The sequence below is a fragment of the Scyliorhinus canicula genome, chromosome 15 (genome assembly GCF_902713615.1).
Source record: "Scyliorhinus canicula chromosome 15, sScyCan1.1, whole genome shotgun sequence".
Lineage (NCBI taxonomy): Eukaryota > Metazoa > Chordata > Chondrichthyes > Carcharhiniformes > Scyliorhinidae > Scyliorhinus > Scyliorhinus canicula.
Genome location: NC_052160.1, coordinates 87,839,223 through 87,911,311, shown reverse-complemented (window position 1 = coordinate 87,911,311; position 72,089 = coordinate 87,839,223). Strand labels below are relative to the sequence as shown.

At 49.7% G+C, this 72,089-nt stretch overlaps 1 long non-coding RNA gene across 1 annotated transcript; it reads left to right on the top strand.

The window, feature by feature from the left end:
* The first annotated feature begins 19,501 nt into the window (after nt 1-19,501).
* LOC119979049 lies at nt 19,502-49,451 on the top strand. Its single transcript, XR_005463628.1, has 3 exons — nt 19,502-19,603; nt 29,960-30,089; nt 49,303-49,451. It is a non-coding gene; the product is annotated as an uncharacterized LOC119979049 (long non-coding RNA).
* The last annotated feature ends 22,638 nt before the right edge of the window (nt 49,452-72,089 follow it).

Genomic DNA, 72,089 nt, shown 5'->3' with positions numbered 1-72,089 from the left:
CTTGGTCTGGCAGACCACCGTGTAGTGGCCCTTCTTCCCGCAGCTCTTGTACAGAGCGGAGCGGGCTGGGCAGCGCGGGCGGGGGTGCTTGGAGAGACCACAAAAATAGCAATGGGGCCCCGCTAGTTTGTCGGAGCGACCCGCAGCACAGGCTTGGGGGGGGGTCGGGGTCCACGGAGGACAGGGGTGGCGCGTGCCATGAAGTCCAGGGGGTTGCTGCGCGGCCGGGGACGTATGCGCAGGCGTTCAGGTCCAGGGAGGTTGCCAGAGTCCGTGCCTCAGCTAGGCTGAGGGTGTTCTTTTCCAGAAATCGTTGGCGGATAGAAGGGGACTGCATACCAGCAACGTAAGCGTCTCTGATTAAAAGTTCCATGTGCTCAGTCGCCGAAACCTGGAGACATGCGCACGTTCTCCCTAGAGCTGTGAGGACCTGGTAAAACTCGTCGAGTGACTCACCAGGGAACTGTTGTCTAGTCGTCAGGAGATGCCATGCGTATACTTGGTTGACCGTCCGGAGAGAGTGTCCTTTGAGAATCTCCATGGCCGCATCATAATCGCTTTCATCCTCAATCATTGAGTAGATCGCTGTGCCCACGCATGAGTGGAGGATGTGGAGTTTCTGCTCCTTGGTGGGCTTGCCGGCTGCAGTCGTCAGGTAACTATTAAAACACGCCCGCCAGGGTTTAAAAATTGCAGATGCTTTTGCAGCATGCGGGCTGGTGCGGAGGCAGTCAGGCTTGATGCGAAGCTCCATTCCAAAATTCTAGCTGATTAAATTGATGTACCATCAATTCGACTCAAGACACAATTAGGATCCGAACTGTGGCTTTAATCAGCTAGTTGTTAGCCCGGTGGTCGACTACAGAGAAAGGCCGGCCGCTGGGAACTCTGGGTACTTATACCCCGCCTCAGAGGCGGGGTCTACTTGCCTCTCGACCAATTGGAGAGCAGTCACATGACTAGTCCCAACCAATCGGACGAGAGGCACATGACCAGCCAGGGCCAATGGGAAGCCAGTGCTCTGCACCAATGGCAGTGCTCATATCCATACCACCACAAGCCTTATCTGTCTTTTCGTTCCCTTTCAGTTCTGAGCACCCCCCCGACTCCGTTTCCCCCTTCCCCTTCCCCCCCCCCGTCCCCTATCCCTCTGTCCCCCCCTGTGTTTCCCCCCCCTTTTGGCCAGATGCTCCCTCTCCCCTCAGAGGTGCGCCGCGGCCTCCTTCACTGCCAATCTTCCCGTGCTAGCCCTCCTCGCTAGCACTGTGGCTCACCTCCCAGTGCTGGTCTAACCTTGGCCCTGTTTTACCTACCAATCTTCACCTGCTGTCTCACCCTTGCCTGCTTCCCCTATTCTCGCTGCCCTTTCCCTGTTTCCCATCTTCAGACTGAGAAAAGAGACGAACACGAAAACTAGGCAGCACAGTCCCGCATAAAAACAGTTCATATTACAGTTTTTGTTTTCGGTCTGTCCTCCACTCTCATTCTCTTTCTTCCTCTATCCCTGCCACTTTCAGCGCTGGCTTGTCTGCTCTCCCTCCAGGTTGTTCCTACCCAGAGTCCGCCCCAATATCCTGGTAGACCCTTATTCTGTGCCCTTCCCACGAGCATGACTTCATCTGTTGGGCCCACCTCAGGATTTTTTCCTGGTGTTGGAATCAGTGCAGCTTCACAATTATCGCTCTCGGCTGCTCCCCAGATTAGGCCGGAGAGACCTGTGTGCCCTGTCCATCTCTGGGGGGTTTGGAAAGTCTCCCCTCCCAACTAGATTGCCCAGCATTTGGGTGAAGTAGCCTGTTGGGTCCCTTCTCTCAATCCCCTCTGGCAGACCCACGATGTGGACGTTTTGCCGCCTGGACCTATTCACCTGTCCTCGACCTTCCCTTTTAGGTTCCCTGAACCGTCACTAACCTCTTCACCTCAACCTCCAGAGCCACAATCCTGTCGTTCTGGTCTGTCGAGGCCTTCTCCAGGTCCAGGGCCGTCTCCTCCTGGGCCTCCACGTTGCGCCCCAGGCTGTCTATCGTGCGCTGAAGGGTGGCTATCACTTCCGTCACCACCTCCTTCACCACCACATGGAACTCCATCTTAATCGCCTCCTTCATGGCGGTCAGTTCCTCTTTCAAAACGTTCCTCCATCCGCCCCCCTGTGTGGTCACCGATCTTTCCCCCTCCTGGTTCGCCTGGGCCTCTGCCTCGCCCCGTGGGGCCACTGGTTCGCTCACCTGTTGTTCCTGCCCCTTTTCCTTCGCTGCAGCTTTTGACTTCTCGCCCTCCCCTCGATCTGTTGTTCGAAGGCAAACTCTTTCCTTCTCACGCTGTTGGTGCCTTTTGTATTCGGGTGGGTTTTAGGGGGCTTTTTGGGCCGAACTGAGAGGAGAGCCACCTGGTGTGATGTGTTATAACCCCAATGGAGGTCCCGGGATTAGGACCATATGATTTCCCATGACCTCCCTGGAATATGATCTGCCCTTTAAGCGGGTGCGGCTTCCCCTGAACAGGGAGGACCCCAACTCACATAAAAATCTCAGCCTGGGTTCAGGTCGGGGAAGGAGACCCTTAGTGAAATGGAGGAGTTTGGATTTGTATTATAATAAACCCTGTTTGTTAATTTCTACCTATTGTCTATGCATCCTGTTTCCCGGGGATTCAACACTGGCAACAAGGATTCAGTGGAGCTGCCGGTGACGCTTCATCACCTTGAACACGCACTGGGAGCTATATGAATACACCCGCCTGCCCTTTGGGGTTTCCTCCCCGTGCACAATTTTCCAGCACGTAATGGAGAATTTCCTGCGAGGCCTACCTCGTGTAGCGGTGTATCTGGATGACGTCCTGATCATGGGCTTGTCCGACCAGGAGTATCTACGAAACCTGGCCAAGGTCCAGAGGCGTTTTGAGGAGGCCAGCATCCACCTCCTGCGGGAGAAGTGTGTCTTTGATGCTGCCAAGATAACGTACCTTGGCTACCGCGTTGACCGTCATGATTTACATCAGGTGGAATAGAAAGTGCAGAGCTTTCTCTGCCTTTCCTTATGACTGTGGATATAAAAGAAGGGATGTGACATGCTTGAAGTCGTACTTCTGCGCAAATTTCCTTCATTCCTGACAAGTGAAACATGGACCCTTGTCAGTCATGACAACCTGTGGAATACTATGTCGAGAAAAGATAGCTTTAGTATGCATTATAACACACCTGGCTGACGAGCTGGATAACTGTGTCACTTCAGGAAAATTGGAAAATACGACCAGTAAATACTCTTTCCCTTCAAGATAAAACAAGTCTATCCCTACTTTCTGCCATGGTAGTGTCACTTTGTCGTCCATTCGCATTGGTTCTTTCATTTGTCGATGATGGAATTTTTGACATGTCGCGCATCCCTCTACTATCCTTTGAATATCCTTGTTGATCCCTGGCCAATATATTCTGTCTTGTGCTCTCCTTTTACACTTTTCAATTCCTCATGAATTTTTTGCGAAATTTTGTCTCGCAGAGGCTGGTATTATTAATCTTTGTTGCCTTAGTAGGAGTCCATTGGCTACACAGCTCTGATGCTGTGGCACTTTGAATGTGACCTTTTTGGCCATCCCTCGTTGAGATTCTTGATTACCATCTGCAGAACATCATCCTTTTTGCTTTCTGCCTCTATTTGCTTCGATTTTCATCAGACACTGGCAGTGTCTCTGTTATCAGATTGACATGCACTCACACATCATCTTCAATATGATTATCTTCCAGCACAGCTGCAGCTCTTAATAGAGCATCTGCAACTATAATGTGCTACTACAATGTACAGACAGGTCCCTTGTCTGTAGGACAATACGGAGGACATTGAGGGTACTTTCTCCAGGATTAGTTTCCTCAATGTGTAAACATGTGCTTGCCTGGAGTGTAAACTAGATCAAAATCATCCCGCTGGAGCTTCATAATAATAATAATAATCACTTATTGTCACAAGTAAGCTTCAATTAAGTTATCATTCTCTGGCTGCGTGGTGACATCTTACTTAGTTTTCTTTTGACGATGGCTACCAATGGTCTGTGATCTATTTCTACCAGAAGAGTTGGTAGGCCATGCACGAAGCTATAAACTTTTCCAAGCCATTAACTAGTTCAAGACATTCCTTCTCAATTTGAGCGAATCGACACTCAGAATCGGTCATGGATCTGGATGCATAAGCAACTGGCTTCCAATCCTCTTCATCTTCCTACCATAACAAAACTGCACCGAACCCTTCCTACGATTCTTCAGTTGAGATTTCTGTTTTCTTGGTCGGGTTGAAAAATGCCAGCACTGGAGCTGTTTTCAAAGCTGTCTTCAGAGTAAGCCATTTTTGCTCATGATTATCTGGCCATTCAAAAGTATTCATCGTCTTGATAATTTCTCTCAGACACGTTGGGCGGTATTCTCCGCTTTCCAACGCCGAAATGCGATTGGGTGGAGAATAGCTTCCAATGCCGAAATCGGGGTTTGCTCCTGTTTGACCCTAAATCAGGATGCTCCGGCATCCCGAAAATGGCGTAAATACGTCACTCGCCACACGGGGTGAAAGTACAGTAGGCATATCATTAGCGCGCCCGACACCCTATTCTCCGTAGCCTCCGAGATTCACCACCACCGATGGGCCGAATTCCCAACGGCGTGGTTTACTTGAGATTTAAAAATCGTGAACCTGGTGTCCTGGCTACTGAGCGAGAGAGAGGAGGTAGGAAATGGCATGGACTGACTGGGCTGCCGGCTCGGATACTGGCTGGGCTGCTGGCTCGGATACTGGCTGTGCTGCCGGCTCGGATACTGACTAGGCTGGCTGCAGTGGGGGGGCCCCTGCCAGGGGCGGGGGTGAGGGGGCGTGGGGGGGGGGAGAGGGCTGGGCAAGTGCCCAGGCACTGATGCCACCTTGCTGAACACCCACTGACCACCCACCCCGCCAATGGTTCTACACAGTGGCACCGCCGTTATGGATGCGCCCACCCCTGCATCCCATCCCCCACCACAGCGCGCCACCCTCCCGGCCCCAAGCCGCCAGGGGACCACCCACCAGGGGACCACTCAGGGCCACACCCAAGACAGCCCCAAGTGAGGACAGTGCCAGCCAACGATGCCCCTGGCAGTAGGGACAGTAACGGGGGCACCGACGGGGCCAGATTCCGACGGGGCAGGGGTGCGTAGGTGGGGGACACAGCGGGTCTGGTCCATGGGATGGAGGATGATGACAACCCGCTCTGTGATGAGCTCTGCTGCTCCATATCATATTACAATGACTGACTCATGCCCACAGTATCACCTTCCACCTGGGTGATCCCTGCTTGCAAGCTGGCCAGTCTATCACACAGTCCCGTCGAATCGCTGGGGTGGGAGTGATGGGGACAGTGGGGGGAGGGAGGGATGACGGTCCACCCATGGGGCCTGTTCTGGTCCCCACCCCCCCACTCCCATGGCCAGGACTGACCCGCCCACCCCCTCACCCACCAGACAGAGCACCGAGGCAGGTTTCAACGGTGTTAACAGGTGTTTAATGTGAAGAAATATATGCAGTCTGTGCCCTAGCCCCATTACTCAACTATGGCCTGCACCTGGACCAACTTAACTGGTGATTAACTTTCTGGCCTTACGGCCCCTAACACTATGCCTAGGTGGTTCCCCAGATGGCACAGCCGGAGTGGAGGCGGACTGCTGTGACTCCTGACCTGCGGCAAGGGTCCCCCTTGGTGCACGTCTCCTGGGGCGACCCAGCTTGGATGTGGCCGGCAGCTGCTCAGGCATCCTGGGTGGCGTGGTGCTGCCCTGTTCTGCCCACTGCCCACCAGATGCACCAGGGACAGGAGGGGGAAGTCCGAGGTTCTGTCGTGTTCCGGCACTTCCCCTGTGGGAGTCACTGGCACGGGCCCCAGCACCTCCTCCTCCAAGCGGGGTGCTCAATGGCCCCCAGGCTACTGCATGGGATGGGGGTGTGAGTGGAGCCATTCCCTGAGGCCTCTCCACCTCTGGGTCGGGCCACATGCCTCTGGGACTGGAACACATCCCTCTGGGGCTGTACTCGTTGGAATTTAGAAGGATGAGGGGGGATTTTATAGAAACATATAAAATTATGAAGGGAATAGATAGGATAGATGCGGGCAGGTTGTTTCAACTGGTGGGTGAAAGCAGAACTAGGGGGCATAGCCTCAAAATAAGGGGAAGTAGATTTAGGACTGAGTTTAGGAGGAACTTCTTCACCCAAAAGGTTGTGAATCTATGGAATTCCCCAGTGAAGCAGTTGAGGCTCCTTCAGTAAGTGTTTTTAAGATAAAGATAGATCGTTTTTTGAAGAATAAAGGGATTAAGGGTTATGGTGTTCGGGCCGGAAAGTGGAGCTGAATCCACAGAAGATCAGCCATGATCTAATTGAATGGCGGAGCAGGCTCGAGGGGCCAGATGGCCTACTCCTGCTCCTAGTTCTTATGTAAGTGCCTATTGTGGTGAATTATAAACCTCAGTAATTCACACTGTATTGTACCACATGTATTGAGCCTGTACTCTGTACCGGATTGTGTGTAATCGCGCGGCCCCGCCCATAGGGGGATACAAGGAGTTTGTACTGGGCTCCACCCTTGGCTCCGCCCATGGCTCCGCCCATGGCTCCTCCCCCAACCGGAAGTAGAAAGATCAGTGCTGTGAGCCTGCTGCCAGTTCATCTCAAGTTCATCTCGTCACAGGCAGGCTCTGTTGTAAGACGAGTAAAACCACTGTTCACTTCTAACCACCTGTCGCGTGAATTGATGGTATCATCAATTTAATCGTCTTAAGAAACAGTAAGAAACGACTATGGAATCAGCCCTCAAACCTGATCGACTGGAACTCGACCCACAGGATGCAGAGGCGAAATAAATCTTTTCACACTGGCTCAGATGTTTCAAGGCCTACCTGGCTGAAGCAAGCACTACAGAAACTACGGAGGAGCAGAAACTCAGCCTACTGCACGCAAGGGTGAGCCATCGTATCTCTACTCAACTTAATTGTACCAACTCATATACGGAGGCCCTGGCCCTGCTCGACAGAATGTACGTGAGGCCCGTCAATGAGGTCTACGCGCGCCACGTTTTTACGACTCGCCGCCAGCGCCCCACAGAATCGTTAGAAGAATTCCTGCGTGATTCCCGGGACTGTAATCATCAAGCTGTAACTGCTGCCGAACACAGGGAACTCGCTGTCCGAGATGTATTCGTTGCAGGCCTCAGGTCCAACTATGTGCGCCAGCGGCTGCTTGAGAAGGGGGCCCAAAACTTAGAAGACACTGTAAAACTCGCCACTACTATGGAGGTCTCGTTCCGCAGCCTCACCTCGTTCCCTGCGGACCCCATGACCCCGTCATGGGTCCCCGACCAGCGACTGCCCCAGGCCTGCGCCGCGCGGCCATCCAGCCACTATACTGCACCAGCGTGCCACTTTTGTCGACAGCCCCAGCACCCGCGGCAGCACTGCCCGGCCCGCAACACGATCTGCAGCAGCTGTGGTCGCAAAGGACACTATGCTCGGGTATGCCTGGCGAAGAAAACTCCTGCCCCAAACTCTCTCGCAGCCCAGAGCACTCGCTCCCCGAACTCGCAGGCCCGCAGGCCCTGTAACGCTGCGGCCTGTACTCCGACTCCGCCCCCAACCGCCACGTGCAATCCATTGAGGCTGCCATCTTGGCAACCCCCCACCACGCGGCCGGCCACGTGCGACTCATGGGGGCTGCCACCTTGGACGCCATCTTCCTCGCCGCCCGCCACGTGCGATCCACAGGGGCGGCCATCTTGGGCTCCATCCTCTCCAAACTCAGAAACTCAAATCGAAGACTGCGACCTCAACGGGCATTCATCACGGGGCCACTCCAGCACAGCTGATCGAGCCGCCGACTACCCGCAACTCAGCGCGGTCACGTTGGACCAGTCGCGTCCGAAACACCTCCGCAACTCGATGATGACCGTTAAAATCAACGGGTACAGTACACCGTGCCTCTTCGACTCCGGGAGCACCGAGAGCTTCGTACACCCAGATCTGGTAAGACACTGTTCGCTCCGTTTTTCCTGCACGGCAAACTATCTCCCTCGCTTCGGGCTCCCACTCTGTTCACCTCCAAGGGTGCATTATCGCGACCCTAACGATCCAGGGCACTAGCTACTCGAACTTCCAGCTCTACGTACTCCCCGAACTCTGCGCCCCACTCTTACTGGGACTCGACTTCCAGTGCAACCTCAAAAGCCTCACACTCAGTTTCGGCGGGCCTTGCCCCCACTCACTATCTGCAGTTTAGCGACGCTAAGAATCTCCCCCCCTCCACTCTTTGCCAATCTCACTCCGGACTGTAAACCGGTAGCCGCTCGCAGCAGGCGATACAGCCTGCAGGACAGGGTGTTTATCAGAACCGATATCTGGAGGCTCCTACGTGAGGGGATCATAGAGGCCAGTAACAGCCCCTGGAGAGCTCAGGTGGTGGTCGTCAAGACTGGGGAAAAATTCCGAATGGTAGTGGACTATAGTCAGACCATTAATCGGTTCACGCTCCTCGATGCGTACCCCCTACCCAGGATTGCAGACATGGTGAATCAGATCGGCCAGTATCGTATTTTCTCCACGGTGGATCTGAAGTCTGCATACCACCAGCTCCCAATCCGCCCGGAGGACCGCCACTACACGGCGTTCGAGGCCGATGGCTGCCTCTTCCATTTCCTCCGGGTTCCCTTTGGCGTCACGAATGAGGTCTCGGTGTTCCAACGAGCAATGGACCGAATGGTGGACCAGTACGGGCTGCGGGCCACGTTTCCGTACTTGGATAACGTCACCATCTGCGGCTATGACCAGCAGGACCACGATGCCATCCCCCATCGATTTCTCCAGACGGCTCAGAAACTCAACCTCACGTATAACACGGAGAAACGCGTTTTCTGCACGACCAGACTAGCCATCCTCGGCTATGTCGTGGAAAACGGAGTCCTGGGCCCCGACCTGGACCGTATGCGCCCCCTCTTAGAACTCCCTCCCCCTCATTGTCCCAGGGCCCTCAAAAGGTGCCTGGGATTCTTCTCGTATTATGCCTAGTGGGTCCCTCAATATGCGGACAAAGCCCACCCACTATTTAAAGCCACACTCTTCCCTCTATCGGATGAGGCTCGTCAGGCCTTCACTCGGATCAAGGAGGACATCGCCAAGGCGGCCATGCGGGCGTTGGATAAATCCGTCCCCTTCCAGGTTGAGAGCGATGCCTCAGAGATCGCTCTCACAGCCACACTAAATCAGGCAGGGAGACCAGTCGCCTTTTTCGCCCAAACCCTCTCCGCTTCGGAACTTTGACAATCCTCGGTCGAAAAGGAAGCACAAGCCATTGTGGAGGCTATACGACACTGGAGACACTACCTCGCAGGTAGAAGGTTCACCCTCATCATCGACCAAAGATCGGTTGCCTTCATGTTTGACAACTCTCAAAGGGGCAAAATTAAAAATGATAAAATCCTGAGGTGAAGGATCGAACTCTCTACCTACAAATACGATACTATGTATCGACTGGGGAAGCTCAACGAGCCCCCAGATGCCCTGTCCCGCAGTACGTGCGCCAGCACGCAAAACGACCGCCTGAAAGCCATCCACAATGACCTCTGCCACCTGGGGGTCACCCGGCTCGCCCACTACGTCAAAACCCAAAATCTGCCTTTCTCCATTGAGGAGGTAAAAGCCATCACCAGGGATTGCCCGATCTGTGTGGAGTGCAAACCGCACTTCTATAGACCAGACAGGGCCCACCTGGTCAAGGCTTCTCGGCCTTTTAACGCCTCACTATCGATTTCAAAGGGCCACTCCCCTCGACTAATCGGAATGTGTACTTCCTGAATGTCATCAACGAGTTCTCCCGCTTCCCCTTTGCTATCCCGTGCCCCGATATGACCTCCCACACAGTTATCAGAGCCCTACACAGCACCTTCACCCTGTTTGGTTTCCCCAGCTACGTACACAGTGACAGGGGTTCGTCCTTCATGAGCGACGAGCTGCGTCAGTACCTGCTCAACAAGGGCATCGCCTTGAGCAGGACTACCAGCTATAACCCCAGGGGGAACGGGCAGGTGGAGAGGGAGAATGCGACGGTCTGGAAGACCGTCCTACTGACCCTCCGGTCCAGGAAGCTTCCGACCTCCCATTTGCAGGAGGTCCTCCCCGACGCGCTCCGTGCTATTAGGTCCCTCCTATGTACGGCCACCAACCAGACCCCTCACAAGCGGCTTTGTTTTTCCCAGGGGCACTACCACGGGGGCTTTGCTCCCAGCATGGTTGAAGACACCGGGCCCAGTACTCCTCCGGAAGCACGTCAGGGCACACAAAACAGACCCACTCGTAGAGAAAGTGCTCCTACTCCACTCAAACCCCCAATACGCCTTCATAGAGTACCCTGATGGTCGTCAGGACTCCGTATCCCTCCGGGACCTGGCGCCTGCAGGATCCAACTCCACCACTACCACCACCGAAGTACCCCTCACACTACACCCCACCCAATTCGCCACGCCTCACGCCCCCGCACATACCGGTTCGCTAACCATGTTCCGCGCACCCGTGCCCACAAGCTTCCAGCGCTCCCCATCACCAGTCGAACCAGTCGGGTATGAAGCTTGGACAGAATCACCCCCGGAGTCCGCCATCGTACCCCAACCAACTGTTATCGTCCAGCCACCAGAAGAGGCTGCACCTCCGGTGCTCCGCCGATCACAAAGGACAACTCAGCCACTGGACAGACTCAATTTGTAGACCCATCACCCCCGCCGGACTTGATTTTTTTCACAGGGGGTGAATGTGGTGAATTATAAACCTCAGTAATTCACACTGTGAATATTGTACCACATGTATTGAGCCTGTACTCTGTACCGGATGTGTGTAATCGTGTGCCCATAGTGGGAGATGAGGAGTTTGTACTGGGCTCCACCCTTGGCTCTGCCCATGGCTCCTCCCCCAACCGGAAGTATAAAGATCAGTGCTATGAGCCTGCTGCCAGTTCATCTCGAGTTCATCTCGTCACAGACAGGCTCTGTTGTAAGAGGATTAAAACCACTGTTCACTTCTAACCACGTGTCGCATGAATTGATGGTCTCATCACCTATTTCCACACCGCTTACACAAAATGGTGGCATCTGGCAATCGTTTAAAATGGCCACTGCTGTTGATTCTACATTTCACTTTTTGGTGCATCACAACATTGATGGTGTCAGCTTCATTCCCGATTTTCGAGTCTAAACTTCTCATGTTTAACGCGTTGATTTGCTGGCACGGCAAATTTTTATTCCATCTTCACGCTGGAGCTCATTCTTCCTCAAAAGACGTTCATGCACTTTATCGTTTTTTATGCCAAATACGGTTTGATTCCTCATCATTGATGATCTTAATGTGGCAAAATTACAAGCCTGAGCCTATAGTTTTAGATCCGTGAGAAAACTGTTGAACGACTCGCTTGTATGTTGCACCGCAATCTGAAAATGTACCTTTCAAAAGTTTTGTTCTCCTTCGGGATAAAATGCTCATCAAACTTTTAACGATGGCACGGAAGTTCTATCTGCCTCTCTGCATGTGGACCTGCTACAGTGAGCGGCAACGCTATTTTTCGCTCATCAGGCTGTACCAGTGTCATAGAATTCACAGTGCAGAAGGAGGCCATTCGGCCTATCGAGTCTGCACCGGCTCTTGGAAAGAACACCCTACCCAAGCCCACAACTCCACCCTATCCCTGTAACCCAGTAACCCCACCCAACCATTTTGAACACTAAGGGCAATTTATCATGGCCAATCCACCTAAGCTACACATCTTTGGACTGTGGGAGGAAACCAGAGCACCCAGAGGAAACCCATGCAGACACGGGGAGAACGTGGAGACTCCGCACAGACAGTGACTCGAGCTGGGAATCGAACCTGGGACCCTGGAGCTGTGGAGCAACTGCGCTAAGCACTATACTACCGTGCTGCCCGGATGAGGAACTGGAGACCTCAGGCTGCCACGTACAAGTAAACTGTTGCTTAAATTGCACGGCAATTTGCATCCACATTACCAATTACTCAAAGACTTTGTGGTGTTTTCAAACTTTCCATTGTTTTCTTCGGTGAGCAGTTGAGCATTGAGATGTGTTCTTTTGATGCTCTTCGTCGATTAGTAGGTCTTAGTAGTACCGTTTCCTAAGTTCTTTAGTTCAGATCTTCAATTCGTAGATCACCACTACCTGTGTACCAGCCTGTTCCAGCGCCCTCAGGCAAAGTGTCCCCTTTCTCGCAATTCAAGCACTCCTCCTTTTCCTTCGACTGGGGCGTCTCAGCCCGCAGGGGGGTTACCTTGGGGTTCTTCTAGTTATGAGCTTCAGATTTCATGGCCCAGTTCATATTAGATATTTCCCACCGGGTGATCCATCTCGATTGTTTTAGTTAAAATCGGGCGGAATCCCTCCTTCAACATGTTCAGGAATATATCATCATCCTTTAAATGATTATGTTCCCATTTGCCATCTACATAGACTCTGAATTATCTTTTGGTATTCTTCTGCTGGTTCCTTGGAATCTTGCTTTCTGAGGGTTACCTTAGTCCAGTATGCATGTCCCCAATCCAGAGTCCGCCTCATAGCTCGTTTAAATCTGTAATACTTTAGTTGGATAGTACCCGACCCGCTCCCTCCCCACCCTCCCCCCGTGGTTATCCAGTTTTTCGTCTGCACAGCTGCCGGCAGCACTTGCCAAATCAATCCCGACAGTTTTCCCTTTACTAATAATATCACATCGTCTAGGGTCAAATCGTGGATCTCCCTTAATTCGTCAATGACTTCCCAGAAGGCTGAGTTAATATGGTCCCAGCGCAATGGGCCGTGTTTATCCGTAAACATCTATTTCTCAGCTGCAGTCAGGGGCATTTAGTGAGTGGCCATTGCGGCCACTCCTCCTCCCGCAGCGCGAGTCTTTACTATGGTCCAGATTGGTGCCGTAGGAGCAGATGGGACTGTTGTAGTATAGGGGGTGGACTATCGCCACACTGGGCCACTTTGTCTGCCAAGTCTCCACAATCTACTTCCTCCTGGCCCCCTTCTTCCTCCTTTCCTTCAGCTAGTGAGGGATACAGTGGTCTCGCCACCATCCTTCCTACTAGCCTCTTAGTCTCTTCCTCTTGTGTCTCCTTAACACAGCGGCTATCTGTTTGGAATATCCCTCACTCTGGAGGCAGTTTTTCATCATAGCAGTAAGCACAACAGCTGCCAATTCTGGTCTACTCTTTGTCTGTCCTGTCCACCAAGCCTTTTGTTCGGCCTTAGGTAACTGTGGATTATATTCTTTCCCCATAATTTTCTCAAGCAATTTTTTGGATTCTACCACTACAGTCTGTATTATACTGCCTTTGATTCCCCATGTGGGATCCTCCATCCATTGCCTATTCCCTTCTTGGGCAACATCCCTCCGTTGCGCGGTCCTTAACGTCTTTTCTTACGTGCAATGTTTGATTTGCTCTGCTAGTGGTTTGGCATGATACAAAAGTTCACTTTTGTTCCCCAACTGTTTCCCCCCCTTTTTTTGCGTGATTTGTTACTCAGTTTTGCATGCAACCGCAGCTTCCTACATTTTTGAAAATTTTGCTCGGATTGCTTATTACATGGAACCGGCTGCCTGATACGTACTTCCTCTATTTACCGGGTAGCAAATAATAACATACTCACCCATGCAGGAGACGCATCGTGTTGCCGGACCCTGCTCGCAGCGCCAATTCTGTAGGACTGTTTTCAGAGGCTAAGTGCTAAGCTGGCTTCCATGTGGGGGGTCCTCTTCTTAATTGCAGCACAGCTAACACGCAGACTCACAGAGACATCTGGTAAAGATGTTCTTTATTTGCCAAAGTACGATGAGGGAGCAATCTGGGGCAGATTGACGCTGCCTTACAATGCTTTAGATTCAACAATTATGCAATTTCCAAAACTCAGCAGCTCTGCCTCAGCTGGACTTAATCCATTCATTGTGACTGCAGATTACATACATTGACCAGTAAAATTGCTTTTGGGCAACCTGGGGCTGCGTGACCAGCTCATGCACACATGGGGCCACACTCATGGTGTTCTGATGTTTCCCAGATTCTTCTTATCCACTGCCCTTGATACTGTGTATAAATAGTCCTCTTTTGTTCGGTGAATTGGACATTCTGAATTCTCCCTCAGGGTCACCGAACAGGCGCCAGAGTGTGGCGACTAGGGGATTTTCACAGTAACCTCATTGCAGTATTAATGTAAGCCTACTTGTGACACTAATAAAGATTATTATTATTATTATCTTGCTCCTGTCTCTGAATGGTGCTATAGTACCATTATCTAGTTAGCCAAGGCTGTTTGGAGCTGAGGTTAAGGAATATTCCTGCTGAGCTAAACAGCCCGCATTCATCGAATCATAAAATTTAAAGTGCAGAAGGAGGCCACTCGACCCATCGAGTCTGCACCAGCTCTTGGAAAGAGTACCCTACCCAAGCCCACACCTCCACCGTATCCCCATAACCCAATAAAGGTGTATGCTGGATTATGCAATACTTGTGTCTTACTTATATGTCTTACTTACTTTACCCCCTTTCACAATCCATCAGAGTCAGTATGGTTATATGAAGGGTAAATCATGGTTGCTTATTTTCTAGCGCTCTTTGAAGATGTAACAAGCCAAGTGGATAATGGGGATCTTGTAGATGAAGTAAACCTGGACGTCCATAAGGCAGTTGATAAGGTGCCACACGAAAGGTTAATACACAAGGTAAGATTGCATGAGATTAGGGATAATTTATTAGGTTGGATAGAGGATTGGCTCACCGACAGAAGACAGAGTCAGGATAAATGGATCTTTTTTTGGTCGGTAAAATGTAACTAGTGGAGTGCCACAGTGTTTGTTCTTCGGGCCCCAACTATTTACAATATACATTAATGATGTGGATGTAGGGATTGAGGGTATTACATTTGCAGAAGGCATTAAAAGAGATGGGATAGTAAGTTGCAAAAAGAAATAAGAAATTTACAAATGGATAGGTTAGGTGAGTGGACCAAAATTTGGCAGATGAAGTTTAACTTGGATAAGTGAGAGGTTATCTATTTTGGTCGTAAAAATAAAAAGTCAACTTATTATCTAACTAGAAAGAACTTCAGAGTGCTTCAGTGCAGAAGGATCTGGGTGTCGTTGTGCATGAATTGCAGAAATCTAGTATGCAAGTACAGCAGGGAATAAGGAAGACAAATGGAATTTTGGCATTTATCGCTAAAGGAATTGAGTATAAAAGTAGATAAGTGTTGCTGCAATTGTACAAGGCATTGGTGAGACCACACCAGGAGTACTGTGTACAGTTTTGATCTCCTTATTTGAGGAGGGATGTAGTTGCATTGGAGGCAGTTGATTGATTCCAGAGATGAGGGGTTTGTCTTATGAACAGAGATTGAAGAGTTTAGGTCTATGCTCTCTAGAAGATTGAGAGGGGATCTGTCTAATTGAGGTATATAAGGACAAAAAGTATTTTTCTTCAGAAAACATTTTATTGAGGCATTTATAATGTTAACATTTTAACATTCTAAACCACAGAGCTGTCCGACACACGTTAAAAACCTCACAGTAACATGCCTAACTTCCCCCTGCCCTAACTCCTATCTACCCATATATTAGATTCCCTGCCCTTATTCTTCACTGCCATGCCTCCCCTTTCCCACCTTCCCCCCCCCCCCCACCTCATTCCCCCCTCACCCTCCTGCCGATGGTCAGTTTTCCTTAAAGAAGTTGATGAACGGCTGCCACCTCCAATCGAACCCTTGTATGGAACCCCTTAAGGTGAACTTAATCTTCTCTAGCCTGAGAAACCCTACCATGTCACTGACCCACACCACTAACTTTGGAGACTCCGAATCCCTCCATCCAGCAAAATCCATCTCCGGGCCACCAGGGAGGCAAAGGCCAAAACGTCAGCCTTTCTTCCCCAAGGACAAAGAGTATTGACAAAGTAGATGTAGAGCGGATGTTTCCTCTTCAAGGGCAATCTAGAATGAGAGGTTATAGTTTTAGGATAAAGGGTAGCAGATTTAAACAGAGATGAGGAGAAATTACTTCTCTGAAAGGGTCGTGAATCTGTGGAATTCACCACTCAGAGTGCAGTGGATGCTGGAAACTTGAGTAAATTTAAGGAGGAGATGGACAGATTTTTAATTAGTAATGGGTTGAAGGGTTATGGAAAACGGGCAGGACAGTGGAATTGAGGCTGAGAGGAGATGAGCCATGATCATATTGAATGTCAGAGAAGCTTGAGGGCTGAATTGCCTATTCCTGTTCCTAGTTTTTATCTTCACAAACTCAGGACACAATTTTCTCCAAGCACTATGCAAATTTGATTGTGTGTCTTCATTCCTTGCCTCACCCATGTTCTTAGCTGCATGGTAAATGTTGAAGGCCTTCCAGAATTCCTTGAGAGATGGTCCATCTTCTTTCTCAGTTGCCTGAATGACCTGGGAAAATGTGCGACTAAGGTTAGTGGGCTTTAAACAATGCAGTTGTCCCCTGGTCGATGGGTTGCAACAGTGAACTGGGAGGGGCAGAAGCACCACTCTGATGTCAGGATGCATGTCGTCAAGGAATCTTGGATGACCAGGAATATTGTCGAGGAACAACAACGCGTTAAATGCAAGATTCTATTTGCTGCAATAATTTCTGACACTTGACACAAAATGATAGCTAAACCAATCCTAAAAGATGTTCCTATTGACCCACACCTTAGGATTGGGTTTCTGTATCACTGGGAGAAATGCCTTGGCATATCCATCAAAAGTCCTGGGGTTTTCCGAATGGTACACAGGTAAAGGTTTAAGTTTAAAGTCACGCGCAGCATTGGCACCGAGCAGAAGAAGCAGCTTTGCAAAGAGGAGAAACCCATGTCAGGTTACAATTTAAGTTCTCAACAGCATTTCTTTCCCCAAAAGAGCCCAGTTTTGTCAATATTTTAAAAATTGCCGATAGACCCAACCTCTTCAATGATTTCAGCCAATATCTCAGGACAAGCACCCACTGCCTCACCAGCACTGGCAGCTTCACTTAAGACCTTGATGTTATGTGAATTTGCCCTGGCTTTAAAATGCATAAACCACCTCCTACTTGTATTGAAAGGCTCAGCATTAGAACTCTTCCACCTGTTGCTATTTTGAACTTAATAGACTCCTCACCTAACCTTACAGGAGTTCATTTTGGTCCTCCAGCCAAACTATTCACAGTTTCTCATCCTGAGGAATATGCCAAACATGCTGCTTAGTTGCCACAGGTGATTACATAGGAGCTAAACCCTTAAGATGTTCCTGAATTCTTAGCTTGTCTTTCAGGATGACCATGATAGACCGGGGGGGGGGCGGGGGCGGGGGGTGGGGGGATCCAAAGCTCTACCAATCTCAGTGGGCATCTTAATTTTTTCAGATCTCTTATTTCAATTTTTGTTCACATTGCAATCGTTCCATGTTTCTTCGACCTCCTCAGAAGACAAACACGGGACACAACCGACAGAGTACCTTTCGTCGTCTAGTACTTTCCCGGAGGGGAGAAACTATGACATCTTCTGTGCAGCCTCCAACACGTCATCGATGATGATGAACATCTTGCCAAGGTCATCCCCACACTCCCACTATTTGCCTTCAAACAACCGTGCAACCTCAAGCAAACCGTTGTTTACAGCAAACTACCCAGCCTTCAGAACAGCGACCACGACACCACACAACCCTGCCATGGCAATCTCTGCAAGACGTGCCAGATCATCAACATGGATACCACCATTACACGTGAGAACACCACCCACCAGGTATGTGGTACATACTCGTGCGACTCGGCCAACGTTGTCTACCTCATACGCTGCAGGAAAGGATGACCCGAAGCGTGGTACATTGGCGAGACCATGCAGATGCTGTGACAACGAATGAACGGGCATCGTGCGACAATCACCAGGCAGGAATGTTCCCTTCCAGTCGGGGAACACTTCAGCAGTCAAGAGCATCTCCGGGTAAGCATTCTCCAAGGCGGCCTTCAGGATGCACGACAACGCAGAATTGCTGAGCAGAAACTTATAGCCAAGTTCCGCACACATGAGTGCGGCCTCAACCGGGACCTGGGATTCATGTCGCATTACATTCACCCCCCACCATCTGGCCTGGGCTTGCGAAATCCTACCAACTGTCCTGGCTTGAGACAATTCACATCTCATTAACCTGGGGTTACCCCTATCTCTGGATCTATAAAGATTCAATTACCTCCAAATGGTCGCATTCTAAGCCTTGTCTGGCATCTTTGAATTTGTCTGTATAAATGTTTCTGGAACATATCTCTTCATTCACCTGAGGAAGGAGCAGTGCTCCGAAAGCTAGTGATATGAAACAAACCTGTTGGACTTTAACCTGGTGTTGTAAGACTTCTTACTGTGCTCACCCCAGTACAACGCCGGCATCTCCACATCTTCGAAGCATAAACATCTTTTGCATTAGATTTACACTTTTCTGCCATTATCATATGCATAGAAACTCTAAATTTGAAGATAGAGTTTGGAAAAATAAAGGCACCAAGTATTGACTACAAAAGTGCATCGAACAGCAATTGAACATTAATACGCTGTATGAACACCATTCATGTGGCATTGTGAGGTCACCAATGATGTGACGTTGTGAGGTCGCCACTGATGTGACGTTGTGAGGTCGCCACTGATGTGGCATTGTGAGGTCGCCACTGATGTGGCATTGTGAGGTTGCCACTGATGTGGCATTGTGAGGTCGCCACTGATGTGGCATTGTGAGGTCGCCACTGATGTGGCATTGTGAGGTCGCCACTGATGTGGCATTGTGAGGTCACCACTGATGTGGTGCTGTGAGGTCGCCACTGCTGTGACATTGTGAGGTCACCACTAATGTGGTGTTGTGAGGTCGTCATTGATGTGGTGTTGTGAGGTGGTCACTGATGTGGTGCTGTGAGGTCACCAATGATGTGGCATTGTGAGGTCGCCACTGATGTGACATTGTGAGGTCGCCACTGATGTGACATTGTGAGGTCGCCACTGATGTGACGTTGTGAGGTAGCCAACTGATGTGGCGTTGTGAGGTAGCCACTGCTGTGACGTTGTGAGGTAGCCACTGCTATGGCATTGTGAGGTAGCCACTGATGTGGCATTGTGAGGTCGCCACTGATGTGGCGTTGTGAGGTAGCCACTGCTGTGACGTTGTGAGGTCACCACTAATGTGGTGTTGTTAGGTCGTCATTAATGTGGTGTTGTGAGGTCGTCACTGATGTGGTGCTGTGAGGTCGCCACTGATGTGGCGTTGTGAGGTCACCAATGATGTTGCGTTGTGAGGTCACCAATGATGTGGCATTGTGAGGTCACCACTGATGTGGTGTTGTGAGGTCGCCACTGCTGTGGTGCTGTGAGGTCACCAATGATGTGGCATTGTGAGGTCGCCACTGCTACGACATTGTGAGGTTTTCATTGATGTGACATTGTGAGGTCGCCACTGTCATGGAAAGTCATAGAAAGATTGTAAAGGCCATTTATCGTAACCTAAACATCGTAAAGTCAAGGACTGCCTATATTGGCATGGCATTGACCAGGGAGGAGTAAGTTTGAACCCCTTCACCTGGTGATTTTGAGAACTTCTCACTGTGCCTCTGAAGAATTATTATCTTTCCCTTACCCGGGCAGCACGGTGGCCTAGTGGTTAGCACAACCGCCTCACGGCGCTGAGGTCCCAGGTTCGATCCTGGCTCTGGGTCATTGTCCGTGTGGAGTTTGCACATTCTCCCTGTGTCTGCGTGGGTTTTGCCCCCACAACCCAAAAATGTGCAGAGTAGGTGGATTGGCCACGCTAAATTGGCCCTTAATTGGAAAAAATAATTGGGTAATCTAAATTTATAAAAAAAAAGAAAAAAAATTCTTTCCCTTACCCCTCCATGATGTGATACCACCCTCAATGGATGTTAATATGTCAGGTATTAATATGACACTTCACTACCGGAGCGAGCTCTTGCTCTCTCCCGCATTTTGCGCACTTTTCTTCCCAAGATTGAGAGAGGAAAAAGGAGGGAGAGAGAGAAAAGTATGACAATGCTGTCCTCATTTTTCACTTGCGGGGGATCAATCAAATGAGATTTGACAGTATTCAGTGTTGCCTCCTCCACAACAGTGATAGGTTTGTGAACTTAGCTTCGGGCTCAGTATTGCTCCTGGGCAAATATTTCCCCTTGGTTCAGGTGTCATCAGGCTGTGGGGCTGATGTGAATGCTGATTCCAGAATTCTGTAAATCTGGAGCCCTCTCATGTGATTTTTGCATTGCAAACAGCTTGTCAGGCCTAAGGTTATTGAAGTGCTTGCATCATTGAACCACATTCTCTACATAACACCTTGGGTCAAAATCGGAATAATGGGTTTATTTTCAGGATGGCAGATTGTTATTAGTGGGTAATGGCAAGGATCAGTGTTTGAGCTTCAGCTATTTCCAATATGTATTAGTGGTTTAGATGATGGAACAGGCAGTCATTTTTTCAAGTTTGCTGATTTAAAAAACAATTATGTGATGTGAGTATTTACTAGGCCATAAATACTAGGCCAGTATTTGTTGGCAGTACCTAATTGCCCTTAAGAAGGTGAAAGTAAGGGCAGCACGGTGGCCTAGTGGTTAGCACAACCGCCTCACGGCGCTGAGGTCCCAGGTTCGATCCCGGCTCTGGGTCACTGTCCGTGTGGAGTTTGCACATTCTCCCCGTGTCTGCGTGGGTTTCACCCCCACAACCCAAAAATGTGCAGAGTAGGTGGATTGGCCCCTTAATTGGAAAAAATAATTGGGTAATCTAAATTTATTTTAAAAAAAAGGTGAAAGTGAGCTGCTTTCTGAACCTCTGCAAGTCACTGGTGTAGGCACACCCACTGTGCTATTAGGGAGGGAGTTCCAGCTACAGTGAACGATCAACGATATATTTCCAAATCGGGATGGTGAGTGAATTGGAGGGATCATCCAGGCCGTGGTGTTCCGTGTATCTAATGCATATGTCCTTCTAGATAGTAGTGGTTGTGGGTTTAGAAGGCGCTGCCTCAGGAGCCTTGGTGAGTTCCTGCAGCTTGTAAATGGTACACAGCGGCTACTGTTCATCAGTGGTGGAGGGAGTGAATGTGTGTGGAAGGGGTACCAGTCAAGTGGATTGCTTTGTCCTGGATCCTGTTGAGTGTTACTGGAGGTGCACTTAACCAGGCAAGTAAATTATATTGTCAGTCCTTTTACTCATCTTCCTGTTGTGTTCTGTGTTCGTTGTCTAGCAAGGAATCTACAGAACTGCTGGTAACTTGTCCAAACAAGGATCTTTATTAATGTACACGTGATAAGGTAACGATCAGATACAGAGCAAGTTATCATAGATTTTCTTTAGACTCCCCTGGAACTACCCCTTAACATGACTGTCATCATGTACGTCTTACAACCTTCTGAGGATCACCGGATCTGTCCTGACTTATATCTGACGCCTCCTGTTGGTGGGAGGTCACACTGCTGCATATGTGGCCACCTGCTGGTAGGAGGCCACACTGCTGATTATGTGCAATATTATCTACAGGCGTATCACTACACTTCCATGTGCTGTTTTTTCTTGCTATCCGACTAACAACATTTGATCGTCCTGCTCGATACATTAACTTCTGATTCCATATCTGTCATGAGAATTTATGAGGATTTCCAGACTTCTGAACTAACTTTAGATCTACCACAGCCTCAGCCTAGTGGATAGCTGTGACTTGTTGTTTTACTGCGACCAGGAGCATTACTATTTCACTTAATCCTGTCTACCATCTGGATATTACTGGCTATTACACAGAAACAGCATTTTAATTGGAAATGGGGGCATTTAAGAGTTTGATGGCAACCATGGCAATAGCTGCATCTAAATTTCTGACTCTGAGACTGTGAAGTTGGCTGCTGGGGCCTGGATCATGCTGTAATCTGGCGGAGCTCCCCTGCTGGCTCAGGAAAATAACTACATTTCCACTTAATTGAAAAAATAAATAATTGGGTATTCTAAATTTATTTTAAAAAAGACATGCGAGTCTCTTTAATCTGGGAATATAATCTGCAACAGTCACACTTGGAAACTGCTCGCTTGTGTGGCATGCAGCTCTCAACACAGTCTCGTTCTTAGTCATGCCTTACTATGAGTGGAAGCAGGGATTCAGAGTTTACTAATGGCTCTTGTTTTTAGCAGGTCTGTCATTGCTACGAACAACGTGCCCGAGGAAATACGTTTTCTAGAATTCACACTTTTCATTAAGTGTCAGCCCTTCTTCTTGGAGATGGTTTAAAACCACTTTAACCCTCAGGTCATGCTCTTTGGTAGATTCACCATGCACTAAAATGTCATCCACGTGACATATTCACCTTCTGAGGCCTGTACAATGTTAAACATGGTTCTTTGGAAAATTTCAGATGCTGATGTTATACCAAAAAGTAAATGATGAAAACAAAATCTCCCGAACAGAGTGATGAAACTGATTAGTAATTTTGACTTCTCATCCGAAAGGTACCCCTCAAAAGCCATTTGTTGGCATCTAATTTTGTGAACATGGTACGATTGGACAGCTTCACCAAACCTTCGTCCACTGAGGACATCAGATTAATTTCGCCTCGCTACGTTTTTGAGTTGAGTTAAAGGCTACACAATTGCAAAGGGTTATAATAGGTTGAGGAACAGGAACCACTGTAGGTTTAGTGACAGGGGGATAATTTCCATTCTGATCATTTCTTCCATCTGTAGTTGGACCTGTTTCATCAATGGATGTGACATCTTTGCAGCTTTGCGTAATATCCTGCACAGGGTCTATGGGGTGGGAATGGTTATCTTCCCTGTGGTCCTTACAGAGTGCGAGCTCACCCGTGAGGGGCGGGGGAACTCTATTAACCACTGTATAAAACATCAAAGTCACACTTAGATTCTTGTTGATTGACCTCTCTCACTTTCCTGTTAAGATGGAGGTCTGTACAAGCTCTTCTACTAAAATGAGAGGCCAGTTTTAAAAGGCCATGAAGGCATCCACACTGAATAGTTCAAAGAAACTTAGTTTATTTACAGTAACTATTAAAAAGATCACATGGTAGATCCCAACTGGGTCTCTCCACTACCGGTGCCTAATTAGGTGGCTTTATATGTTATACAACCATATATTGTTAGAGGTCCCCGGCCACCTTAACAGGGGAGCTCGTATTCTGCAAGGTTCATGGGGAAGTTAATTGTTCCCACCTCGTAAGACCTTGCCTGATTCTGAAGAACATACAGGGCGGTATTCTCCATCTCGCTGCACCCACTTTCTGTTGCGGTGTGCTCCTGCCAGCAGCGGGATCCTCCATCCCAGCATCCAGCCAATGGGGTTTCCTAAAGTAGGCACCCCCACGCAATTGGGAAATCCGCGGCTGTGAGTGCGCTGGTTACGAAGTGGTGGATACTGCTGATGAAGAATCCCGCCCACAATGTTTCCATTGTCTGCTTTCCCTTGTATTGGAGTTTTGCCTATAATATTCCCTTGATTTTTACTTTAGAGCTGGGTTCCCATTGGCTGCAGGCAATGCGCTGGTAACCACAGTGCATTAACTAATAAAACCGCGGCAGCACGGTGGCGCAGTGGGTTAGCCCTACAGCCTCACGGCGCCGAGGTCCGAGGTTCGATCCAGGCTCTGGGTCACTGTCCGTGTGGAGTTTGCACATTCTCCCTGTGTTTGCGTGGGTTTTACCCCCACAACCCAAAGATGTGCAGGTTAGGTGGATCGGCCACGCTAAATTGCCCCTTAATAAAAAAAACTAATAAAACCGCTACACTCGCTCCAGTATCAAGTTTAAAGTTGGTAATATGTCCATTGATATGTATATCTGAATTTCTGATTATGTGATTGTGGTAATCGATCTCACCCAGGAAATATTTTGGTTCCTCTTCTGGCAGAAATTCTTCAACTTCGTTAAACTCTGCCGATTATTCTTTTTTTGTCTACGATGTACGTACTGTGAACATTCCTTTGGCCGCAGAAAAATACTTTTCACTGTGCTTCGGTACATGTGACAATAAATCAAATCAATCAATCAATCAATAGTCTAATGTGAAGACTTTTTCTTTGAAACCTGTGTCGTCAGAATTTTTTCTTCAGCACATCTTCCCCAAATGACCAATTAGAACATAGAAAATAGAACATACAGTGCAGAAGGAGGCCATTCGGCCTTCGAATCTGCACCGACCCACTTAAGGCCTCACTTCCACCCTATCCCCGTAACCCATTTACCCTTCCTAACCTTTTATTGGTCACTAAGGGCAATTTATCATGATCATTCCACCTAACCTGCATGTCTTTGGACTGTGGGAGGAAACTTGAGCACCCAGGGGAAACCCACGCAGACATGGGGAGAACGTACAGACTCTGCACAGACAGTTGACCCAGCGGGGAATCGAACCTGGGACCCTGGCGCTGTGAAGCCACAGTGCTATCTACTTGTGCCACCGTACTGCCCTTAATTCTTCTGCAGCAAAAGCATTTTGCAATGTTTGCAGGACATTCTTTGCACCTGTGGGTCACTGTGGGTCCACAGTGCTGGCAGGGTTTTATTGCTCCTGATATTTTCCCTCCAAATTATACCTTATTTTCTGATGTTTCTTTTACATTCCTGGGCTGAAGGAATTGTGTGGTCACTGGAGGTTTCCTGAGCCAAGGTTTTTCTTCACCTCTGTGGCACTATGGCTTCACTCTCAATATTGACCTGTTCTGTTTACAGACCTCTGTTAAAAACTACTTTACTTTAAGTTAATTCAATAATCTCTTCATTCTCTTCTTCTGCAGCAGAGTATGCTCAGCTGCTGTGTTTTTCTTTTGTACGGCCTTGTGGTCACCTTGAGTAATAGTACCAATCTCGGACCCAGCTTGAAGAGTTTTCCACAGCTTGAAATTTCTAAAGGTTTGGTTTCCCCAGTGCTACCAGCCCAGTGTGTTGTTAAAAACAAGTTTTATCCTTTTGAAGGGTTGCTCATCAGTTCCATGACCTTTGCTTGGTTCTCTGACTTGACGTCTATGATGGCTGGATCAGGATTTTCTTCACAGGCCACTATGTGTTGTGATGCAGCCCTGAATGACTTTGAAAGTTGATTTTCTGATTTCCTGCCTCTATAGTGTCTCTGGTGCAGCTTTGGAGTCCTTCAACTCTGTCTTTCAGTGTTCTGCAGTTTTGGCGGCACTTTTACAGGTCTGACAGTGAATCTTCCTTAAAGTTGGACTTGTAGTGTTTCAGGGTCCATCGCTGCTGCTGCCACGTGACATGTTGGTTAATATAGCTTAATATAACCATAATGGTTACTGATACATTGTTATGTTCAAACAACTGATTTATTTCATACAACTGAACTATGTGTAGATATCTATGATTAGGGTTACATTGTTGTAGTCAACAACATTCTCCCACTCCTCTCAGAGTCATGCATTCTCCAATCCATCCAGGCACAGTGCCGCAGTGGTCAGAAGAGGTACTGCGGTGCTGTGCCTGAACCAAAGTCCCAGGATCGCACTTGAGGTAAGTACTGAGGGCGAGAGGTAGGGGATGCTCTGGGGGGAGGGGGACCGATCTCAGTGTCAGGGTGTAGGTCAGGGGTGGGGGAATGCGGATGGAGCCAGAGTTTCCAGAGAGGGAACCCAAAATCTGAAATGGTTTGATCAAAATGGTCGGTGGGCCGTCATCTCAGCCCATGGTCCATTGCCCAAAGTGATTGAGTTTAACAGTTTAACCTTCACCCACCTGAACAATTGGATTATGTCTGAATGTCTTAGAGCAGTTCAGGAGATAGCAATTCACTCCTAAGCATATGGATGATACTGGAATAGTGTAGATGGGCTTTAGATTGGTTTCACAGGTCGGCGCAACATCGAGGGCCGAAGGGCTTGTACTGCGCTGTAATGTTCTATGTTCTATTTACGTTTATTGCCCTTGGTGGGTTGCATCTAGACGAATCCACTCTGAAATCTTTGTAAGTTCATAGAATCAGAGAATGCAGACAGAGGCCATTCGGCCCATCGATTCTCTTGGAAAGAGCCCAGGCCCACACCCCCACCCTATCCCCGTAATCCAGTAACCCCACCCAACAGTAAGGGCAATTTTGGACACTGAGGGCAATTTAGCATGGCCAATCCACCTAACCTGCACATCTTTGGACTGTGGGAGGAAACTGGAGAACCCAGAGGAAACCCACGCACACACGGGGAGAACATGCAGACTCCACACAACCAGTGACCCAAGCCCGGAATTGAACCTGGGACCCTGGAGCTGTAAAGCAATTGTGCTAACCACTGTGCTACCGTGCTGCCCACGAAGCCGGGTGAAGTTATGTAAATATTTGGCCATTTAGAGACCAGCTGTTTAGGTCATTTGTGCCTTTTAAAAACTGATTCTGTGGCTCGATAAACAGTCATTTCTAAAATATAAAACAGGGTTATATACCATCCCCAAGCATTCAGGCAAACTCCCTGCAAAATAAATTACGATAGACTGGACATTGTACCTCGATGGCTTAAAAACACCTTCTTCGCCAGGTCCTGTTTTCTCAACACTCAGGTGGTCAGCATTGCCAGAGAGGACAAAGGCATTCTGGAGCTCTTCTTGAAGCGCAATAGCTTTGTCATCAATGATTTAGGAACTGGCTGCCAATTGTCCAGAATGGCAACAACTTGTCTATCAAACTGCATCATGCTCAGAGTCACAAAGTTTTACTGATGAGGAGGTAGAGCAATGGAAGAGAAGGAAGGAACAGGAAGTTATACTGTACTCTGGATCTCATCCCGTGGGATGTCCTGTCTCATGTACCCAAAGATCTACCGGTTGGGTATTGGCCTTGTTCAGTCACATGAAGGCCCATGGCAGAAACGTGGGACCCTGAGTAGATGTCATCCTCAAATTGAGGGGCAACCAACGATTTTCAAAGTTAATGATTTGGTATTTTCGTAGCTACAAATCACACTGCTGGACTCAGATATGTTTATTTTTTGTGAGAATGCGTTTTGCAAGTCTTTTTATTTTGTTCTGAATGTGACTGAATTGGTTGGCCTTCACACATTGGGTGCTCAGGATAAACAGGAGCAATGGAAATTATAACGTAAAACAGAGAGGTTTACTGACAAATAGCTAGTCTCAGCAGGAATCCTTTGTCTGATTGGCTTTTACCATAAAACCTTTAACACTGCTGAAATACTGCTGCCCACTAGATGGCACTGTAGTCATTCCCACTGCCTGAACAGCCGATCCTTTATTCATTTGAACACTTCGGAGTTCCTGGGTCGAGACAGTTGCAGGTCACGGAAAGCCTCTTCGACATGTATGTTTAAAATTAAAAGACAAAGGGATAAGGAGGAGAGAGATTAGATGTGTATACATCAACCTGTCATTCCTGTAGAGTGCCAGAGATGGTATAAAGAAGAATTTGCATTTGTGTCCCCCCATTATTGCACTGTGTGTGGAAACAATAACAGGTGGGAGATTGTAGTGGGGCCAGCAAGAGCCTGGAATTTGTTTTGACAGTTAGGGAACAGCCCCTAATTGCCCCTCCCAGGGTCTCCTGTTTGGCAGTTCTACATTCAGCAACATTGGGTGGATTGTGGCAACCATCCGTCAATTGGTCCAAGAACATTTGCAACTGATCCAGCAATATGACTGAAATATTTTACACACATTTTGAAGTGTGTAAAAGAATTGAGTTGGACATGCCTCAGGAGATTCTTTATTTTGTTGCTCTTTTATCTTTATTAATAATAACCACAAGACGCGAGTACGTTCCGTGTATTGGACAAATGACCATACAACCAGTATATTAGTTCAATTACTATTTATTATTAAACATTTGCTTGGTGCTATGTGTAATAATCTGCATGCGGCTACACATTAAACTGTACCTAACAGCTTAAACGACCTTTACTTAACTTTCAAGTGACTTTCAAGGTAAGGCCTTTATCTGGTTCCCCACGTGTGGTGGCTGGAAGTTGTCAGGTGCGTCTGGGCTGAGGTTCGTCCTTCAGGTAGCGATCGCGGGTCCTTGAATTGGCTGATCGATGTGCTACAGTTGGTGGGATAGAAGCCAGTCCCAAAAGAGACAGAATGTTGGTCACGCAGTTCCTCTTATCCTCCGATCTTTCGCACTCTTTTGGGCGGTCCCAACTCAGGATCCAATAGATCGATAGGATTTCGATCACCCAAATCGATTCAGGCCAATTAGGGGCGGGTACATTGATAGCTGGGCGGGTCCTATTTGTTATTGTCCAAGGCACGTATGCACTCCCAAATAAGGTGATTAGGCATCCCCGAGTCTGTTACTGCTGCTATGTTTCAATCTGAGTCCATTGCCCTGGGGAAATCGGTGATTGACCTTTAGCCGGTGCAAGTATCTGTGTAGGTCTGCTTTCCTTTGCACCATACACAGGGGCTGTGTATTGTCTGTGTACCAAACTGACCACAATTCCTATTATCCTTTGCGGGCAGCCATTTTAGATGGCCACACTTCTTTAAATTTCCATCCAACCCATTTCTCAGGATGACACACCGGGCAACAGGCAGACACAGATGGTCTCTTCTGTCTCGGAACTGCATGATTCACCTGTAAAGTGCCCAGAACAAAAAGCTAAATGCTGTAAATCTGAAACCGAAGATGATGAAAACAATCAGCAGCTCACACAACAAATGTGGGGGAAACACAGGTTAATGTTTTCAGCATAGTCCCTTCCTCAGATCCAGAAGATATTACATTTGAACAAAGTTTAAACATGACCAGAAGGAGGGAAAGGGGAATCGAGACAATAAATACATCCAGACACTATAATAGCATACATCCACTGTAGTCACACTCAAATAATGCACATCCATAGAAATGTAGAAAATAGGAGCAGGATTAGGCCATTTGGCCTTCGGGCCTGCTCCACTATTCAATTTGATCATCGTTAGGCTAGGTCATGATATGGAGATATGTGGTGAATGTATTCACCTAAGTATGCTGTCTGTATAGTGCTGTGACCTATGACCTTGTACTGGAACCACGGTGGGCTCCGCTTCTGGCTCCGCCCTCCACGGGGGGATATATAGACCGGCCACCTGTAGGTGGCACTCATTTGTACAGCAGACACTGGCAGGTGAGTTCCTGGATAATAAAGCCTTAGATTCACTCGTTCTCACAGTCTCATAGTGAATTGACAGTATAACAAGATATTAGGAAATTGGGTCCAGAAATGGGGTCCAAAATGTAGTAGGCAATTTAGGGATTAAACAGACTGAGGGAAAAGACTCCTGGCAGCAGAGTCAGAGGGATATGCCCACAGCCTGCATTTCCTTGTCCCATTCAAACTTTAACTTAACTTCAGTTGTTAGTAGGAATACACAGGATCCTCCTGTTCAGCCAGGATGATCCACTCATATATCATTCAGAACAACTTTGTTTAACCAGACATTAGCCCATCACATAGTCTGATGACCTATTTGTCCCTCTCTGGAAGGTTGGTTGCATATGAATGGCATGGTTCTGTTATTTTGGATAAACGGATGCGGACATTCAGCCAAGATAACCACAATGGATTCAAGTCTGGCCACCTCAGCGGAGAACCTTTGGTTGAGAGGCTGGGTAGAGTTTAGAGAAGAGAGAAAGACAGGAAATGCTGTTTTGAACAGTTACAGGAGAGGGCTGTGGAAATCAACCAGAGGTCATGAAAGTTGCCACTGAGGGAGGCTTTGGAAACAGGGTTCAGAATGAATGTCGGTCCACCTGAGACCCTGGTGCCGTGAAGCAACAGTGCTAGCCACTGTGCTACCGTACCACCCATCCTGCTAAACCTTACTTCCTAAACCTGCCACAATATTACAATTAAGCAAATAAATATATATCAAATACTAAATAAAGTTAACAACCAGGTTTTCACTTACCTTTCTCTGCGCAGAATCTTTGGAGAGAGAACCTTTCTGGACAAAACTGAAACATCTCTGTTCAGATGAATTCTAGGACCAACTTACTTTTCAGGCAGACCTGGCTCCTCCCGTTAATGGTACCATCTGTGCCCAAAGCATAAGGTATTTTTTGTCTGTTCTTACAGGATGACCCTTGACTTGTTTAGCCAGGACCAAACACAATACCCCCTCAAGCAATCGACACCCCATGGATCCTTCAAATGTAACAATATTCCATTAGCAAGCTATCTGTAAACAACTAAATGGTTCTCACGATTTATCAGCAGAACACTTCACCTGAAAATCAATAATGACCTTATTTTTACAACACCTTAATTACAGCTCTAGCAATCATACTGTCTGTATGCATCTTAACCCAGGTTTTAATAACATTACTGCAAAAAATATAAAATATGACAATTTTGTACATGCACCCATCATGGCTGGTCATCCAACTGAATGGACTGTTCCCTTCTCCTCCGTCTCCCCCCCCCCCCCCCCCCCCATATCCCTTTCATCCCAAGATACATATCTAACTCCTTCTTGAAACCATACAATGCTTTGGCTACAACAACTTTCTCTGGTAACAATTTCCATAGGCTCACCACTCTCTGGGTGAAGAAATTTCTCTTCATCTCATTCCTAAGTAGTTTTACTCGTATCCTCAGACTATGACCATCATCGGGAACATCCTTCCTGCATCTACCCTGACTGTTTGAATTTTATTGGTTTATATAGATATCCCCCCTCATTCATCTGAACTCCAGCGAATATAATTCTAACCAACTCGTTTGCACTGGAATGCTGACTTCGGGCTGTATTAGAGTGCTAAAGTGGGCATTTGGTGACTGCGGACATTCGATGAGGAGGGAGCGAGATGCTCCTTTCATTTCCTACATTTCCTCAAAGAGAGCGAGGGGAGCCAGGTGTTTACAAAGAGTGCAGCTGACTGGGAGCAGAGTCGGAGGTCAGAGTTCCAGCCGGGTTTACAAAGAGTGCAGCTGACTGAAGGCAGAGGGCAGAGGGCAGAGGGTGGAGATCCAGCCGGCGAGTAAACAGAGGAACTGAACTCAGGTGAAAAATGTGACATCACAGGAAAGCTGTGACCTGATTGGCTGGTAGAGAATCTGTACTCAATTTGAAAATAAACCATTGTTCAACTAATTAAACGAATTCATTAATTATTTAATCATAAGTAGAGGGGCATCTAAACCAGAGATAGGAGATTACTGTACTTAGCATTTTACATTTATACTACAAATCTGGTGCTAGGAAACATATAGTTAACTGTAACTTATTTAAATTTAATAAGTATTTATTTTTTAATTAATTTATTAATTAGTTCTCAAAATGGCAGTTAGAGGGGTAAAATGCTTCACTTGTGAGATGTCAGAGGTCCTTGAACTTCCAGTATTCCGGACAACTACATCATGAAGTGAACCCAAGTGCAGCTCCTCACAGACTGCACGGATCAGTTGGAGCAGCAGTTGGATGTACTTAGGAGCATTCAGGTGGTTGAAAGCGCTTAGACATGAGTTTTAGAGACATGGTTACACCCGAGATACAGGAAGATAGATGGGTGACCGTTAGAAGGGGCAGGCAGTCAGTGCAGGAATCCCCTGTGACTGTCCCCCTCTCTAACAAGTATACCCTTTTGGATACTATGGGGTGGATGGCCTACCAGGGGAAAACATCAGCAGCAGCCAAAGCAGTGGCACCATGGCTGGTTCTGCTGTTAAGCAGGGAATGGCAAAGGGCCGAAGAGCAATAGTTATAGGGGACTGTATCATCAGGGGCACAGATAGGCGCTTCTGTGTACATGAAAGTGTACATGAAAGGGCAGCCCAGTGGCACAGTGGTTAACACAATTGCTTCACAGCTCCAGGGTCCCAGGTTCGATTCCCAGCTGGGTCACTGTCTGTGCGGAGTCTGCACGTCCTCCCCGTGTCTGCGTGGGTTTCCTCCGGGTGCTCCGGTTTCCTCCCACAGTCCAAAGTTGTGTGGGTTAGGTGGATTGGCCATGCTAAATTGCCCTTAGTGTCCAAAAAGGTGAAGTGGGGGTTACTGGGCTACGGGGATAGGGTAGATATGTGGGCTTGAGTAGGGCGCTCTTTGTAAGGGCCGGTGCAGACTCAATGGGACGAATGGCCTCCTTCTGCACTGTAAATTCTATCTATGAAACTCCAGGATAGTATGTTGCCTCCCTGGTGCCAGGATCTAGGATATCTCTGAATGTGCAGGGGGCACTCTGAAGGTGAAGGGTGAACAGCCAGAGGTCATGGTACATATTGGTACGAATGACATAGGGAGTGACGCAGTCCTGCAGCAGGAGTTCAGAGAGTTAGCTAGAAAGTTAAAAAACATGACCTCTAGGATTGTAACTCGGGTTTACCCCCTGTGCAATGTGCCAGTGAGGCTAGAAGTAGGAAGATAGTACAGCCAAACATGTGGCTAAACAGCTGGTGTAGGAGGGACGCTTTCAGACAGCTGGACCATTGGGGTCTCTTCTGGGGCAGGTCGGATCTATACAACAAGGACAGGTCGCATCTAAACTGGAGGGGCATAAATATCCTGGCCGCGAGATTTGCCAGTGTCACACGGAAGGGTTTAAACTAGTGTAGCAAGGGGGTGTGAACTGGAGGAAAACGTCAGAAGGTGAAATAACTGAGAGGGAACTAGAGAATAGGGCTAGGTAGACTCACAAGAACAGCAGGCGGGGAGATGTTGCTGAACACAGCAGTACTGGTGGTCTGAGGTGCATTTGTTTCAATGCGAGAAGTATAACAGGTAAGGTAGATGAACGTAGAGCTTGGATTAGTACTTGGAACTATGATGTTGTTGCCATTACAAAAACTTGGTTGAGGGAGGGACAGGATTGTTGGCAGCTAAATGTTCCAGGATTTAGATTTTTCAGGCAGGATTGAGGGGAATGTAAAAGGGGTGGGGTAGTTGCACTACTGGTTCAGGAGAATATCACAGCTATACTGCAGGGGGGAGACCTCAGAGGGGTCATGCAGCGAGGCAATATGGTTGGAGCTCAGGAATAGAAGGGTGCTGTCACACTTTTTTTTTTCTTTTTTAAAATAAATTTAGAGTACCCAGTTATTGTTTTCTCCAATTAAAGGGCAATTTAGCGTGGGCAATCCACCTAACGTGCCCATCTTTGGTTGTGGGGGTGAAGCCCATGCAGACATGGGGAGAATGTGCAAACTCCACACGGACATGGCCGGGATTCGAACCCTGGTCCTCAGCACCACAGTCCAGTGCTAACCACTGTGCCACATGCCGCCCCGTGCTGTCACACTGTTGAGGGTTTACTACAGGCTGGCCAGTGGGAGATGGAGGAGAAGATATGTAGGCAGATTTTGGAGAGGTGTAAAAGCAACAGGGCTGTTGTGATGGGTGATGTTAACTCCCCCATATTGACTGGGACTCGCTTAGTGCTCGGGGCTTGAATGGGGTAGAATTTGTAAGGCGCATCCAAGAGGGCTTTGTGAAACAATATGTAGATAGTCCAACTAGGGAAGGGGTGGGACTGGACCTGGTATTGGGGAATGGTTGAAATTTCAGTTGGGGAGCGTTTCGGGAACACTGACCATAATTCAGTAAGTTTTAAGGCACCTGTTGGATAAAGATAAGAGTATCCCTCGGGTGAAGGTGCTAAATTGGGGAAGGCTAATTATAACAATATTAGGCAGGAACTGAAGAATCTAGATTGGGGACGGATGTTTGAGGGTAAATCAACATCTGGCATGTGGGAGGCTTTCAAATGTCAGTTGATAAGAATTCAGGACCGGCATGTTCCTGGGAGGAAGAGGGATAAGTATGGCAAGTTTCAGGAACCTTAGATAACAAGGGATATTGTGAGCCTAGTTCAAAAGAAAAATGAAGCATTTCAAAGGGCTAGAAGGTTGGGAACAGACAAAGCCCGTGAGGAATATAAGGAAAGTAGGAAGTAGAAGGGTTAAAAGGGGCCACAAAAAGTCATTGGCAAACAAGATTAAGGAAAATCCCAAGACTTTTTATACATATATAAAGAGCAAGAGGGTAGCCAGGGAAAGGGTTGGCCCACTCAAGGACAGGGAAGGGAATCTATGCGTGCAACCAGAGGAAATGGGCAAGGTACTAAGGGCGAAATTCTCCGACCCCCATGACGGATCGGAGAATAGCGGGAGGGCCTTCCCGACATTTTTCCCGCCCTCCCGCTATTCTCCCCCACCCCCCGCCCAACTCCCGACCCGAATCGCTGCCGCCGTTTTTTTACGGCCGGCAGCGATTCACAGCTGTTCGATGGGCCGAAGTCCCAGCCCTTTACGCCGTTTTTACGAACGGCAAACACACCTGGTCTGGCCGTTTGGTAAAAACGGCGTCACAAACTCGCTTTTCATAACCATGGCACCGATTGGCACGGCAGTACCACGGCCGTGCCAAGGGTGCCATGGGCCCGCGATCGGTGGGCACCGGTCGCGGGCGGTGGGCCCGATGCCCGCGCACTCTTTCTCCTTCCGCCGCCCCGCAGTATCCATTCGCGGGGAGGCTGAGGGGCAACACGGCCCGTGCATGCGCGGGTTTTGTGCAAATACGCGATGACGTCATCCGCGCATGCGCGGGTTGGAGTCTTCCAATCCGCGCATGCGCGGCTGACGTCATATGACGCGTCAGCCGGCGCTAACTCCGGCAAGCGGGCTTAACGATATTCGTTAAGCCCGTCATGCCGGAGCCTACGGCGTCGGGCTGCTAGCCCCGACCGGGGACCAGAATCGGTTCCCGGTCGGGAAGGGGCGTGCTGGCGTCAAACCCGCCCGGGTTTGACGCCAGCTTTACGATTTCTCCCGTTTTGGGAGAATCGCGCCCTAAATGAGTGCATCAGTATTCACCAAAGAGAAGGACTTGGTGGATGACGAATCTAGGGAACAATGTGTGGATAGTCTGGGTCACATTGAGATCAAAAAGGAGGAGGTGTTAGGCATCTTGAAAAACATTAAGGTAGATAAGTCTCCAGGGCCTGATGGGATCCACCCCAGAATACTGAGGGAGGCAGGGGTGGAAATTGCTCAGGCTTTGACAGAAATCTTTGGATCCTCACTGGCTACAGGTAAGTCCCCAGGAAGGCTGGAGAACAGCTACTGTTGTTCCTTTGTTTAAGAAGGGTAGCAAGGATATATTTTTTTTTAATTTAGAGTACCCAATTATTTTTTTCCAATTAAGGGGCAATTTAGTGTGGCCAATCCATCTAACCCTACATCTTTCGGTTGTGAGGGTGAAACCCACGCAGAGACAGGGGAGAATGTGCAAGCTCCACATAGACAGTGACTCGGGGCCGGGATCGAAACTGGGTCCTCAGTGGTGTAGGCAGCAGTGCTAACCACTGCACCACCGTACCATCCTAGAAGGGTAGCAAGGATAATCCAGGAAATTACAGGCCAGAACCATGGTTTTGATAAGGGGAGGTTGTGTCTCACTAACCTGATCAAGTTTTTCGAGGAAGTGATGGAGATGATTGATGAAGGTAGGGCAGTGGGTGTTGTCTACATGGACTTCAGTAAGGCCTTTGACAAGGTCCCTCATGGAAGACTGGTACAGAAGGTGAAGTCACACAGGATTATAGGTGAGCTGGCAAGATGGATACAGAACTGACCATAGAAGACAGAGGGTAGTAGTGGAAGTGTGCTTTTCTGAATGGAGGGCTGTGATTAATGGTGTTCCACAGGGATTTGTGTTGGGACCTTTACTGTTTGTAGTATAGATAATGATTTGGAAGAAAATGTAATTGGCCTGATTAGTAAGTTTGCAGATGACAAAGTTTGGTGGAATTGCGGATAACGATGAGGACTATCAGAGGTACAGCTGGATATAGATCGGTTGGAGACTTGGGCGGCGAGATGGCAGATGGAGGTTAATCTGGACAAATGTGAGGTAATGCATTTTGGAAAGTCTAAAACAGGTGGGAAACATAAAGTAAATGGCAGAACCCTTAAGAGTTTGACAGGCTGAGTGATCTGGATGTACAGGTCCACAGGTCACTCAAAGTGGCAACGTAGGTGGAGAAGGTAGTCAAGAAGGCATACGGCCAGGGAACAGGTGAGGGTGGAAGAGTCCTCCTGCACAGAAACAACCCTCTGAGCCCTCACCACAACAGCACTCCCTTCCCCGCCAGCAAAACACTCAGCCAGTTCAGTGGTAGTAGCAACACTGGGAACCTGGAACTAGATGAAGCAGCACTTCAGTCTGACCGAGGTGTCTAACACGGCTCCCATCTGCGGCAAGCACAGGTTCCCACCAACGAAACAGAAAATGCTGGAAATTCTCAGCAGGTCTGGCAGCATCTGGAGGGAGAGAAAAGAGCTAACATTTCGAGTCCAATGACTCTTTGTCAATGCTAAAAGACAGAGAAAGTGGGAAATATTTATACTGTGGAGTGAGAATGAGAGATGAGTCATAGCCACAGAAACCCAGGGAAACCGGGTGCTAATAGCCACAGAAACCAAGAGGAAAGAGTGCTAAAGGCAGTCCCCAGAGAGAACAAAAGATGTGAAGGTATAATCCAGGCACCCACTACCCTCTGTGTAATATTTCATTATACCTTTCACATCTTTTGTTCTCTCTGGGGACTGCCATTAGCACCTGTTCCCACAAGGGAGCCACGGAGACCACAGAAAGCAGTCAGGGATGAGAGGGGGGTAATGAGGTGGAGGGGGGAGAGTGACCAGAGGAAACACCAAGGGGGAGGCCAGAGACAGACCAGGGGCCAGAGGGCCCAACAAACAATCACCAACAGTGAAAGAAAGGACCTAGGTTAAGACCCGGGAACAGCAACAGAAGGGAAGTGGGGTGTGGGGGGGGGGGGGGGGGGGGGGGGGTGGAGCAAAGGGAGGGTGGAAGGGGGTGCCAAAAAGGAACAACATGTAAACTATTACTGTCTCATCTATTTTTATGTACAGTGTAAAATGTAAACTTCAATAAAAATATTTTTAAGAAAAGGAATATGGCATGCTTGCCTTCATCGATTGAATATTAAAATTAGCAAGTCATGCTGCAGCTGTATAGATCCTTAGTTAGGCCACACTCAGAATTTAGTGTTCAATTCACGTCGCCACGCTACCAGAGGATGCGGAGGCTTTGGAAAGAGTACAAAAGAGGTTTACCAGGATGTTGCCTGATATGGAGGGTATTAGCTATGAGGAGAGTTTGGATATACACGGTTTGTTCTCACTGGAACGATGGAGGTTGAAGGGCGACCTGATAGAAATCTACAAAATTATGAGGGAAATGGACAGAGTGAATAGTCAGAAGCTTTTTCCCAGGGTGGAAGAGTCAATTACTGGGGGACATAGGTTTAAGGTGCGAGGGCAAAGTTTAGAGGAGATGTGCGAGGGAAGTTTTTTACACAGAGGGTAATGGGTGCCTGGAACTCGCTGCCAGAAGAGGTGGTGGAAGTAGGTACGATAGAGATGTTTATGGGGCGCCTTGACAAATACATGAATAGGATGGGAATAAAGGGATATGGATCCCGGAAGTGTAGAAGGTTTTAGGTTAGACAGGCAGCATGGTCAGGCACAGGCCTGGAGGGCCGAAGGGACTGCTCCCGTGCTGTACTTTTCTTTGTTCTTTGGTCTTTTGACTCAATCTCTCGAGCTGTTAGCACAGTTGCTTCATAGCTCCAGGATTCCAGGTTCGATTCCCGGCTTGGGTCACTGTCTGTGAGGAATCTGCACGTTCTCCCTCTGTCTGCGTGGGTTTCCTCCGGGTGCTCCAGTTTCCTCCCACAGTCCAATAATGTGCAGGTTAGGTGGATTGGCCATGATCAATTACCCTTAGTGTTCAAAAAAAGGTGAAGTGGGGTTACGGGGATAGATTGTACTTGTAGGCGTGGGCGTAAGTGGGGTGCTCTTTCCAAGAGCTGGTGCAGACTCAATAGGCCAAATGACCTCCTTCTGCACTGAAAGTTCTATGATTCTATGATCCTTCCTCAGATAGAGACCAAAATTGCACACAATATTACAGATGTGGTCTCAGCAAGGCCTTGTATAATTGCAGCAAGAAATCCCTGCCCCTTTACTCGAATCCTCTCACTATGAAGGCAAATATACCATTTGCCTTCTTTACTGCCTGCTACATCTGCATGTTTACCTTCAGTGACTGGTGTACGAGGAAACCCAGGTTTCTTTGCACATTTCCCTCTCTCACTCTATATCCATTCAGATAATAACATGCCATTTGTTTTTGCTACCAAAGTGCGTTACCTCACATTTATCCACATTTTACTGCACCTGCCATGCATTTGACAACTCACTCAACTTGCCCAAATGTCACTGAAGCATCTCTGTATCTTCTTCACAACTCAATCTCCCACCCAGCTTTGTATCATCTGCAAATTTGGAGATATTACATTTAGTTCCTTCATCTAAATCATTAATATGCATTGTGAATATCTGGGGTTCCAGCTCCGATCCCTGCAGTACCCCACTCATTAGGAAAAAGAACCGTTTATTCCTACTCTTTGTTTCCTGTCTGCCAACCAGTTTTCTGTCTATCTCAATACACTACCCTCAATCCCATACACTTAGAACATAGAACATACAGTGCAGAAGGAGGCCATTCGGCCCATCGAGTCTGCACCGACCCACTTAAGCCCTCACTTTCACCCTATCCTCCTAACCCAACAACCCCTCCTATCCTTTTTGGGCACGAAGGGCAATTTATCATGGCCAATCCACCTAACCTGCACGGCTTTGGACTGTGGGAGGAAACGGGAGCACCCGGAGGAAACTCACTCATACACGGGGAGAATGTGCAGACTCCGCACAGACAGTGACCCAGCAGGGATTCGAACATGGAACCCTGGTGCTGGGAAGCCACAGTGCTAACCACTATACTACCGTGCTGCCACTTGGAAGATGACCACCAATGCATCCACTATTTCTCGGGCCACTTCCTAAAGTACTCTGGGATGTAGATTATCAGGCCCTGGGAATTTATTGGATTTCAATCCCATCAATTTCTCCAACACCATTTCCCGACTAATACTGATTTCCTCCAGCTCCTCCCTCTCACCAAACCCTTTGTTCACCCAACATTTCTGGTTCGTTATTTGTGTCCAATGTGAAGACAGAACCATCAGTATCTACTTTGTTGGTAAGTGTAATAACTAGCCGAGGCCAGGCTAACACAAACTTGAGTTTATTCCTTGAACAAAATGAATCTGCAGCCACAGTGTACAATGCTGGTATCCCAGCCCGGGACAATTGGGAACACCGGTCTGAATCTGGGTAACACCTCAATAACTCATACTTCACGAACCCAATGGAGAGATAAATCGCTGGCCTTCATTGTTGGTGTAACAGTCAGCTATTTTGTTGTTCCCCATTATAAATTCCCCTTTTTCTGAATGTAAAGGACCAACATTTGTCTTCGCCAATCTTTTTCTCTTCACATAGCGATAGAATATTTTGCAGTTGGTTTATGTCCCCTACAAGCTTACTCTCATATTATATTTTTCCCTTCTTAATCGACCCCCTTGGTCCTCCTTTGCTGAATTCTAAACTGCTTCCTATCCTCAGGTATGCTGCTTTTCCATGCCAATTTGTATGTTTATTTCTAGGATCGAATACTCTCTCTAATTTCTCTTGTCAGCCACGGTTTGGTCATCTATCCCATTTATTTTTGTTTCAGACAGGAATAAACAATTGCTGAAGTTCACCTATGTGCTCTTTGAATATTTGCCATTGCCTATCCACCATCATCCCTTTCAGTAACATTTCCCAATCCATCATAGACAACTCACATATCATTATAATTTCCTTCATTAAGATTCAGGACACTAGTCTCACAATCAACAACGTCATTCTCCACATTGAAGAATTCTATCATACTATGGTTGCTCATCCCCAAAGGGTCTTGCACAACTAAATTGCCAATGATTCCTTTTTCATTACACAATACCTAGTCCAGGATGGTCTGTTCCCTAGTTGGTCCCTCACCATATTGATCCAGAAAACCATCCCGTAGAACACATTGACACTGTTATCAAGGCATCGGAGCATGACATCCTGGTAGGTGGCCGGCGCCGGCCAGGGGTTTGACCTCACGACAGATTCGCCGCCCAATCGCCTTTCCAGATTCGGGCGTCGGCTGACGGAGAATCCCGCCCCTCTTTGTATGCAGATGATGTGTTGTACATTTCCGACTGAGTTGGGAGTTTTGATAGGATCACGGGGACCCTGGAGGGGTTTGGCCACTTCTCAAATTGAATCTGGGGAAAAGCGAAGTGTTCCCAATAAATGCCAGGGAGCAGGAGAGGAGGATGGAGGAGTTGCTATTCCGAGTGGTGGGAGTGAGTTTCTGCTATTTCGGGATACAAGTGGCATGGAGTTGGGGACAGTTGCATAAGTTGAACTTGGCACAATTGGTGGAGGGTATAAAGGCGGACGTCAAGAGTTGGGATGTGTTGGCTTTGTCTTCGGCAGAGCGTGCACAGATGGTGAAAATGAAGGTGCTGCCCAAGTTTCTATTTTTTTAATAAATATTTTTTATTGGATTTTTGAACAGAGTATATTTTGCCGTTATGACACCTCGGAGCCCCCAACGGGGAAGGCTGGGATGAACCGGTTTCTTGATGGACTGGACATACCAGTCGTGGGAGAGGGCAGAAAACGGGATCTGGAAGCACCACTAGCACTGGGAGAGATCATGGAGAGCATTAGCTCCATGCAGACGGGGAAGGCGCCGGGACCGGACGGATTCCCGGCGGACTTCTACAAAAAATTCGCGACAGCGCTGGCCCCACACCTGCGGGAGATGTTCACAGACTCGCTAGCTAGGGGCACACTGCCACCCACGTTAGCACAGGCCTCAATCTCGCTGATACCTAAGAAAGACAAAGACCCAACGGAATGTGGGTCATACAGACCCATATCTCTGATGAACGCAGATGCCAAAATACTGGCCAAAATCCTAGCCAAAAGGCTAGAAGACTGTGTACCTGAGGTGGTCACAGAGGACCAGACGGGCTTCGTCAAAGGTAGACAGCTTACCGCGAACATCAGGCGCCTGCTGAACGTGATAATGACCCCCTCCGGGGAGAGAACACAAGAGGTGATCGTCTCCCTGGATGCAGAAAAGGCCTTCGACAGAGTCGAATGGAAATACCTCATAGAGGTACTGGAGCGGTTCGGGCTTGGAACAGGGTTCACCGCTTGGGTAAAGCTCCTATACAACGCTCCCATGGCGAGTGTACGGACCAACAATACCAACTCCCAATACTTCCAGCTGCACAGGGGCACCAGACAAGGATGCCCACTGTCCCCGCTGCTGTTCGCACTAGCAATCGAACTGCTAGCAATCGCGCTCAGGGCAGCAAAAAATTGGAGGGGGATCCGAAGGGGAGGTAGAGAGCACAGAGTCTCACTCTATGCGGATGATCTGCTCCTCTATATCTCGGACCCACAAAGCAGCATGGACGGAATCATAGCGCTCCTGAAAGAGTTTGGAGCCTTCTCGGGCTACAAACTCAACATGAGCAAAAGTGAGATCTTCCCAGTACACCCGCAAGGGGGGGGGGGGGGGGGGGGGGGGGGGGGGGCAGCACTAAAGGGCCTGCCGTTCAAACAAGCCCGAAATAAATTCCGCTACCTGGGGATCCAAATAGCCCATGACTGGAAAGGGATCCACAAATGGAACCTCACCAGCCTGACGGAGGAAGTTAAAAAGGACCTGCAAAGATGGAACACACTCCCGCTCTCCCTCGCGGGGAGAGTCCAGACGATCAAAATGAACGTACTGCCCAGGTTCCTTTTCCTGTTTAGATCCATTCCGATCTACATCCCCAAGGCCTTTTTCAAAGCGCTGGACAAACATATCATGGCGTTCGTATGGGGGGGTAAAAATGCTAGGATCCCAAAGAAGGTCATACAAAAAACAAAATCCAGGAGGGCTAGCCCTCCCGAATCTACAATTCTACCACTGGGCGGCAACAGCCGAGCGAGTAAGGGGATGGATCCAGGAGCCAGAAGCCGAGTGGGTGCGTGCGGAGGAGGCCTCCTGCATGGGAACCTCCCTCCGGGCCCTCGCCACGGCAGCACTCCCATCCCCACCCAAAAAACACTCCACCAGCCCAGTGGTGACAGCCACCCTCCAATCCTGGAACCAACTGCGGCAGCAATTTGGCCTGTACAAAATGTCGGACAAGGCTCCCATCTGCAACAACCATAGGTTCAAACCAGCACTGACCGACGCCACCTTCAAAAGGTGGAGGCAGGACGGGGGGACACTGACAGTCAGGGACCTATACACGGACGACAGGATCGCAACACTGGACGAACTGACAGAGAAATTTCAGCTAGCTGGGGGGAACGAGCTACGGTACCTGCAGCTCAAAAACATCCTACGAAAGGAGACAAGGACGTACCCACAACCGCCACGACAGACACTATTGGAAGACCTACTGGACGCAAGTATCCTAGAGAAAGGGAACTGTAGTGACATGTATGACCGACTGGTAGACAGGGACGACACCGTACTGGACGCAACAAGAAGGAAATGGGAGGACGACCTGGGGATGGAGATAGGGTGGGGACTCTGGAGCGAAGCACTGCATAGGGTCAACTCCACCTCCACGTGCGCAAGGCTCAGCCTGACGCAACTAAAAGTGGTACATAGAGCCCACTTAACGAGAATCCGTATGAGTAGGTTCTTCCCGGAGGTGGAGGACAAATGTGAGCGGTGCCAGAGAGGCCCGGCCAACCACGCCCACATGTTCTGGTCTTGCCCCAGACTTGTGGAGTACTGGGCAGCCTTCTTCGAGGCTATGTCCAAACTGGTGGGGGTGAGGGTGGAGCCATGCCCGATAGTGGCGGTCTTCGGGGTTTCAGACCAGCCAGATCTATTCCTGGGGAGGAGGGCGGACGCCCTTGCCTTTGCCTCCCTGATCGCCCGCCGTAGAATCCTGTTTGGCTGGCGGTCAGCAGCACCGCCCAGAGCTGCAGACTGGCTGTCCGACCTCTCGGATTCTCTCCAAATGGAGAAAATCAAATTCGCCATCCGAGGGTCGGACGACGGCTTCCACAGAACGTGGGAGCCATTCATGCAACTGTTCCGGGACCTGTTTGTGGCCAACGTACATGAGGAAGAATAGTCGGGTGGCCAAGAACCAGGGGAAAATGGGCGGGAATCGGGGGAAGGTAGCCGGGGGGAGGGGGGGGGGGGGGCTACGGGGCTCGGTATGGGGGTTTGATGGCAAGCCAAGGCCCAAAACCAAACTATAAATAAATGCCTATAAACATGTGCCTCGGCCATATTGGGGAATGTAAAATATGTATGCTGGCTAAAGGGGGCGGCCACAATTATTGTTATGAAGATGCTTACCTGTAAATATTCATGTAAAATTTTTGTGTTTTCCTTTTTTTTTTCTCTCTCTCTAATAACTTGTAATTTGTCATATATAAAATATGAAAACTCAATAAAAAAACATTTATAAAAAAAAAAATATTTTGCCGTTATGTACACAGGATATGATGTATCTATATATATGTAAGTAGGCATCCCACCCGGCGAGGCACTTCCGGAGGGCAATCCTTGAGTGGGTCTGGTGCTGGTGTTTCCCCTCGCTTCTCCCGGTCGGATTTTGCCGCCGTTGTCATCTCGTGCACGCTGCTGCTTCAGCCGGCCCTCCGTCCTCTGCCTGTGTTCTCCTTTTTCTCTGTTCCTTGGATGTCAGGTTGGTTAACGTTTACCTGCATTCCCCCCTCACCCTCCCCCCCACCTACCTCCCTGGCTCTCCTCTACTGTTCCCTGTCCCTGTTCCCCCCCCCCCCCCCCCCCCCCCCCACGTGGTTTGCCTTTCCTTCCTCTCAGACTGAGTTGTCCCCCCCCCCGGTCTATCTCTCCCTCTCATGCTTTAGCTGCTTTCCCCTGGTTCTTGGCTACCTGGCTATTCTTCTGCTTGTTCGTTGGCCACAAACAGGTCCCGGAACAATTGGGTGAATGGCTCCCATGTTCTGTGAAAGCCGTTGTCTGACCCTCGGATAGCGAATTTAATTTTTTCCATTTGGAGAGATTCCGAGAGATTGGACAGCCAGTCTGCAGCTTTGGGTGGTGCTGCTGACCGCCAGCCGAACAGGATTCTATGGCGGGCGATCAGGGAGGCAAAGGCAGGGGTGTCTGCCCTCCTCCCCAGAAATAAATCTGGCTGATCTGAAACCCCGAAGACCGCCACTTTTGGGCATGGCTCCACCCTCACCCCCACCACTTTGGACATTGCCTCGAAGAAGGCTGTCCAGTACTCCACAAGTCTGGGGAAAGACCAGAACATGTGGGCGTGGTTGGCTGGGCCTCCTTGGCACCGTTCACATCTATCCCCCACCTCCGGGAAGAACCTTCTCATACGGGTTCTTGTTAAGTGGGCTCTATGTACCACTTTTAGTTGCGTCAGGCTGAGCCTTGCGCACATGGAGGAGGAGTTGACCCTATGCAGTGCTTCGCTCAAGAGTCGCCACCCTATCTCGATCCCCCGGTCCTCCTCCCATTTCCTTCTTGTTGCATCCAGTACGGTGTCGGCCCCTTCTACCAGTCGGTTGTACATGTCGCTACAGTTTCCCCTCTCTAATATGCTTGCGCCCAGTAACTCTTCCAGTAATATCTGTCGTGGCGGTTGTGGGTATGTCCTTGTCTCCTTTCGTAGGAAGTTTCTGAGCTGCAGGTACCTTCGCTCGTTCCCCCTGGCCAGCTGGAATTTCTCCGTCAGTTCGTCCAGTGTTGCGACCCTGCCGTCGGTGTATAGGTCCCTGACTGTCAGTGTCCCCTCGCCCTGTCTCCATCTTTTGAAGGTGGCGTCAGTCAGTGCTAGTGTGAACCTACGGTTGTTACAGATGGGAGCTTTGTCCGACGTTTTGGTCAGGCCAAATTGCTGCCGTAGCTGGTTCCAGGACTGGAGGGTGGCTATCACCACCGGGCTGCTGGAGTATTTTTTGGGTGGGGATGGGAGTGCCGCCGTGGCGAGGGCCCGGAGGGAGGTCCCCTTACAGGACGCCTCTTCTGCGCGCACCCACTCGGCTTCTGGCTCCTTGATCCATCCCCTTATTCGCTCGGCCTTCGCCGCCCAGTGGTAGAATTGTAGGTTTGGGAGGGCTAGCCCCCCCGGATTTTGTTTTTTGTAGGACCTTCTTTGTGATCCTAGCATTCTTCCCCCCCATATGAACGGCATGATTAGTTTGTCTAATGCTTTGAAAAAGGCCTTGGGGATGTAGATCGGGTTGGCTGTGAATAGGAAGAGGTACCTGGGCAGCACGTTCATTTTGATCGTCTGGACTCTCCCCGCGAGGGAGAGTGGGAGTGTGTTCCTTCTTTGCAGGTCCTTTTTTACTTCCTCTGTCAGACTGGTGAGGTTCCATTTGTAGATCCCTTTCCAGTCATGCACTATTTGGATCCCCAGGTAGCAGAATTTGTGTTGGGCTTGTTTAAACGGCAGTCCCGTTAGTGTTGCCCCACCTACTTGTGGGTGTACCAGGAAGATCTCGCTTTTGCTTTTGTTGACTTTGTATGCCGAGAAGGCACCAAACTCTTTCAGGAGCGTGATGATTCCATCCATGCTGCTTTGTGGGTCCGAGATTTAGAGGAACAGGTCATCTGCATAGAGTCAGACTCTCTGCCGCACTTCAGCTTTTTGCCGCTCTGAGCGCAATTGCTAGTGGCTCTTACATTGCCGGTCGTGTCCAGCTGAGGTGGGGTTCCATGCCACATCCTCGAATAAGCGATGTCCTCCCAAGTCGAATGTCCAGTAGGAGATTTCCATGCCATTTTGTTCTTTCTGTGTCTGCAGCTGAGTTGTCCTGTAGTAAGCGTCTGAAGCCAAACCTGGTACCATGTGTTGTTCCTCGTGTCTTAATAAAGCTCGTAGTCTCAAAGTTGGAGAAGATGCTTTATTGTGAATTCGTTCTCTCTTCAGAGCTTAACTTACGGCTACCTCGAATGCTGCCTGCTTGTGTCTGTGTCCTGCTATGAGTTCTGCCTTCCGTGAAGTGTGTCGTCACTTCCTGTCCCTGTGTATATATAGCTCTCAAGTGCTCCCTCTAGTGCTTGCTCAGTTGTATTGCATCTAGTCAGATGTACAATTACCACAGGGTGAACAGCAGCGGGGACAGTGGGCATCCTTGTCTGGTGCCCCTGTGCAGCTGGAAGTATCGGGAATTGGTGTTGTTTGTCCGTACGCTCGCCATGGGAGCGTTGTATAGGAGTTTTACCCAGGAGGTGAATCCTGTTCCAAACCCGAACCGCTCCAGTACTTCTATGAGGTTTTTCCATTCGACTCTGTCGAAGGCCTTTTCTGCATCTAGGGAGACGATCACCTCTGGTATTCTCTGCCCATAGGGGGTCATTATCACGTTCAGCAGGCGCCTCATGTTGGAGGTAAGCTGTCTACCTTTGACAAAGCCCCCAAGTTTCTATTCTTATTTCAGAAACTCTCCATCTTGTTCCTAAGTCCTCTTTTAGAAAAGTGAATGGGATGATTTTGAGATTTGTGTGGGGGGAAAGACCCCACGGGTGAGGAAAGTGATCGGCGAGGGGGGGATGGCTTTGCTGAGCTTGTTAAATTACTACTGGGCAGCAAACATCACAATTGTTGGAAAATGGGCGGTGGAGGAGGGGTCATTCTGGGGCGGGTGGAGGCAGTGACGTATAGGAGGACCAATTTGAGAGCATTGTTGTTGGTGCCACTGCCAGTCTGGCTGGTGCGATACTCCATGAGCCCGGTGGTGGTATAAGTGTTGAGGATTTGGAACCAGTGTAGGCAACACTTTGGACTTGAAGACATGTTGCTGTGGGCGTTATGTGTGATAACCATAGGTTTGCACCAGTGGAGCCGGATGCAAAGTTCCGAGGGTGGCGGAAGGTGGAGATAGAGTACTTCAGGGATTAATTTATGGGAGGAAAGTTTGGAGGCCCGGAGGAGCTTGAGGAGACGTATCAGTTGCCAAGTAGCTTCAGGTGAGGGATTTTGTTCGAAAAGCTGTGCTGTCCTTTCCAGAGCTGCCACCTCCGGTGCAGCAAGATAACTTGTTGTCCGCGGACGACATTAGGGAGGGGAGAGTAGCGGATATATATGGAGAGCTGATGGATAGGGAGGGTGCTCCTGTGGAGGAGGTCAGATGCAAGTGGGAGGAAGAGTTGGAGGTGGAGTTGGGGGCTGGGCTGTTGATGGAATTACTTTGATTTGGTTTGATTTGATTTATTGTCACGTGTACCGAAGTACAGTGAGAAATATTTTTCTGCAGCCAAGGGAATGTTCACAGTCGTACATAGTAGACAAAAGAATAATCAACAGAGTACATTGACAAATGGTACATCGACAAACAGTGATTGGTTGCAGTGCGGAACAAGGGGCCAAACAAAGCGAATATATGAGCAAGAGCAGCATCGGGCGTTGTGAATAGGGTTCTTACGGGGAACAGATCAGTCCGAGGGGGAGTCGTTGAGGAGTCTTGCAGCTGTGGGGAAGAAGCTATTCCTATGTCTGGATGTGCGGGTCTTCAGACTTCTGTACTTTCTGCCTGATGGAAGGGTCTGGAAGAAGGCAATGCTTGGGTGGGTGGGGTCTCTGATAATGCTGTCTGCCTTCCTGAGGCAGCGGGAGGTGTATACAGAATCAATGTGGGGGTGGCAAGCTTGTGTGATGTGTTGGGCTGAGTTCACCACACTCTGCAGTTTCTTGCAATCTTGGACCGAACAGTTGTCATACCATGAAGTCAGATAGGAAGATCTCTATCGCACATCTGTAGAAGTTTGTGAGAGTCGATGCAGACATGCTGAAGTTCTTTAGCTTCCGTAGGAAGTAAGAAGTTGTTGGGCTTTCTTGACTGTTGCATCAACGTGAGTGGACCAGGACAGACTGTTGGTGATGGTGACCCCCAGGAACTTAAAGCTATCAACCATCTCCACTTTGGAGCCATTTATGCAGACCGGAGTGAGTGCCGTGCTACGCTTCCTGAAGTCGATGATCAGTTCCTTGGTCTTTCCGACATTTAGCGAGAGGTTGTTTTCGGTACACCATGCAACCAAGTGATTTATCTCCCTCCTGTAGTCTGATTAGTCGTTTGAGATATGATCCACCACAGTCGTATCATCCGCAAACTTATAGATTGAGTTAGAGTTAAGTCTTGCCACACAGTCATGTGTGTATAGGGAGTACAGTAGAGGATTGAGCGCACATCCTTGTGGGGCCCCGGTGTTGAGGACTATTGTGGAGGAGGTGCTGTTGCCTATCCTAACAGATTGCGGTCTGTTGGTGTTCCTGCGGACGGTGAATGCTTCCTCGTCATGTTCGATGTTAAGCCTCATCCAATTTAAGGTGGTGCACAGAGCCCACATTGTGATGATATGCATAATGTAAGTTTGTACATAATGTTAGGCACAACCTCCAGCCACTAGGTGGCATTGTAAACCCATCACGTCACCATGTCATCTGGGAGTTGGTCATGGTGGGATATAGACGTATTTGCGGTAATTCCACAAGAGTTGTTTAATGTTAGTAGTTTGTTTCTTTATTTATCCTAGTTATTGTACCACGCATTTTGTTCTATAATAAATTATTTTAAACTGCATGTTCTGTAGTTCATCATTCACTTTGGCCAGTCTACAGAACATGACACGCCTGACGGTCTCGAGGATGAGCAGGTTCTTTTCAGGAGTGAAGGAGAGGTGTGGGCAGGAGGGGCCGTCAAACCATGTGCATATGTTTTGGGCATGTCTGAGGTTGAGGGGGTTCTGGAAGGGGTTTTTGGATGTAATGTCCAGAATTCTGGGCATGGGGTGGCTCTGAGTCCGGAGGTGGCGATATTCAGAGTGTCCGAAGGTCCAGGAATTCGGGTGGGGAGAGAATTCTTGGACATTGCATCCCTGATAGCCCGGAGACGGACTTTGTTGAGTTGGCACGACTCGGAGCCACCAAAGACAAGGGTATGGGTGAGTGAGCTGGCAAAATTGTTGCACCTGGAAAAAGTAAAGTTTGCCATGCTTGGAGCAGAAGAGGGGTTCAACCTGAAGCAAAGCCGTTTATTGACTTCTTTAAAGTGAATTGAGGCATCAATGGGGTGTGGGACGTGGGGGGGGGGGGGGGGAGTTATGGATGTTTTGTTTTGTTTGGGAGGGAAAAGAAAAAGAAGGAGGTGGGCTTGGGGTGACAGGTGGGTTGAGGGACGGTGGGTGGGGGTGAGGTGGGTGGGTAGTTTGTTTTGTTACCTGTTGCCGAGGTTTGGCTTTTTTATTTTTGTCTACATGAAAAATGCCTTCAATAAAAATAGTATAAAAAAAAACTGACTGACTGTGTTGTCCCTTTCAATCTTAGAAAAGCAGACCTACTCACAGATGAAGAATGGTTAACCTGATCAAACAACGGAGAGCTTTCAGAATTCATGGAATTGTTGCACTCCAGCATTAGTGACCACATTAAATCATAAAACGGAAACTCTCATTCATTAAATATTTCTATATGAATGTAGACTAATGTTGCTCTTTTAATGAGTGGAATATTATCCCGCCAGCGTCGCCAATAACGTTGCCAATTAATAATGATGCACTTTAGAGTTGCCACGTATCAAATGATACCACCACAAGGCTTTACCAGATATCGATCAAAAGACCACACGACCAGTTTGTCAGGTCAAGTTCAAAGATGGTTTATTTACACACAAGGATTACTTCGACATGCAACACAAAACACTACAAGTTAAACTGCACCTAACAACTACAATAACCGATACTTAACTTCAGGACAACCGGCTCTATGCAGATGGACAAGGCCTTTGACCGGATCTTGCGTGGCTGGGTAGAAGAAGTGGCTCTGTTTCTGCTGGGCTCATCCGTCTGGTAGTGATCGTTGGTCTTGAACTTATCTGTCTGGTAGTTATGCTGCACTTGGGTTGGCATAGGCCGGATCCAAGAGAGACCGAGCACATGGCTGTGTCTCTTCTTATCCCTCTGGGATTTCGCGCTCTTTGGGATGGACCTTAACTTGCACCCAATAATACGACAGGCTTCGATCACTGCCTTCGATTTTGGCCAATAAAGGGGCGGGTGCCTTGATGGCTGGGCATGTCCTTAGCAGTCATTGACCTTGGCTGTTTGGGCTCCCTGAGTAAAGAGAGTGGCGCCAATGAGTGCATCTGTATCGTTTACCTGAGTACAGTTCTTTTGTTCTGGGGAAATGGGCCATTAGAATGCAAACGAGTGGAGGTTTCGATCGTGTCTAGCTATCTGGGTTGCAAATACACACACAAGCTCTGAGTGTGTCTGAGTCCTGGGTTGGCCATAATTCCCATGGTCCTTTGCAGGCCATCTGAGATGGCTACACTAGTATAACTATGTATTTGAGAATACACATCTATGTATGCAATGGCTTCCTAATACACGCATAGAAGCAATCCTTTATAAAATATATGAAGTGCGTTTTCATATGGATCATTGAAAAATTAAAGAAGAAACAATGAGTTATAAATGAGGATAAAGTGTAAAATAAAAACCTGAAGTAAAGGACTTTTAGTATTAAATGACGATTTTGTAATAATGATTTTAGTAAAGATTTGTTTCCGCTGGTTGACTGTCCATCTTTAGTAATACAATTTGTGGAAGGACAGGTTCACATAGCACAACTGTGTAGCATCATTGCACTAGAGAAGGTCAGGCTGTACTCATCCTTGACCCTTGCTGTTCTCCAGCTTCTGTTGTAAATAACCCTCATAAACTGTCTGATAAGCGTTGGATTGCGATCCATCAACTCGGCCTCATTATCTGTCTTTTCTGTTTGTGCTTCTTCACTGTAAACATCCCGAATCCAGACTCAAGCATTAGGGCTCTTGCTGCGCTCGCCCACTGTTGCAGCTATTTATTTATTCAGAGGCTATGTAAGATACAGCATAGCTCTGTCCTCGGTGACTTCTCTTTACTCTGTTTTGTCCTGTTTTCCCTTTAGCTTCTTGCTCTCTGGACATGTCCTGCCACTTCGTAAACCTGAAAACAATGCTGGACTCTGTCCAGCCCTCACTGGAATGCACAGTCATATCCCGCATGGGACTTACGAGGTGGAAATGATTATCTTCCTCGTGCTTCTCGCAGAGTACAAGCTCCCCCCGCTGAGGGGTGGAGGAACTCCATTCAGCTGTGTATAAAAGGTCAGCCAGTAAGGCACCGACCGTGGAGAGGTAGTTGTATATAACGTAACAAAAATGAACCAACTTTCTTTATTCTTACTCGCTGTGGACTCCCTGTGACCTTATTAAAGGTAACTTCGCCACAGGAACTGAAGGTAAGTTCAGTCGAGGTTCCTGCATCTCGAGTCCACAAACCAGGAGGTATTGATGGAGGCTTTTCAAAATCCTGAAGGATCTTGACAGAATAGATGTGGAGAAACTGTTCCCACTCACGAAAGGATTGTGATTCAATGTGATCTGAAAAAGAAGCAATAGTGATATGAGGAAAGGCTTTTCCACGCAGACAGTGGTTAGGTTTGGAATGCACTGCCCAAGAGATTAGTGGAGGCAGGTTCAATCGAGGCCCTTGAAAGGGAATTAGGCTGTTATCTGAGAAGGAAGAATTTGCAGGATTATAGGGAGAAGACGAGAGAATGGCACGAGGTGCAATGCTCATTCGAAGACACAATGGGCTGAGTGGCCTTGTTGTGCTGTAAAGGTTCTGTGATTCTGTGAAATCCGGTGCTAATTTGTTGCACAGACAAAGCAATAGGGAATGGAGGAATGTCTGGGTTAGCGTTGGCACAGGCAGGTGAGAACGGACTTTTCTGATATCTCTCTTGAGGCGTTGCGGAGGCAATCACTGGGAGGTGGGAGTTTCTGTTCCTGCCACCTGGCAAAAGAAAGGCCTAAATGGATTTGACCATTGAGATCAGCAGTAGAGGGGTGACAAGGAGGACATGGACTAGTTGTTAGTTTGATCCCAAGCTAGTTGATAAAGTACAAAATTCGACATAGATATTTTTCTTGAAATTAGTATATTTACAGAATGCAGCCATGTGCCCCAGCAGTATCTCTTTATAAGTGCTCTAGGTACTTAATTAAACAACGCCTTTCACCTCTGTATGTTAACTATATAACTAACATAGCATTAACCAGACAGGGTCTGGTGCTCAGGGTGGGGCTCAGGGTGGTGCTCAGGGTGGTGCTCAGGGTGGTGTTCAGGGTGGTGCTCAGGGTGGTGTTCAGGGTGGTGTTCAGGGTGGGGCTCAGGGTGGGGCTCAGTGTGGTGCTCAGGGTGGTGCTCAGGGTGGTGCTCAGGGTGATGCTCAGGGTGGTGCTCAGGGTGGGGCTCGGGGTGGTGTTCAGGGTGGTGTTCAGGGTGGGGCTCGGGGTGGGGCTCAGGCTGGTGCTCAGGGTGGTGTTCAGGGTGGTGTTCAGGGTGGTGTTCAGGGTGGTGCTCGGGCTGGTGCTCAGGGTGGTGCTCAGGGTGGTGTTCAGGGTGGTGTTCAGGGTGGGGCTCGGGGTGGTGCTCAGGGTGGTGTTCAGGGTGGTGTTCAGGGTGGTGTTCAGGGTGGTGCTCAAGGTGGTGCTCAGGGTGGGGCTCGGTCTGGTGCTCAGGGTGGGGCTCGGGCTGGTGCTCAGGGTGATGCTCAGGGTGGGGTTCAGGGTGGGGCTCAGGGTGGTGTTCAGGGTGGGGCTCGGGGTGGGGCTCAGGGTGGTGCTCAGGGTGGTGTTCAGGGTGGTGTTCAGGGTGGTGTTCAGGGTGGTGCTCGGGCTGGTGCTCGGGCTGGTGCTCAGGGTGGTGTTCAGGGTGGTGCTCAGGGTGGGGTTCAGGGTGGGGCTCAGGGTGGTGTTCAGGGTGGGGCTCGGGGTGGGGCTCAGGCTGGTGCTCAGGGTGGTGTTCAGGGTGGTGTTCAGGGTGGTGCTCAGGGTGGTGTTCAGGGTGGGGCTCGGGGTGGTGTTCAGGGTGGTGTTCAGGGTGGTGTTCAGGGTGGTGCTCAGGGTGGTGCTCAGGGTGGGGCTCAGGGTGGGGCTCGGGGTGGTGTTCAGAGTGGTGTTCAGGGTGGGGCTCAGGGTGGTGCTCAGGGTGGTGTTCAGGGTGGTGTTCAGGGTGGGGCTCAGGGTGGTGCTCAGGGTGGGGCTCGGGGTGGTGCTCAGGGTGGGGCTCGGGGTGGTGTTCAGGGTGGTGTTCAGGGTGGGGCTCGGGGTGGTGCTCAGGGTGGTGCTCAGGGTGGTGCTCAGGGTGGTGTTCAGGGTGGTGTTCAGGGTGGGGCTCGGGGTGGTGCTCAGGGTGGGGCTCGGGGTGGGGCTCGGGCTGGTGTTCAGGGTGGTGTTCAGGGTGGTGTTCAGGGTGGGGCTCAGGCTGGTGCTCAGGGTGGGGCTCAGGCTGGTGCTCAGGGTGGGGCTCAGGGTGGTGCTCAGGGTGGTGCTCGGTCTGGTGCTCAGGGTAGTGCTCAGGGTGGTGCTCAGGGTGGTGCTCAGGGTGGTTCTCAGGGTGGTGCTCGGGCTGGTGCTCAGGGTGATGCTCAGGGTGGTGTTCAGGGTGGTGCTCGGGGTGGTGCTCAGGGTGGTGCTCAGGGTGGTGTTCAGGGTGGTGCTCGGACTGGTGCTCAGGGTGGTGCTCAGGGTGGTGCTCGGGGTGGGGTTCGGGGTGGGGCTCGGGGTGGGGCTCGGGCTGGTGTTCAGGCTGGTTCTCAGGCTGGTGCTCAGAGTGGTTCTCAGGGTGGTGCTCGGGCTGGTGCTCAGGGTGATGCTCAGGGTGGTGTTCAGGGTGGGGCTCGGGGTGGGGCTCGGGGTGGTGTTCAGGGTGATGCTCAGGGTGGTGCTCAGGCTGGTGTTCAGGGTGGTGTTCAGGGTGGTTCTCAGGGTGGTGCTCGGGCTGGTGTTCAGGGCAGTGTTTGAACTGGTGGCTCGGGGAGGCACACAGGGCAGAGCTTGGGATGGTGGATGGGATGGTGATCAGGATGGTGGTTCTGGCTGGTTGTTGGGCTGGTGGCTTGGGCTTTAATATCATCATCGGTGAGGCCCTTTGGAAAGTAATGGAATAATTTGACTACCCTGAGAAATTCTTCACATTAATTCGACTGTTTCATGTGTCCTGAATGGTCAGTCTTCTGATCCATTTCCGGTCAGTAATGCAGTTAAACAGGGCTGCATGTTACGCCACCCCATAAAGCCCCTAAAGTACAGAACAGGCTATTCGGCCCATCGAGCCTGCACTGACTCTCTGAAATTGCTCCCAACTAGGTCCACTCACCCGCTCTGTCCCTAAACCCTGCGCATTGATTGTGGCAATCCACCTAACCTGCACACCTTTGGACTGGAGGCAGACATCGGAGCACGCGGAGGAAACCCACAAAGACTTGGGGAGGATGTGAAACTCCAGACACAGTCACCCAAGGTCAGAATTGAACCTGGGTCCCTGGTGCCGTGAGGCAGCAGTGCTAACCACTGTGTCACCATGCCGCCCACCACCTTCAGCAACATTTTCTCTTCCATTTTCTACACGATGGTGATCCAGGCCTCGAAATCAGAGACACAGATTGGGAAGCTATTCAATATCAGAGGATTCTGGCAAATGATCAATATCTCTAAGGGCATTCTTTGCGATTTCCCAATGACTGTGCAGTTCAGAGCGGGACTTTCAATGTATAAGAGCCCTTCTTGCTTATTTCCTTTGTTCCCATTTCTTATTTATTTTATTTTTTAATTTAATTTAATTTTTATTATTTTTGATCTGTGGACCAAATTAAATTCTGTTTAAATTATATTTTTAAAGATACCACCATTTGCTGGTTGGATATAATGGCTGTTGGTGACATGCAGATAATTCTAACCACCATCCTCCATCGCTCCCAAGACTGGCCTTCAGAAAGTCTCCTCGAGAACAAAGAAGGGAATCCGGCCAAACAGAGCCACACCACTGATATTGGACTCTCAGGACTCCACTTGATTGAAGTATCTGTTCCTGCACTGCACCTTTTCTGATTCATTCTGCCCTGCACTGGCCTGTGCTGCAGTCATGTCATTGGCTGATTTTTACATCTTTCTCATCAGCCGCTCACCTCAACACACGCGTATCGCAATATTGACCATCTTTACCGTCATTCTGAGAACAGGTAGGCGTGTTTTTATAAGTTAAAAAATACTAAAACCATTTAGCTGCGACCATTTTTTGTATTTTTACAGCTTGTGCCTCGGTATTCCGTGGGGTGAGGGTAGGTGGGGCTGGGAGGGCCGTGTCATCATTGGGGTGGGACATTATGTCACGGGCGGCAGGGCGTAACATCATTGCGGGCAGGGGCGTCACCTCACTGGGTGGGATGTGATGTCAGTGGGGTGGGTCCAGAAATGAAGGTGAGAGTGGGTCCCCCCCCCAAAGTGTAAGTCCGCCATTGCCCAGGCTGGTGTTTTTTCTTTTCAAATACCACACAATTGCGACCTGGTCAGACAATGGAGGATAATCAACTTATGATTATCAACTAATCAACTGACTGTGAAAGAGTCAATGGTTGATGAAAAAATAATTGTTACTCGATCTCACATTTGCAGCTATGAGATCAGATAAGGGCATTGCATGCATGTCTGCTGGAGAGGACTTGGATGGACACTTTGTTGGAATAAGCTATTGAAGAAGGGTTGCACAGTAAACGCCTAGGTGAACAGATTTGATAGAGATGTTCAAAATCCTGAGAGGGCTGAACAGAGTATAACAGGAGAAACTGTTCCCACTCATAAAAGGATCATGACCGAGAGGGCACAGCTGTAAGGTGATTTGCAAAAGAAGCAAATGTGATGTGAGAAAAAACTTTTTCACACAATGAATAGTTTACACTGCCTAAAAGTGTGCTGGAGGCAGGTTCAATTGTGGCATTCAAGAGGGCCTTAGATGATTATTTGAATAAAAATAATTTCCAAGATGGTGCCAGAACGTGGCGACTCTCTGTGAGGTCTCCCAAACAGATCCTCTTTTTACATCTCTTATAACCATACTAATCTTTTAAAATTTAATTCCAACACTAACATTATCACTAACCTTTCTCTTTTGTCTTCCCTTGCAGGTTTGAAGACACTCCTGTATGCTTCACACGATGCCAATGTCTATGTATTTACATTGTGTACCTTGTGTTGCCCTATTATGTATTTTCTTTTTGTTTTATTTTATTTTCATGTACTAAATGATCTGCTTGAGCTGTTAGCAAAAAAATACTTTTCACTGTACCTCGGTACACGTGACAATAAACAAATCCAAATCCAATCCAAATCCATACAGGGGTACAGGGAAAAGACAGGGGAATGGCTCAAAACCATGATGCTACTGGCCACACAAGCTGACTGTTACCCCATTCCCTTACCATGCACAAGCTCTAGCTTCTTTAACCATGTAGTACCAATGAAGAGCACCTATTTACCAGCCTGGCCACTCTCCCCACCTCTCAACATCCTGGGGGTTACCATTCCAGAAACTGAACTGGACTAGCCATATAAATGCTGTGACTACTAAAGCAGGTCAAAGGCTAGGAATCCTGTAGCAATAACTCACCTTCTGACTTCTCAAAGCCTGTCCACCATCTACAAGGCACAGGTCAGGAGTGTGATGGAATACTACCCGTTGCCTGTATGGGTGCAACTCCAATAACCCTCAAGAAGCTCGACACCATCCAGGACAAAGCATCCCGTTTGATTGTTATCCCTTCCACAAAGATTCAAACCCTCCATCATCAACAAACAGTAGCAGCAGGGTGTACCATCTACAAGTTGCATTGAAGGAAATCACCAATGTGTTTTAGGCTGCACCTTCCAAACCCACGGCCACTACCATTTAGAAGGGCAAGAGCAGCAGGTACCAGGGAACCCCACCACCTTGAAGTTCCCCTCCAAGTCACCCACCATCCTGACCTGGAAATATATCGACCATTCGTTCACTGTTGTTGAGTCAAAATCCCGGAACTCTCTCCCTAATGGCACCGTGGGTGTATCTGCATCTCAGGGACTGCAGTGTGCAATAAGTACTGGGCAGCACGACAGCACAGTGGTTAGCATTGTTGCTTCACAGCACCAGAGTCCCAGATTTGATTCCCGGTTTGTATCCCTGTCTGTGTGGAGTTGGCATATTCTCTCCGTGTCTGTGTGGGTTTCCTCCGGGTGCTCCGGTTTCCTCCTACAAGTCCCGAAAGACGTGCTTGTTAGGTGAATTGGACATTCTGAATTCTCCCTCTATGTACTGGAACAGGTGCTGGAATGTGGCGACTCGGGGATTTTCACAGTAACTTCATTGCAGTGTTAATGTAAGCCTACTTGTGACAATAACAATGATTATTATTATTATTACTGGTCTAGCCAGCGATGCCCACATCCCCAAAATGATTTTCTTTTAAAGTCCCTTTGTCTGGTACTCTCATGAGAGGCCCTTTGATGAAACACCACAATTGCTACTTACCCTGACTGATCAAAGAAGGTCATTCATCCACATGCAGCTCTGGAACCAGGATCTTGGTGGACCCCATGGCTGTTCATCTCCTCTGTGATCTCCATCCAGGCCATCTTGGTCAAGTGGGTGGTCACCTATTCCCACCATTGTGGATGAACACCTCTTAAATTTCCCCGAAACCTTTGAAGAGAGCTTACAAAGATTACATTGGGCGACCATTTCATTAATGAGATGGAGATTGGCTTTAATTTGTGATTATTGGTTTCTCGCCATGTTTGGGCGGTGTTATAACTTGCCCAGATCCTATTGACTGAGGACAATTGGTTACCTCATGTTCCTTGGGGAATATGAGCTTCCCCAATGAGGGGTGGGGATGGTGGGGCAATCATTAGCAGTGCAGCTGTATAAATAGAGCTGGCCAGTGTGGCACCGGCTAGAGAGGGAACCTCTAGTGAACCACTGGCTCTGTGTACATATTGTTGTAAATAAAGTAACTTTCTGTTTGACTCGACAAACTCGTGCTCCCACAGTGCATTGGAACTTGGGGGGTGTTGGGGTCATTTCGGGGCTCGGGATGGAATTTTTAAATGGTGTCTCAATCTCTTGCTACACTGGGGAGTTCCAGCGAGCGGAGCTCCCCAGTGTACAAAATGGGGCTATGCGCGGCCTAGGCTGTGCGTTCCCCTTATCTCATGCGAGTCACATTTTATAACCTTGTGTTTCTCGGGAAACACGCGGCTAAATGCACTTGCAATGGGACTTCGTTCCCATTTAGTTAAATTACGCCATGAACTTCCTCTGGGGTAGAGAATTCCAAAGATTCATAACCCTGCGTAAAGCGATTTTTCCTCACCTTGAACCTAAATGGCCGATCTCTTATTTCAAAATTATGCCTCCGGTTTTAGACTGCCCAACCAGAGGAAACATCTTACCTGCATCTACCCAAAGCCATCTTGGCAGAATTAAGGTCCTCTTCCTAATGATTTATACATCAGCGAGTAATATGTGCCTTCATATTTCTGATTGCATCTAAATGGAGTCCAGGGTTATATTCGGATAACGTTGATCTCATGGGGGGGGGGGGCATGGAAACAGACAGAACAGGTGGTGAGGATAATGGGTGGATGTTGGGGGTGGATTGTGGAGTCAGGATCAGGGTGGTCATGGGGACGGTAACGGGGGGCTCAGAAGGAAGAAAGGCAGATGGGGGTGATAGCATGTGAATAGGTTCAAGGGTAACGGGGAGGTTCAAAGATAACAGGTTTAAGAGGAATGGCTATGTTGGGTGGGTCATGGGTGATTGGGGGAAGCTGGTAGTTGACAGGGGGAGGGTAGAAGGCGGTGGAGTGAGTTTGAATGGTGACATGCATCATTTAAGAAAATTTAACAGAAAACACAATTAGTTGTTAAGTGTAATCCCTCTGGGGGGGGATGTGTTTTCGGGTGCATGGAGTTAAAGATGAACATAATTGGCCATCTAAACGAACACCTTAATAATCATGAGAAAACTGAATGAGAACCATGCTCAGTTGTGCTCTCTATTCTCTGGTGAAGCACAAATGCAGAGGTTTTACACCCTGACTCATGGGTCTCAAAACATCAAGATCCCAGCAAGGCCAGGAGCTGTAGTAAAGTTTGCATTGAAGGGCAACTCAAGCTGACCAAGGCGGGGGGCAAGGCATGGAGGAGAGGGAGGCATGAGTTAGCTTCCTGGTGAGAGGGGGGCAGGGCGAAACTAAAACTACATGCAGGCTTAGAATCACGAGGGTTTCAGGTAGATGGTCATGGCTGGTAATAGGATGGCAAGCCAAGGGTCTCCTGAATGAGTTTCAGGGGTGATGGAGGGAAACCCAATAGTATTTGAGGTAGGCTGTGATGTGTTATGTACTCTGGGATAACACAGGCTGCAACTGGATGCAGCTTTAACCAAAAGATACTCCAGACCTTGAAGTTTGTTCAATATGATTTATTGAACCAGTAGCACAGTTAGCACAGTTCTCTATGAGTTCGACTCTCTGCTAACCTAAGTGTGGTTACACTGTCTGACTGAACCAGACTAGCTCTTAGCCACGTGCTGGAGGTGTGATACTGTACATACACCCTGACTCCGTAGATGTTCATCAGTGGAAAGAGGCGGAGTGTGAGTGCCTCGTGCCTTTTATAGTGAGATACCACCCGAGTGTCCTGCCTGCTCATTGGTCATGTCCTGTTCTCTGTGTTCATTAGCTGCCTGTCTGTGCCTGTCTGTATATCATTATCTGCATGTCTGCATATCATGACAGGCTGCAAGGACATGGCTTTCATTACCTCGTTCAATGCTGCAGTCTCCATACACATGGTCGTTCAGGACGGGCTTCACCATGGGGGGGATGGGGGGGATGGGGGGGATGGGGGGGATGGGGGGTGACCACGAGTAAACTGATGCCAGGTACAGGGGTCCCATTGGTTGAGATTCTAAGGGTTGGACAGCTTCAAAGAATATGTTAACTCAATGGATCTCTGTAATTTGTTCACAGATCACCTCAAGCGTACATGACTGACGTCAGGTCTGCACTTCAATTAGCTATGCTCCAACTGGCACAGGATAGTCTAGGGGCAGCAACGGCCAACAGGAGGCAGCAGTGACACAGGCTGAAGAAGCACAGTGGGTAGCACTGTCGCCTCACAGCACCAGGGACCTGAGTTCAAGGGACCCAACCTTGGGTGATTGTCTGTGAAAGGAAGTAGCTGAGGCCAAAGCATTGCATGTTTTCAAGAAGTAATTAGAGATGTAGCCCTCAGGGCAAAGGGGATCAAAAGATATGGGGGGAAAGCAGGATTAGTCTATTAAGTTGGATGATCCTTCTCCTATTTGCTATGTTTCTACAGGCTTTAAAAGTATTGGAATACAAAGCAAGGCACTTCTAATGAACATTTACAGCTGTTATAACCCTCAAGAGGTCACGCAATCAGGACAATTAAATTCCAGGTGACCTCCTCTGAATATGAGTTTCCCAGGTAATGAGGGGGTGGGGTTTCCCCCTTAACTCGGGGAATCAAACCTCTAGCATAAAAACCCCAACCAAGGGAGACTCTTCAGGGAGTGCAGAGTGTAATAAAGTAAATAAATATAATCTTTGTTTTCTACCTGCCTGCTCAGTGCGTGTAGTGGGTTCCACACTGGTGACAAGAATAAAGTGGAGCTGCCACTGACACCAGATACTACGCGCCGGAGCAACTTCGTCTAGGCCGAGAGAGATCTCTCATTTGTCCACTGACATGCAGCTATCGGTAAGCTTGAGCCTTTTCAGGCAGGGATTGAAGATTGGGACGGGATATTGAAAGAATGCAGTACTTTTTTCATGCAAACGGAATCGTCAGGGACGAGCGGCAGACAATGGCATTGCTTTGGCTTGTGGGGAGCCCACAGGTAGCCTCATTAAGAGCCTTGCCCACCACCAACAGCCGGATACCGGGTCGTTCGCCGTGTTTGTGGCCTTTGTAAAGGGACATCCAGATGTGCAACCGCCATTAATCGTCCGAAGGCTCTGGTTTAGAGGGCCTGGTTTAGCACAGGCTAAAGAGCTGGCTTTTAAAGCAGACCAAGGCAGGCCAGCAGCACGGGTTCAATTCCTGTGCCAGCCTCCCTGAACAGGCGACGGAATGTGATGACGAGGGGCTTTTCACAGTAACTTCACTTGAAGCCTACTTGTGACAATAAATGATTTTCATTTTCATTTTTCATTTCATACGGCTGCCCAGACCCAGTCGGAATTGACCAGCGACTTTCTGGCTCGCCTCCGCAAATTAGCAGAAACTTGTAAGTTTGGCACCACGCTCAGCGAATCACTGCGAGACAGATTTGTATGTGGCATCCACACACAAAGAAAACTTCTGGCAATAACTAACTTGACATTGCAATGCACCATGGAGAAAGCCATCTCCCGTGAAAGTGCGGAGCAAGGGGTCCAGGAGATCTGCGGAATGGCGGTGCTGAACCTTGGCTATCAAACTAAGTGTCGCCAGGTTCCCGCCCAGAAGCAGAGCCCTGACAGTGGGATGCCCCCACAGGTAAACATCCACCGCCGAGGTCCGAACACACAGAACACCCAGCCCTGACCGTGGCAACCAGGAGTGTCATTCCCAGCCAGCGACCACCGGCAGTACGACACCGGAGTACAGCCGGCCTGGAAAGGGCCCTCCTCCCGCCACCCCACCAGGCGCGACCACCGCCCAAGGGAGCAGACCCACTATGTGTTTGATGAAGAAGAGTCCTCCATTGTGTATCTTCCTCTCAGGTCGCCCCATCCAGCTTTCGTTACAAGTGAATGGACATTCCATCCAAAGGGAATTAGACGTGGGCGCGGCGGTGTCCGTGGTCAGCTGCCAGACCATCAACCACATTCATCTGGCCTTCTAACGCAGGCCCTTCGGGACACCAATGCCTGCCTTGCTACCTACACTGAACCACTGGCAATAGCGGGTACCTCTATGGTCGTGGCAATACTCCGGATGGTGGTCGTAAATGGCAGTGGCCCGAGTCTGCTGGGCCATGACTGGCTGCGCCAGCTTTGATTAGACTGGCCAAGAGTTTGCCGAATGCACCCGCATGGGCCTAAGGAGTGCTGGCCAGATTCCCCACCATGTTCCGAGAGGGGATAGACACCATCGGAGGGACGATGGTCCGCATTAGCGTGACCCAAATGCCCAGTGTGACCAGTTGTGCTGGTGCTGAAACTCCATTCGCCTCTGTGGAGGTTACCAATTATAGTCAACCCTGTCTCCTGCCTGGATCGCTACCCTTTCCCTTGCATCGAGGACCTATACGCCAAGTTCAGCGGTGGCTGCATGTTTTCCAAATTGGATATGAGCCATGTGTACCTGCAGCTGCCTTTGGCGCCAGACGCGAGAAAGTTTGTTACCATCAATCAACACACCCCGAGAACTATACCAGTACACCCGGATACACCCCGAGAACTATACCAGTAAACCCGGATACACCCCGAGAACTATACCAGTACACCCGGATACACCCCGAGAACTATACCAGTAAACCCGGATACACCCCGAGAACAATACCAGTACACCCGGATACACCCCGAGAACTATACCAGTACACCCGGAGAGACCCCGAGAACTATACCAGTACACCCGGATACACCCCGAGAACTATACCAGTAAACCCGGATACACCCCGAGAACTATACCAGTACACCCGGATACACCCCGAGAACTATACCAGTACACCCGGATACACCCCGAGAACTATACCAGTAAACCCGGATACACCCCGAGAACTATACCAGTACACCCGGATACACACCGAGAACTATACCAGTACACCCGGAGAGACCCCGAGAACTATACCAGTACACCCGGATACACCCCAAGAACTATACCAGTACACCCGGATACACCCCGAGAACTATACCAGTACACCCGGATACACCCCGAGATCTATACCAGTACACCCGGAGAGACCCCGAGAACTATACCAGTACACCCGGATACACCCTGAGATCTATACCAGTACACCCGGATACACCCCGAGAACTATACCAGTACACCCGGAGAGACCCCGAGAACTATACCAGTACACCCGGATACACCCCGAGAACTATACCAGTACACCCGGATACACCCCGAGAACAATACCAGTACACCCGGATACACCCCGAGAACAATACCAGTACACCCGGATACACCCCGAGAACTATACCAGTATACCCGTATACACCCCGAGATCTATACCAGTACACCCGGATACAACCCGAGAACTATACCTGTACACCCGGATACACCCCAAAATCTATACCAGTACACCCGGATACACCCCGAAATCTATACCAGTACATCGAGTCCGGTTGCCTCTCGGACCGACCAAATTACACTCGTTTCGGGGCATATGAATTACTACGGACAATTTATTCCGAACTCGCCCCAATCTTCATAGAACCATAGAATCCCTACAGTGCAGAAGGAGGCCCTTCAGCCCATCAAGTTTGCTCCGAACATTCGAACGAACACTCCATCCATATCCACTCACCCGACCACCCCTCCCTACCGCGGTAACCTCAGAACCTAACCTGCACACCCCTGGGCTCTAAGGAGAAGTTTAGCGTAGCAATCCACCTATCCGTACATCTTTGGATTGTGTGAGGAAACCGGAGCACCCGGTGGAAACGTGGGCAGACACAGGGAGAAAGTGGAAACTCCACACAGGCAGTGACCCAAGGCCAGAATTGAACCTGGGTCCCTGGCTCTGTGAGACAGCAGTGCTAACCACTGGGCCACTGTGCTGAATTGTGCTAATCTTGACCCCCCCTCCACCATCTGCTAAAGAGAGGTCAGCGTTGGGAGTGGTCCCAGGCACAGGAAACAGCTTTTGTGATGGTGAAGAAACGTGCAATGCTCCCCCCTAGGGGGTCGGGGCCGTCCTCATCCATCGAATGGATGACAGGTCAGTGCGACCCATAGTATTTGCATCTCACACATTGGCCATCAAGAATCTACCTGGCTCGCAGTGTCTAGTTGTGGTGGTATGATTTCCATAGCTGTCTGCCATTGGTGCAGAACACAGGCTTACCATTGGCCCTGGTCGGTCATGTGCCTCTCGACCGATTGGTTGAGACCAGTCATGTGACGGCTCTCCGATTGGTCGAGAGGCTGAGTTAACCACGCCTCAATACCGAGGTATAAATACAGTAGTCCCCCTTTATAACGCGGGTGTTGGGGTCCAAGACAGCCACCCGCGTTTCATCCGAGCCGCGGATATCCACGATGGGGGTTTTAAATTTATTTAAAAATCTATGCTAGCGCTTCCCATTGAGAGTCTACGGGGGGCGGGGGGAGAGGTCAGACCCCCGTAGACTCACAATGGGAAGCGCTAGCATAGATTTTAAAATAAATTTAAAACCCCCATCGTGGATCTAATTAAAACAGTGTCAATTTCAGCGGCCGGCTCACTTTGATCCGGAGAGGGAAGCTGCTCTCTCACTGAAACAATCAGCCGGCCGCTGAAATTGACACTGCCCGCTGCTCTCTCCCTCCAATCCAACTTTTAAGTTTTAATGTTTCTGATTGGAGGGAGAGAGCAGCCGGCAGTGTCAATTTCAGCGGCCGGCTGATTGTTTCAGTGAGAGAGCAGCTTCCCTCTCCGGATCAAAGTGAGCCGGCCGCTGAAATAGACACAACTGACAGTTGGGGTCCATAAGCCCCCCCGCGGTATATCGCGAACCGCGGTATTGCGAAGCGCGGTATAACGGGGGACTACTGTAGTCAGAACGCCCGGCGGTTGTCCATTTATTGTAGTCGACCGCAGGGCTAAGTTCTAGCTTATGAAAGCCTAACTTTTGTACAGCAACTCGTCTCACGTGCAATTGATGGCTCATCAATTTAATAAGCTAGATTTTTGAAGATGGAGTTCCGGATCAAGCCCAAATGCCTCCGCATCAGCCCGCAAACTCAGAACTCTGCAGAAAATTTTCAACATTGGCTGGCATGTCTCGAAGGATATCTGGAGTCTGCAACCAGCCCCCCCCACCATAGCACAGAAGCTTCACATCCTCCACTCCAGCGTGGGCATAGCAGCCTACGCGATGATCAAGGAAGAGAAAGATTACGATGCCGCCATGCTTAAGCTGAATGGATAATTTCTTAAACCAGTCAACAGAGTATTCGCCCGACATCTGCTGGTCACCAGACAACAGCTCCCCGGTGAGTCATTAGACCAATTTTACCAGGCCCTCGCTGTCCTGGGGAGGAACTGCTCCTGCCTCCCAGTTTCAGCTACGGAGCACATGGAACTGCTGATCAGAGATGCTTACGTGGCTGGGATGCAGTCTGCCGCTATCCGCCAGCGGATACTGGAGAAAGACGACCTCAGCTTGACTGAGGCACGGACTCTCTCCACCTCCCTGGAGGTCGCCAATTTAAACGGCCACGCCTATGTCCCCAGCCGCGCTGCTCCACCCTGGGCCTCCTGGCATGCTTCCCCACCGCCATGCGCCTGCGCCGCGGGACGCCCCGACAAGTCCACGGGGCCCCGCTGCTATTTTTGTGGGTTCACGAAACACACTCGCCCGTGCTGCCTAGCCCGGTCCGCCCTCTGTAAGAGCTGTGGGAAGAAGGGCCACTTCTCCACAGTCTGCCAGGCCAAAACGGTCGCTGCTGTTCCGCGCAGCGACCAGGGATCCCCCCCTCCGGGCCCTTGCTGGCCCCTCCTGGGCACCGCGCAACTATCTCCCCGCCCGCCCCCCGGGCCCCTGCGCCCGACCTGCGCACCTCTCTCTCTCCTCCGGGCCCTCCCGGTCCCCTCCTGGACGCCGCGCAACTCTCTCCCCCCGGGCCCCTGTGCCCGGCCTGCGCGCCTCTCTCTCTCCTCTGGGCCCTCCCGGTCCCCTAGACGCCGCGCAACTCTCTCTCCCCCCCCCCCCCCGCCCCCGGCCCCCCGCGCTCGGCCTGCGCGCTTCTCTCTCTCCTCCGAGCCCTCCCGGTCCCCTCCAGGACGCCGCGCCGATCTCTCCCCCCCGCCCCCAGGCCCCTGCGCCCGACCTGCACGCTTCTCTCTCTCCTCCGGGCCCTTCCGGGCCCCTCCAGTGCACCGCGCTCCTCTCCGCCCGCCGCCCCCGGGCCCCCGCGCCTGGCCTGCTCGCCTCTCTGCCCCCGCTCCCAGCCGCTCTGATCGGCCCGCCGGCACGGCTAACCCTGCCCCCAGCAACCACGAGGGCCCCACGGGTGCCGCCATCTTGGGGCGCCGACTCCACGTGCGGGCCCTGGGCGCCGCCATCTTGGGGCGCCGACCCCACGTGCGGATCCTGTGCGCCGCCATCTTGGGGCCCCGACTCCACGTGCGGGTCCTGGGCGCCGCCATCTTGGGGCCCCGACTCCACGTGCGGGTCTTGGGCGCCGCCATCCTGGGATCCCAACTCCATGTGCGGATCCTGGGCACCGCCTTCCTGGACTGGCACGCAAGGTTTTTCCAGCATCTACTCGGACGACGACGACGAATATGGATTTTCTCCACGGCTCGCGGCCATTCAGCTCGACCAGTCACGTCCACGCACGCTCGCCAAAACGACAACGCTCATCTACCTCAACGGCCACGAGACGGGCTGCCTGCTGGACTCCGTGAGCACGGAAAGCTTCGTACACCCTGACACGTTAAGACGCTGCGCGCTCCCTGTCCATCCTGTAAAACACAAAATCGGGTTAGCCTCAGGTTCGCACTCCGTCCGCATCACCGGCTGCTGCATCGCGGACCTCACGGTCCAAGGGAAGGTTTTAAAAAATTATGAACTCTTTGTCCTCCCTGACCTTTGCGCACCGGCACTCCTAGGACTGGACTTCCAGTGCAACCTGCAGAGCTTGACCTTCCAATTCGGCGGCCCTATACCCCCCCTCACTGTCTGCAGCCTCGCGTCCCTCAAAGTGGACCCCCCCCTCCTTGTTTGCTAACCTAACCCCGGTTGCAAACCCGTCGCGACACGGAGCAGATGGTACAGCGCCCAGGACCGGTCCTTCATCAGGTCCGTGGTCCAGAGGTTGCTGATGGAAGGGGTCATCGAGGGCAGCAACAGTCGCTGGCGAGCCCAAGTGCTGGTGGTCCGGACTGGGGAGAAAAACCGGATGGTCATCGACTATAGCCAGACCATCAACCGGTTTACGCAACTGGACGCGTATCCTCTCCCCCGTATTTCCGCCATGGTAAACGATATCGCGAAATACAAAGTCTTCTCCACTGTGGACCTTAAGTCCGCTTACCACCAGCTCCCCCTCCGCGCGAGTGACCGCAAATACACCGCGTTTGAGACAGATGGGCGCCTCTACCACTTCCTTAGGGTTCCATTTGGTGTCACAAATGGGGTCTCGGTCTTCCAACGGGAGATGGACCGAATGGTCGACAAGTACGGCTTACGGGCTACCTTCCCGTATCTCGATAATGTCACCATCTGCGGCCACGATCAGCAGGACCATGACGCCAACCTCCAGAAATTCCTCCAAACCGCAAAACTCTTTAACCTCACATACAATAAGGATAAGTGTGTGTTTAGCACCGACCGTCTAGCCATCCTCGGCTACGTAGTGCGTAAAGGAGTGATAGGCCCCGACCCCGAACGCATGCGCCCCCTGATGGAACTCCCTCTCCCCAATACCCTCAAATCCCTCAAACGCTGCCTGGGTTTCTTCACTTACTACGCCCAATGGGTTCCCAATTACGCTGACAAGGCCCGTCCCCTCATTCAAACCACGACCTTCCCGCCGTCGTCAGAGGCCTACCAGGCCTTTAGCCGCATCAAAGCGGACATCGCAAAGGCCACGATGCGCGCCATCGACGAGTCCCTACCCTTCCAGTTCGAGAGCGACGCATCAGAAGTAGCTCTGACGGCCACCCTGAACCAAGCGGGCAGACCCGTGGCCTTCTTCTCCAGAACCCTCCAGGCTTCCGAACTCCGCCACCCCTCTGTGGAAAAGGAAGCCCAGGCCATAGTCGAAGCGGTGCGACATTGGAGGCACTATTTGGCCGGCAGGAGATTTACCCTCCTCACAGACCAACGGTCAGTAGCCTTCATGTTTGATAATGCACAAAGGGGCAAGATTAAGAATGACAAAATCTTACGGTGGCGGATCGAGTTGTCCACGTACAACTATGAGATCTTGTATCGTCCTGGGAAGCTCAATGAGCCTCCTGATGCCCTGTCCCGCGGTACCTGCGCCAGCGTGCAGATAGACCGCCTCCGCTCCCTCCACGCGGACCTCTGCCATCCAGGGGTGACCCGTCTCTACCATTTCATTAAGGCCCGCAACCTGCCTTTCTCCATTGCGGAAGTCAGGACAGTAACCCGTGACTGCCACATCTGCGCAGAGTGCAAATCGCACTTCTACCGCCCCGAGCGCGCACACCCGATCAAAGCATCCCGCCTCTTCGAACGTCTCAGCATTGACTTCAAGGGGCCCCTTCCCTCTAACAACCGCAACATTTACTTCCTGGCGGTAATCGACAAATTCTCCCTCGTCCCCTTCGCTATTCCCTGCCCCGACATGACCACATCGACCGTCATTAAAGCCCTCCTCTCCATCTTCTCACTGTTCGGCTACCTCGCATACATACACAGCGATCGGGGGTCCTCATTTATGAGCGACGAGCTGCTTCAATTCCTGCTCAACAGGGGCATTGCCTCTAGCAGGACAACCAGCTATAACCCCCGAGGTAACGGACAGGTCGAGGGGGAGAATGGTACCATCTGGAAGACCATACTACTGGCCTTCCGGACCAGAGATCTCCCTATTTCCCGATGGCAAGAGGTTATTCCCAATGCGCTACATTCTATCCGCTCACTCCTCTGGGGCAGCAGGGTAGCATGGGGGGCAGCAGGGTAGCATGGTGGTTAGCATAAATGCTTCACAGCTCCAGGGTCCCAGGTTCGATTCCCGGCTGGGTCACTGTCTGTGTGGAGTCTGCACGTCCTCCCCCTGTGTGCGTGGGTTTCCTCCGGGTGCTCCGGTTTCCTCCCACAGTCCAAAGATGTGCGGGTTAGGTGGATTGGCCATGCTAAATTGCCCGTAGTGTCCTAATAAAAGTAAGGTTAGGGGGGGCGTTGTTGGGTTACGGGTATAGGGTGGATACGTGGGTTTGAGTGGGGTGATCATGGCTCGGCACAACATTGAGGGCCGAAGGGCCTGTTCTGTGCTGTACTGTTCTATGTTCTATGTTCTATGCTCTGTACCGCAACAAATCAAACACCTCATGAACGTCTTCTTGTGTTACCCAGGAAGTCGTCCTCCGGATTCCCTCTCCCGACGTGGCTGGCCGCCCCCGGACCCATCTTGCTCTGGAAGCATGTGCGGGTGCACAAGTCCGACCCGTTGGTGGAACAAGTCCAGTTACTCCATGCTAACCCACAGTATGCGTATGTGGAGCACCCCGACGGTCGGCAGGACACGGTCTCCCTCCGGGACCTGGCACCCGCCGGCATGCGGCCTTCCCCCCCTTCACCACAGACCCCCCCCCCCCGTTTTTTTCCCCCCAGCGCCCCACCCAGGCCACCCCATTCCCATCCATGGCGTCTCCACAGCCAGCTCGGGTGACGGAGACTGTACAAGGACCATCGCTCCCGGACTCCAGGACGTCAGCGGAACCACCACCATCGGCTGAACCAACGTCACCTATTCCACTGCGGCGGTCTGCCAGAACGTCACGGGCCACGAAAAGACTGATCGAATCGATTTAAATTACAACAGCTCCATGGACTTTGTTGGGACTTTGTGTACTATTGCTAATTGTCTGGGCCAGTGGGAAGCCAAAAATGTAATAAAAGAAAAGGAGAGAAAATTTTTGTTCTCCCGGCTGCTACTCATACCACCAGTTCTCTCTCCCCCCGACCCCCCCCGCACCCCCGCCCCCGGCTCTCGTTGATACCCCCCCCCCCCCCGGCTTCTTTCTCTGCAAGGGGTGAATGTGGCGGTATGATTTGCATAGCTGTCTGCCATTGGTGCAGAACACCGGCTTACCATTGGCCCTGGTCGGTCATGTGCCCCTCGACCGATTGGTTGAGACCAGTCATGTGACGGCTCTCCTATTGGTCGAGAGGCTGAGTTAACCACGCCTCCATACCAAGGTATAAATAGTCCATTTATTGTAGTCGACCGCAGGGCTAAGTTCTAGCTTATTAAAGCCTAACTTTTGTACAGCAACTCGTCTCACGTGCAATTGATGGCTCATCACTAGCGAGATCCAATGTGATCTCGCGAGATATTGTGGTGTAAATCCTGCCCATTGTGGGCTGGATCACTTTTTGGAAAATCTGCATATTAAAGTGAAGCAATAAGCCTCATTCTAATGTGTAGATTCCCGAATTACCTGAGGCTTTGGGATTCATCCTATTTACCTCAGAGACCTCGGGTGAGTGCTGTTCAGTACTGGTCCCCACAAATGGGGACCAGGCCGAACGGCAGTCATGGGGGAATCCGAGGCCCCCCCAGCTGCATGTCCTTTGGGCAGTGTGGTGCCCTGGCACTGCTGGTGCCACCTGGCATGATCACTGCCAAGGTACCTGGTTGGTGGTGCCAAGCTGGCATTTTCTGTTTGTGCGTGTGATCAGTCTGGGGGTGCCCTGTGTGGAGAAAGGCTGGCACCCTCCCATAGTGGGTGTGGGCTGGGGGAACGGTGGGTATCGCTTTAGGGGCCTTGGAGATTGGAAGGTGTCTTGATCTCCAGCTACACTGGGGAGTTGCGGTAAGTGGAGCCCCCCACTGTACAAAACGGATCTATGTGCTGTCTCGGCCGCGCCTTCTCCATTTAGGCCCCTTAAACAATGCGAGGGCCGGGGAACACATGGCTAAACAAGCTCACTAGGGGACTTTGTTCCCTTTTGGGAGAATTGCGTCCACCTGCTTTCAGCAGTGTTTCCAGAAGCTGTATGATGAAGCAAGTGCTCTGTAATTGAGGTGTGCGCTTTATCTGCAGCTATATTACCACATTCCATTATAAAACCAGGCAACTGTTTTCTACACACGGTTAATTGAAACTCAGGCCCTGAATACCTTTGATGCTTACACACTTGATGCAAAATATATTTATTCCAGAAAACTTCATGAAGGACCGTCAGTCTTTGAAGATAGACTAAGAATATATTTTGCAGAGAATAATCACTCTTCCTCCAATTTAGCAAAACACAGGCCAAGAAGCGTTGGTCCTAGAGCCTGGCTTTAGCAATCTGGATGTTTGAAAGCTCAGCCAAGTGAGTTTTAATTAGCAACAGGATGTGGAGACACTTTTGCACTTCCCCAAGAGCGAGTCCTTGCTGACCTCCAATGGAAGTGGATTCAAACACTTTAGAGCTTGTACAGCCAGAGGAATAGGGTTACTGAGGTTAATGTGCTAATGCTTTTAACCCAAGTCAGTGAAGTTACTGCATCTTGTCAAAGAGATTAGACATTTGCAACTGAACCCCAGAATACTGCAGCTTCTGGTTAAAATAGAAACTTTGATTTGTTTTGCCTACTTCACCTGCATTTGCTTTCTAATTGTGTGCAGCGTGGTGTCATGACCAGACTCAAAGGTTCTGTTTGTAGAGAGGGAAAGGGACTCATTTTGTGGATATTTTAGATTGGGTACATATTGCACAAATACCATTGTATATACAGTGGCTGATTGTGCTTTGATAGCTGTATTTAATGACATTAGGGAGTTGGTTATCACTTTTGCTAGAACTTCAGGCTGTGGGATATATTTAGTTGGAATTGTTGCATATAAAGCATAGATTCAGTGGGATAAGATTCAATTCTGGGCCATGAGGAAAATTCAATGTATGTCAGATTTCTAAATGATTTGAGGGAAGAGATTTTTAATTCTTTAGCTTGGGTTGGTTTAGCACAGGCTAAAGAGCTGGCTTTTAAAGCAGACCAAAGCAGGCCAGCAGCACGGTTCAATTCCTGTACCAGCCTCACCGAACAGGCGCCGGAATGTGGTGACTAGGGGCTTTTCACAGTTACTTCATTTGAAGCCTACTTGTGACAATAAGTGATTTTCATTTCATTTTTTCATTTCAAGTTTAGTTGTAGAATAAAATTATTTTTAAATGTGGGAAAATGTATGAAACAAATTTAAGATAAACAACATAACAGCACTACACATAAAGCTGCCAATAAAGTCTCCAAGCATTTTTGGAAAGCCAAGCAGGAGGTTCGGGATTAAACCATGGAGTGCAAAGTATAGGAGGGAGAGGTCAAAGCCCAACTCAAAGCTTGGGATTG